At 56.0% G+C, this 69,435-nt stretch overlaps 2 protein-coding genes across 2 annotated transcripts; one reads left to right on the forward strand and one right to left on the reverse strand.

Annotated features, from left to right (window-relative positions):
* Window positions 1–718: 718 nt before the first annotated feature.
* On the reverse strand, window positions 719–24,088 carry ITGB3 (integrin subunit beta 3). The gene is made up of 15 exons (XM_027745553.2): window positions 23,833–24,088; window positions 18,267–18,352; window positions 13,922–14,114; window positions 11,260–11,512; window positions 10,661–10,823; window positions 9,451–9,612; window positions 9,212–9,307; window positions 8,926–9,015; window positions 8,434–8,568; window positions 7,819–8,248; window positions 5,125–5,347; window positions 4,058–4,158; window positions 3,830–3,949; window positions 2,718–2,884; window positions 719–1,960 (listed from the first exon to the last, which is right to left on the reverse strand). The coding sequence occupies exons 1-15, from the start codon at window positions 23,888–23,890 to the stop codon at window positions 1,892–1,894; spliced, it is 2,346 nt and encodes a 781-aa protein (XP_027601354.1). The 5' UTR covers window positions 23,891–24,088; the 3' UTR covers window positions 719–1,891.
* Window positions 24,089–27,285: 3,197 nt separating this feature from the next.
* On the forward strand, window positions 27,286–29,219 carry RPRML (reprimo like). The gene is made up of 2 exons (XM_027745992.2): window positions 27,286–27,389; window positions 27,952–29,219. The coding sequence occupies exon 2, from the start codon at window positions 28,064–28,066 to the stop codon at window positions 28,397–28,399; it is 336 nt and encodes a 111-aa protein (XP_027601793.1). The 5' UTR covers window positions 27,286–27,389; window positions 27,952–28,063; the 3' UTR covers window positions 28,400–29,219.
* The last annotated feature ends 40,216 nt before the right edge of the window (window positions 29,220–69,435 follow it).

Raw genomic sequence — 69,435 nt, forward strand, 5'->3', positions numbered from 1 at the left:
TGTGTGGGCTGGGGGCACCTGGTGGCCTGGGGTGTGTGTGGGGGTGTCAGAGAGCCAAGCAAACAGTTTTTCCAGAACTTTCTGTGGTCCCAAAATGCTGGTTTGAAGGGTGACCACAGGCTGTCCCCACAGCAGTGTGTGACATGGTGCCAGACTGGGTGCTGGGGGAACAGGCAGGGACCCTGCTCCCAGGTTTAGCCCCTTCACCCCCTCCAGGTCTCAGCCATCCCTGGGATGGTCCTGCAGTGGTCCCAGCCCAGCTGCCCTGCTCTGGGGGCTTCTCCTGCACACTGGAGGGCTCACAGGGACCAGTGGGGCAGGATGGGGGTTACTGGGGCTCACCCCACTCCCTCACAGTGAACTGAGGTGCTGCCAGTACCACAGTCTGCAGTGGGCTCTGGCCCACTGTGTGCCCCCCAGCTTGTTATCAACCCCCAGGAATACAGGAATTATGGAGCAGAAACCCCTGTGTGTGGGGGGGTAACAGCCAGTGGGAACCATCCTTCAACCCACCTCAGCTCAAACCAGCTCCCCGAGTCACACTGGGGTGCCAGAGGCTGCCCACGGGTCAGGAAGCCTGGGCACAGGCTGCTGCTGGGGACACTGACACCATGAGTAGTCTGAGGGGTTTTGTTTTAGTTATTTTTATTTTTGTGGTGCGATTTGCTGCTGCTCTGGTGCTGCCCATCCACCCCCCTCCCTGGGGCTCAGCCCCAGATCCCACCCAGCACCAAGCCCTGCCCCTGCTCCCACACTGCTGGGACAGCCAGGGGACAGGGACACAGGGCCACCAACAGCTCAGCCAACACTCTGCTGGGGCCCTCGGGGCAAACCCCACACCGGGCCCGAGGTTGGTGTTGGTTTTTGGGGCAGCTGAGGGGAATTGAGCCACTGTGCTCTGGCAGGGCAGGGACCAGGCAGCAGCACTGCTACAGCCAAACTGGGACATCTCTTCGTTTTCCCCCACGGGTGACACACAGCCCCAGGCAGCAGGACACAGCCTGAGCCCTGCCTGCTCTGCTGGAACCCTGAGCTGTGCAGAAAACCAGGCAGGGTGCAGTTACACAGCTCAGAAAACACAGAGGGGAGAGAGGTGGCCAGGCCTGAGGGATAAGGGGCATCATGAGCTCCCGAGGCTGCTGCCTGCACATCCATGTGGGCTGTAGCGTGGGGAGAGTGAGGGGGGACACGGGGAGCTCAGCACCATCCCCGGGGCTGAGCCAGGCTGTGGCTGGGACCAGCACAGCTGGTGCTACATGGAGGTGCTGGGGGTGCAAACCGAGTGCATGTGGGGGCAGTGAGGGAGGGCACAGCTTTTCACCCCCCTGGCTCACAGCAGTGCCAGAACATGGGGGTGCAAGGAGGAAAGGGGTTGCTGGGCTGCTCAGAAGCAGTGTCCTGAACCCACAAAGCAGTGATGGCTCCTGCCTGCTGGCAGCTGCCCTGTGCCCAAGGAGATGGCTCCTGTGCCCAGCGGGACTGAGTCCAGTGATCCGACAGGCAGGGCTTCACCAGCACGGGCCGTGGAGGAGAAAACAGCTCAGTGTGGTTTGAGTGGCCACTCCTGAAGTCCCCTTGGCCCGATGAGCACCAAAGAGTTCACAGACTGGCAGAGAAAGTCCCATTTCTCTGTGTCCAGTGTATGGAGGGGCCGCCGGCTCCGCGAGCGACCCGCGAGGTAAGGAGCGAGGTTTGCCTGGAGAGCACGTCCCTGCAGTCACAGAGGGGTGATGGACAACACTTGGAGGGCCTGGAGGCAGTCAAGGGGTTGTTAAATTACACACAGACACGTTCACACAGGCTCACACACACAAGGGCTTCTGTAAACTGGACTCCTTAAGGTTCCATGGATCCTTGGCTGATCCCACGGCCAGCACTGGGTGTGGCATCCTTAGTTGTTCCCCCGGTACGTGATGTTGGTGAAGGTGGATGTGGCCTCTTTATATAAAGGGTTGTGGGTCTGGAGGAAGGAGGAACAAAAAGAGAATCAACATTTCATGCTTGGCATCACCATTCATTCTACTTAACACCTAGGGACACTGAGGCACCACTTCAGCACAGAGTGGTGGATCCCTGGCATGGCTTTGGCTGTGCAGTTTAATGGCTCCCCATGGGAGAGAGCAGGGAAAAGCTGCTGTGGAGGAGAGGAAAAGCAGTAGGAGTTCAGGAGCAGAGAGACCTCCTGAAAGAGCCACTCCACCCCATCCCATCCCATCCCATCCCATCCCATCCCATCCCATCCCATCCCATCCCATCCCATCCCTCCTGTGATGGAGAGGTGGGGGACGGGCGCCAGTGCTGTCTCAGCCCCCTCCCTGGTGCTCTGGATGCCTCAGTCCTTCCAGCATCCCATGGCAGGAGGGACCTTCCACTTTGCTCATGGGATGGAAACACTGGTGTGGGCAGTGAGTAAGGGGGTCACGCTGCTGACAACTGCTTGGGATATGCTGGAGGTGGGAAAATCATCTGGGACATCTGCTGTGGCCTGTGCACAGCCCTGGGAGCACAGCAGGCTCAGGGAGGGGTGTCCAGGCTGGCAGTGTCACCCCGAGTCCTGCCTGGGGCACTGTCAGACAGGGATGGGGCAATCTGGTCCCTACGGGCCACAGACAGCAGCTGGGCTCTCCTGCTGGGAGCACTGGGATCTGGATCCCTCAGGCTGGGGGCTGTGGGATCTGGGGGCTCCTGCCCAACACCCCCGACCCGCTGGCCCTCACCGTGTCCCACTTGGCCCTGGCCTTCTCCTCCTCGAAGCGGGCGAACTCCCGGCGGTCGTGGATGGTGATGAGGAGCTTCCAGATGAGCAGGGCAGCCAGGCCGATGAGCAGGATGGCCCCTGTCACCGAGAGCAGGACCACCAGGACGTCGGGCCCCTTCGGGCAGTCTGCAGCACAGAGCAGGGCAGGGTTGGAGGGGGCTCAGCACTCCCAGGGCAACTAAAAGCAGCTCTGGGGCTGCCTGGCCGTGGGTACGTGGAGCTCCTCCGGGCCCAGGAAGGCTTCATCCTCCCCTGGCAGGGAACAGGAGCCTCCACCCTGGGCACAGGAGGCTCTGTGAAGGAGGATCCCATCCATGGGGTGCATGTGCTGAGATCTTTGAGCTCCTGTCTGTAGGGTGGGGGTCTGCACCCAAGTGTTGAGCAATCCAGATCAGAGGCACCACAGGTCCCACCCATGGTGGGGGATGGCACCTGAGCTCAAATCCTTGTGCTGGAGGAAGCTCTTCCCCAAACCACCACCCTGCTGACCCCCTGCTCTCGGCTCTGCACCAGCACCACATTGGCAAACTGGGGTGGTGAGATCCCGTGGGAGCCCCCACAGCCCCCCACAGCCCCCTGCTCCCCCCACGCCCTGCCTCTCTCCTCTCCATCCTGTGTGCAGGGCCAGGGAGGGTGGGCTGCACCCTGCCCGTGGCTGGGGCTGCCTTCATGGCCCTGCTCCCGAAGGACCTGCAGCCACACAGCCCCTGGCTCAGCTGGAAGTCAGACCTCCAGGTCAGTGAAGACCCCAGGGCTACCAATGGGAGCCCCCTCTTATCTGCCTCCTAAGAACAACATCCCTGCAGTCAGACACAGATCAGGGTGGTGGGAAGGTTGAACCCCCATCCTTGGCCTCAACTGAGGAAATGTGAGACGTGAGAGGCAGGAAATCCCGGCCCCGGTGGCACAGAGCAGGGAACAAAGCAGCCCTTTAACTCCTCTCAGCCCCTGACTGCGGTGCCCCAGGAGCCTGGCTGGGGTGGGAGGTACAAAGGGCACTCAAAATCCCCCAGTTTAGCACAGAAACCCAGCACTGCACCTTCTCCATCCCCCACCTGAGCCTGGTCTTACCAGGCTCCTCGATGACGGAGAGGATGGACTTGCCACTGGAGTCCTCGTAGTACTGGAACCTCATCACACAGTCGTTCTCGTCCTTGTAGGTGCAGTTCACGGCATCCTTGCCCCTGTCACCTGCCAGAGTGAGAGGCTCAGACCCCCCCCATGCCACGGATGTGCGCACAGAGGGAAAGCAACCCCCCGGATTTCCACATTTTAGGGCAGGTTTGGGTCTCCTCTTACTCAGTTCCTGCACCGTCTCGATCTCGTCCCGGCACATGCGGCTGCAGGTCTGCTCCTCCACCAGCCTCCCCCGCTCGAACTTCTTGCACTCCACACAGTCCCTGAGGAAGAGGAGGGAGGTGCTGTGAGCTCCTCTGTGCTCTCCTCAGAGGACCATCACACCTTTCAGTCGCTGGTTGTGGAAATCACCACAATCCCAACCTAACAGGGCTGCAGCTGGTGGGAGTTCCTGCTGCCACTGCTGCCAGCTCCCTGATGGGGTATGACCCATCCCAGCTCTCTGCCAGCTCCCTGATGGGGTATGACCCATCCCAGCTCTCTGCCAGCCCCCTGATGGGGTATGACCCATCCCAGCTCTCTGCCAGCCCCCTGATGGGGTATGACCCATCCCAGCTCTCTGCCAGCTCCCTGATGGGGTATGACCCATCCCAGCTCTCTGCCAGCCCCCTGATGGGGTATGACCCATTTCAACTCTCTGCTGGCTGCCCTATGGAATATCCCAGCTTTCTGCCAGCCCCCTGATGGGATATGACCCATCCCAGCTCTCTTCCAGCTCCCCAATGGGATACGACCCATCCCAGCTCTCTACTGGTTCCTCAATGGGATATAATAACCCACCCTAGCCCTCTGCTGGCTCCCCAGTGAGATACGACCCTTCCCAGCACTCTGCCACATTCCCAATGGGATATGACCCACCCCAGCTGTCTGCCAGCCCCCTGGTGAGACATGATCCATTCCAGCTCTCTTCCAGCTCCCCAGTGGAACATGATCCATCCAGCTCTCCTCCAGCTCCCCAGTGGGATATAACCCACCCCATCTCTCTGCCAGCCCCCTGGTGAGATATGATCCATTCCAGCTCTCCTCCAGCTCCCCACTGGGATATAACCCACCCCATCTCTCTGCCAGCCCCCTGGTGAGATATGATCCATTCCAGCTCTCTTCCAGCTCCCCAGTGGAACATGATCCATCCAGCTCTCCTCCAGCTCCCCACTGGGATATAACCCACCCCATCTCTCTGCCAGCCCCCGCCGTGGCACGAGCTGCCCCAGCCCCGTGCCCTGGCTCACTTTTTGATGGTGCAGGCGTCGGGGCAGGTGGGGCACCTCTCGCAGGTGTCCCCGTAGGAGCCGGGCTGGGTGCACTCGCAGCGGCCGCACACGCAGGAGCCGTGGCCGGAGCAGACCAGCCCGTTGCCGGACATGCACGTGTCCGTGCGCGTCGTGCAGTTGCAGTAGTCGCCCGTCCAGTCCGGGTCGCACACACAGTCCCCGCAGCTGCACTTCCCGTGGCCTGGGGACAACCCAAAGAGCATCAGGACCCTCAGTGGCAGAGCAGCCACCGGGACAATCCCATTGCACTGTGCTCGGGGTGGGACAGGCAGCAGCTCACGCCAAACCCCAACCTTTGCTGTGTCCCCAGCGCTGCTCTTATCCCACCCGAACAAGAACAGAGGTGGGCAATGAAGATGGGGAACGGCCTTGAGGGGAAGCTGCAAGAGGAGCAGCTGAGGGCACCTGGTCTGTTCAGCCTGAAGGAGACTGAGGGGAGACCTCATTGCAGTTCCAACTTCCTTGGGAGAGGAAGCGGAGAGGCAGGCACTGAGCTCTGCTCTGGGGGGACCAGGGACAGGACCCCAGGGAATGGCCTGAAGTTGTGTCAGGGGAGGTTGGATTTTAGAAAAAGGTTGTTCCCCCAGAGGGTGGTTGGGCACCAACCAGGCTCCCCAGGACCAGTGGGCACAACACCAAGGCTGACAGAGCTCAAGGAGCGTTTGGATGATCCTCTGGGGCACAGGGTGTGACTCTTGGGGATGGTCCTGTGCAGGGCTGAGAGTTGGACTGGATGATCCTTGTGGGTCTCTTCCAACTCAGCATATTCTGTGATTCTGTGATTCCAGGCTGAACTGCCCCAGCTCTGCCAGGTTGGCAGCAGCAGCTGGAGATGCTCAGTCAGATCCATCTCTGAGCGAGTCAAGCCTTGGCTGTGGCTTTGAATTTCAGATTGAGTCGGGACATCTGGTCAAACCCCCCAAATCCCACTCGTTTCCCAGCCCTGGACCAGGCAGGGGAAAGCTGACTGCTGGGAAAAGCCCGCCGAGCTCTGCACGCTCACTGAGCCTGGTTTAATCACACAGACAGACAGACAGACAGACAGACAGACGTGCTCAGATCCTGCCAGACCCCGGAGCTGTTTGGATTGTGGTTTGATTCCAGCTCAAAAACCAGACACGGTGAGCGGTGGAAACACCACGGAGCCGGCACGCGCCGACCCGTCCAAGCCCTGGGCACAGTGGGGAACGTTGGGAACGCTGCTCCCGGCAGGGGATCGGCTGGGCACCGTCCCAAAACCCTGCTCTTGGCCTGGCACTGTCCGGGAATGCTGCTCCCAGCAGGGGATCGGCCGGGCACTGTCCCTGCCACAGCCTTGGAGGCACCGGCATGAGAAATAAATGTGTAACCCCGTTAATGAGGAACCAGGGCTGAGTCACAGGAAAACGGTGCCACGCTGGGTGACAGGGCATGGAAAGAGATGGGCAGGCCGGGGAGAAGTGGCTCAATGGGACCAGGCTGATGCCAACGGGGTCAGACAGTTCAGGTTAATCAACAGCCCGCCCTGGCTGGGGGCAGCTCTTCATCATCGCCCTTCACCCATCCCGACCCGGCAGCCTTGGCAGCCCTTGTGCAAACAGGAACAGGCTCCCTGCGGGCACTGACTGCTCTGGGTGGGGAAAACCCAGCGTTTCCACCTCCATTATCAGCAGGCTGTGAAGATAAAGGATCAATCCCAGCAGCACAGAGGCCGCTTTGAGCCATGAATTTGGCCTGAGGGGCAGGTGGGGTCCCGGAAACTCAGTCTGGGGACACTGGGGAGCAGGAACCAGAGATAGTGATTATTCTGAGTTGGAAGGGACTCACGAGGATCATCGAGTCCAACTCTTACATGAATGGCCAGTGTGGGGATTGAACCCACAACCTTGGTGTTATTAACACCATGCTGTAACCAACTGAGCTCGGGGTCATCTCCCCACAAGTGTTGGTCTGGGTGGGTTGCATCAAATCTCTGCTTAATAATTATTTCCTTTTTGACAGCTTCAATGTAATTGTTTCAATAACTGCTTCAATGCAGTGCACTATCCTATCTTATACCACACTACTAGTAGTTTTAGCACTTACACTGTGTAGTAAATAATTCTGATTATGATCTTTTGCCTGATCATTTGTAATAATAATATTATTAATAATAAACAATATAATATATATAATTATATATTATATAATATATAATATATATAATATATAATTATATATATATTATATATATAATATATATGATATAATATATTTTATATATAATTATATAATATATAATATATAATATATAATATATATAATATAATACAATATATAATACATAATACATAATACATAATATATAATATATAATATATAATACATAATGTATAATATATAACACATAATAAATAATAATAATAAATTCATTTTATATAAATATTCTCATTTTGCCAGCCATTAAAACCTGGGGGACAAAAGGGGTTCAGTGACACCTCTGCAATTCCTTAAATTTAAACCGTTGCCATAATCCGAGCTAAGACCGAGTGCAGCTGGATCCAGACTCCTCTGCGAGAAGGGGTTTAGAAAGCCTCGTGACTCGACGGCGGGGCTTTTTTAACAACCTTTGTGTAACATTTACCAGACCCCGCGGCAGCGGGTCCCTCCCGGCCCGCCGGTGCCGCCACTCACCCGAGCACATCTGGCCCTTGAAGCGGACGCAGGAGAAGTCGTCGCACTCGCAGTACTTGCCGCTGACCTTGCCGAAGTCGCTGCTGTGGCACACGCACTGCCCGCAGATGCACTCCCCGCGCTGGCTGCACAGCGGCTGGCCCGGCCGGGGGCTGCAGTTGTCCTGCTGCGAGGGGTTGTACTCCTCCTCCGAGCACTCGCAGTGCGAGCCCAGGCGCCCGGCGTGGCAGCGGCACACCCCGCACTCCAAGGTGCCGTTGCCGCGGCTGCAGGACGGGCTGCGGGGCTCGGCGCGGCTCTCGCAGGAGCAGTCGCAGTCGAAGTTCACCTCCACGCTCAGGCTGTCCTTGAAGCCCACGGGTTTGATGGTGAAGGATTTGTGCCGCTCCTGGGGGCAGCCCCGCACCTTGGCCTCGATGCTGAAGCTCACCTGGAGGGCAGAGGGATGTGGCTGGGTGTCAGTGCCACCGGTGACAGGGACAATACAGGTGTTGGGGAGGTGTCACCGGGGAGGTGGTGGGACAAGCAGGCAGTGCTGGTGCAGAGCATCAGACAATCTGGCAGCATTGCTTGGTGGAGGGGGAGGAAGGCCAAACCCACGAAGAGGATCCTCACCGTGTCCCCAATCTTGAGCCCCACGCAGGACTTGAGCCCAGGGATGACCTCGTCGTTGAGGCAGGTGGCGTTGAAGGCCAGGGACAGCTCTTCGGGGAGGTCCCGCACCTCCAGCTCCACCTTGGAGCGGATTTTCTAGGCAAGGAGAGAGCAGTGATGAGGACACAGCACTGGGGAGGGCTCAGACCCAGGGAAGGTCCTCCCCAGCACCACAGGATAGGAGCCAAGTGCTCCAAGTCTCTCTCAAGGCTCGGCTACATCATTCCCTACGTCATTGCCTCGAATGCCTTTGAGGATGGAAAGGGGCAGGCAGTGAACACAGTGATCTCCCTTCCCTGCACACATGGGTGGAGACAGATGCTCACAGCTGGGCCAGGGAGGGTGCTCAGGGCTGGGGGGGCTGCCAAATCTGTGAGGGCTGTTTGCAGTGTGAAGCAGGGGCTATTTTGGGAGGCAGAGAGCTCTTGTGGGGCCAACACATCCCACACTTACCCCATAGGAGTCCACGATGAGCTGCAGGACGTTGCTGGAGTCTCTGGACAAGGTGCCCACGGTTGTGCCTGGGATCAGCTCACTGTAGTTCTGGAGAAATACCATAAAGGAGGTCTGTTTGTGATGGGTGACTGTGTCGTGGCTGGGCCAAACCCCACCCAGGCACACAGGAGCTTCCCAGGGAGCTTCGGTGGGACAGGAGACCACCAGGCCATCTCCAGCCACCCATGGCTGGCTCCTGGGGACCCTCCAGCCCCCCAGAAGGTGTCTGCACAGCAGCTGGTACCTGGTAGAGGCCAACAACTGTATCTGTCACAGCAAAGATCAAGTTGATGTTCTTCTGTGAGAGTTTCTCAGTCATCAGGCCCAGAGAGGGATAGTCCTGGGGAAGAGGAGAGGTTATCCCCTAGGGACATGTAGCTCCACCACCCAGCTCTCCAGCCCTGGCTGGACCACCTTTCCCATCCCATGGGGACCCCACAGGAGCTCTGGGCTCCACAACCCCACGCCTGGGCCGGGATTTACCAGTGTGGTGCTGGCAGAGTAGAAATTATCCTTGCCAATGTGGCACTGGGCATCGTTGGGCTGCACGATGCCGGCCAGCCGCCCATCCAGGGCGATGTGGGTCTTGGCGTCCGTGGTGAAGACGAGCAGGTGGGAAGCATCATTCCTCCAGCCAATCTTCTCCTGCGGTGAAAGGAGCTCCCAGTTACGTGCCAGCACCCTGTGCCAGCGCCCCACTGCTGCCTTTGTGCCACCCCGGGGCGTGACTTGGCCGTAAGGACCAACCGACTGCAGAAGGAATGGAGGGAATTGCTCCCCCAGGGAAGTGCTGTGGGCATGTGGGGGCTGCCAGGGGGGCAGGAGCTGCTTGTACAGGTGAAAGATGGGTTTTAATAAGGAAGATATCAAGCTATCAGAGAGTTTGCAAAGGAGGGCAACGAAGATGGGGAAGGGCCTTGATTTGAAGCCGTGTGAGGACACTGAGGGCACTTGGGGTGTTCAGCTGGAGAAGAGGAGACTGAGGGGAGACCTCACTGCAGTTCCAATTCCTGGGCAGGGGCAGAGGAGGGGCAGGGACTGAGCTCTGCTCTGGGGGGACCAGGGACAGCACCCAGGGAATGGCTGGAGTTGTGCCAGCGAGGTTTAGGTTGGATCTCAGGAAAAGGTTCTTCCCCCAGAGGGTGGTTGGCATTGCCCAGGCTCCCCAGGGCAGTGGGCACAGCCCCAAGGCTGCCAGAGCTCCAGGAGGGTTTGGACAATGCTCTGAGGGACAGGGTGGGGTTGTAGGGGAATCTGTGCAGGGCCAGGAGTTGGACTGGATGATCCTTGTGGGTCCCTCCCAAGTAGCATATTTTGTGATTCTGTGATTAATTTGCTAGTGTTAATCACGGTGTTTAATGACTGAGGTAATACAACCCCTCCAGCAAAATCAAGGTGCAGGCACAGGAGCTGTTGTCCCTTTTGGGCTGGTCACTGCAGGGCTGACATGGGATCATCATCCATTCCCAAACACCTCCTCTGCTCCTCTCTCCTGCCAGGACCACTGAAGGTCCTGCTCTTCCCTTGCCTTGACTACTGGGCTGGAGATGTGCTGGTTGAATGTTCACCCTCTCCAGAGCCGAGTGGCACAGCAGCTCAACAAGGCTCATGATCCTGTCCTGGTGGGGTTGGGCGGTCTCTGCCCAGGCTGGTGACCCTGCCCCAGCCCCAGCCAGGCCCTCTTGCCCCTCACCTCGCACACAGTGGCCTGGATGATGGCATCGAAGCCGCCCTCGGGCGCGTCGCGGTTCCGGGACACGCTTTGCTTCCGCACCTCCTCGTTGAACCGGGTCACCTCGTCCGTGAGCGACAGCACGTGCTTGTACCCGAACATGGGCAGGCAGGTCTCACCGATCCTGGGGGGGCACAACAGTCACAGGGCTCTGCCAGCTCCCATCCCTGCCCTGCAGCCATCCCGTGTCCCACGGTCCTGTCCAGGATGTGCTGGAGAGGGCACATCCAGAGGCCGGTGAAGGACCTTCTAAAAATCAACCTAGAGGTGCTGGGCTCAGGGCAGCCCCCAGCCTCAGACCTGCTGGGATTTTTAGGAGTCGTTTGCTTCGAGCCTCAGCACTTCTCATGAAAAACTGGTGTAAAATTGTTCCCTTAAGGACTTCCCGGTGACAGTGACAGTTCTAGTTCAGACCTGCTCCTCCTCCCTGTGCCAGCAGAACACACTGTGCAGCAAGGTCTGAACCCTGCTGGAATCCGCTGGGATGGATTTCCAGCCACATTCCAGTGATGTCCCATCAACTTCTGGCCCTCCCAGGACTCCCTCAGCCCGGGACTTACTCATAGCAAGGGTTCTCCACGGCTTCAGGAGGAGAGATGTACATGTAGGGGGAGATGGGCTTGTCCACGAAGGCCCCGAAGCCGATGCGGAGGTTGCTGGTGAGCTTGCGCATCTCGCTGGCCAGCTTCGTGCCCAGGTTCTGGATGTTCCTCAGGTCGTCCTTCATGGAGTTGGACAGGTCCATCAGGTAGTAGATGTCCACAGGGTAGTCTTCCACCTGACGCACTTGGACACGGAAGACCTGGGAGTCGTCTGGAATGTGACAGGGCAGCGGAGTGAGAGCTCCTCTCCTGGGAGGAGCAGGGGGGGACTCGCCACAGGATTAGGGGGAAAGTCACCCTGCAGGGTCAGCAGGAACCCAGGGGATGGTTAAAAGCTGCTGGGAGGAGAACATCACCCTTAGACAGACACAGAGGGGCAAAGCCCTTAGTCAGGTGCTTGCACAGGAGATGTTCTGTGCACCCTTGGAAGTGTCCAAGGCCAGGTTGGACGGGGCTTGGAGCAACCTGGTCCACTGGAAGGTGTCCCTGCCCGTGGCAGGGGGTGGAATGAGATGAGCTTTAAGGTCCTTTCCAACCAAAACTGTTTTAGGATTCTATGACAGATGTGTCTGCATTCCCTGGCTCCTGTTCTCCAAACCTCTCAGTACCAGGACGTGAGCAGATCCTCCTGCCCAGGGCTGACCCTCCAGCACAGCAGGTATGGCAGGGAACACAAGGGGACTGCAAGGCTGCTCTGGACTTCTCTGAGCTCCCAGGGACTCCAAGCATCTCCTGAGGCCTCCCCCACCCCTCTCCCCTTGGCTCCTCCCAGCTCCTACTGGGAAATTTTTGGTGCAACATTTTCCATTGAAACAAAACCTTCCTCAGACAGATCCTTCTGGGGAGCAGGCCAGTTTTGATGACTTTGGCACTTAAAAAAAAAAAAAAAAGCTGAAAATGCCTTGAGTTGACCTTTTCTTTTGGCCTTTTTAAGAGACAAAGGTTCTTTCTTCTGGTCCTTGAAACAGCTTCTTTGAAAGGTAAGCCAGGGCACAGCTGCAGCCTTGTCTGAACACCTCAGACACTGAGGGGAAAAAAGCTTTAATTGAGCTTAAATTGTTGCTGTTTTCACATTTCCATGTAAACCCACACGTCACCTTCTTTCAGGATGGAGAAAGTTTCAAAAACTACGAAAGCCCAAAGAGCTCCATCCCCCCTCCAGCTGTGCTGGGACCCCAAACAGAGCCAGGGGTCCCATCTTTCTGCTCAGATGGCAGCTGTTTGTTGAGCTGAAGCCATGAGCACTCTCAGCTTGTGGGACATGAGCTGTGACTTGTCCTGCTTGTATCCTTCATGATCTGGTCTTGGTTCAGGAGTCAAGGCCGATGACTCATTCCAAACCCTCTTGGTTGGGCAGAGATGGTATCAAGCTGGGTTCTCTCCCAAGAAACAGGAATTTACAGGGATTTACTCTCCTGAGCAACACACTCACCCCCCTCCTGCCAAATACCTTTAGACCTAAATAGAACAATGGCCACTGAGCAGCTCCATGTCCCCACAAAGACATTTCTGTCCTTCAGATGGGTCAGGACTCCTCCTGGCCAGGCCCAGGGATGTGCCACGTGCTATCAGCCACTGACATCCAACCCCAGGGCTTTAATGAGCACAAGGAACCAAAATTGTTCCTGTTGAGACTGGCAGAGTGACCCGTGAGGGGATGTCTGGGGCAGAGCAGGCGATGGCACCGCTCGCTCCACGTTCCCCTGTCGGGGCTGGCAGAGAACCTGCCAGCAGCCTGGCAATTAGTGACGAGGAATGTAAACAACTCTAAGGAAATATTTACTGTAGTGCCGGATGGAACAAACGTAATGCAGCCCAGAGCAAAGGTCACCAATCAAAATGTGCACAATATCACCAGTGACAGCAGGCACAGTGTCTTCAGTGCCACCAGTGAGAGTGTGTGCAGTGTCTTCTGGATTACCAATGTATGTACTGTGTTTTATAATGTATGTACTGTGTTTTATGCTTGAGACTTTTGAACCAATTGTGTTGTGGCACGACAGTGTACAAAGAGTATAAAATAAACACTTGAGAGCAATAAACAGCTTCCTGATCACCTCACACCTGGGCTACCTCTGATATCTGTGTCGCTTTGGCCGCTCCGACTTTACCAGCGACGTTCCCGAACCGGTTCTGTGAGCTCGGGCGAGCGACGCCCGTTAGCTTTGCCTCCTGCCTGGCATCCTTGAAACTCCTGGCTGCTGGCAGAGGACCAGGGCAGTTAATTGGCTCCAGCCTGCCTGGCTGAAGGGAGCCAGGCAAATTACAGGACCTCTTGGCAGCCCAGCCCTGCCAGCTGCTCGTTAGACACGAGCCGACTTCCACCCAGGAATTCCGAGCGCAGCGGCAGCGCCTCGGATCCAAACGGCTTTTTGTTGAAGGCACATCCAGTCCTGCCCCTTGGGCACATCAGGCTTGAGGCAAGAGACTGAAGGCAGCAAGCAGCTTGCAGGCTGCCCACCAGGGATGTTCTGGAGGGTTCAGTGCGGCCCCAGCCTGGCCTTGCCCCCACAAGACCCCCTTGGCCAGCGAGGCAGAGCTGTGGCTCTGTCACTGCCTGAGCCCTTTGGGTTACTCCCATTGCATCCCCGCCTTCCCACAGCGGCCTGGGGGCTCTTACCCGGCCTCAGGTTCAGCCGAATTCTCTGGGGGCTCATCTGGGTGGTGGTGGCCCCCCCTGAGCCCTTGTTGCTGAGGGGTCTGTCCTCCAGGATGGTGACACTGCTGCTGGGGGACTCGATGTGCTCCTGCCCGCAGCCGTTGTGCAGCAGGTTGGCACGGAGGTCACAGCGAGGGGACGACTGTGCCCAGACCTGGGGGAGAGGGACACGGTCAGGAACCAGCTCCCTCCACAGCTGGGAGAAGGAAAACCACCCCCCTTTTCCCTGGAGAGCTTTATCACACCTCATGGCAGACCAGGACCGGAGGGGTTTTGGGGCGCACGGTCTGTGCTCAAGGGAGGTGGCAGACAGAGGGGGATTTGGGATCAGCACGTCCTGCCAGGACCCAAAGCAGGAGCTCGGCAACCCCTGCCAAGGAGCGATGGATAACACACCCCTGCCAACCCCCTCCTGGCTCCTGGCAGCTGGAGCCTCACGTTTGGGTTCTGGCAGAGCTGAAAGGAAAGCCTGTCTCTGTGGGATGGCTGGAGGAGGGTGTGGTGGGATGTGAACAGGGGCAGGCTGGGACTTTTTAAATTACTTGTTGCTTTGGCAAAAGACAAATCACCTTTTCCCCCCGTTTTCTCCACACATGCCCTCAGGAATCCTGCCCTGAGCAAGGAACGGGCCCACTGTGGGTGAGCCCAGTGCAGGGAGCAGTGCTCAGTTCCTGCCCAGGAGTGGATCAGGCTTATCTCCAGCTCCCCAGCTTCCTGCTGGATGGAGCTGACCGGGAAAGGAGCACCAAAAAAGGAGTGAAAGAGTGAACAGGCACTGGAGTGCGGGAGAAGCCGTCAAGGGCCCATCAGGGGCAGGAAGCACAAAGTGTGGAGTCACTGCGGGCTCCAGCCCTGTCCCTCCTTTCCTAGAAAGCCCCCGGTTCCCTGCCCTTATCACCACACATTCAGAAGGGTTCACGTCCCTCCAGTTTCTCATGGAGACAAATATGGGAGGAATTTCTCTCCCCCATCACTGCCGGGATCTGCTGTGACACGTTCCCGCTCAGGCAATGTCCACCCTCCTCCCCAAAGGGATTTTCCATCTGCCTCCCACAGCCCAAGTCTTTCTACATCGGACTCCTACAGCAGAGGACCAGCACAGCCTCTCCCTGCAGCAAAGGGAAGTGGCACAAGTCCTGGTGGGGCTGGTCCAGGGATGCTGGATCCCAGTTCTGAGTCTCCCGGTGCTGGAGAGGTTCCCATCCGGGATATCGTCTGCCCTGGGTTCAGGTTGATTGAACCCAGGGATGAATTTGCAAACAAGAAGAAAAACGCAATGGTGTCAGGAGGCCCTGGCTGGCCCACGGCCCTCTGGAAGCAGGGACAGCCAAGGAATACATCAGCAGGCGTGTTCCTCCCCCGCAGCCTCCCGCTCCCGCCGGATCGCTGCTGACGGGGAGGAGGACGAGTCATCCCTCCAAATTAGCTCCCTTGCACCCATCCACCCCACAGGCTCACCCCATGGGGCTCCCTGCTGTGGGAGGAGGTGGCTGGTTCACTCCAGATCCCATCAATCATCACGTACGTTCCTGTCCCAGGAAGGGAAATTGCTGGAAAAATACGTGGGTGAAAAGCAGGCTGGGCTGGGCAGGTGGGGTTTATCCATGGCACTGGGGGATACCTGGAGATCCTGGGGAGCTCCCAGGACCTCAGAGGCCACGTGGCACCTTGTGGGATTAGCAGCACCATTCCTGCTGTGAGATTCCCACGGAGGAGCTGTTTAACCCCAGGACTGCATCCTTCCCCTTTCCGTGGAGCCCTAAATGCTGAGGTTGGCTCAGGACTCACAGGAGCCTCCCCAGCAACAAAACTACTGCAAAAGGTGAAGGAAAACATTCCTGTGCCATCCAAGGAGTATTTGGCTACGGGGTCCTGGCAGCTCCCAGTCTATTTTTGACCCCAGTCTCTGCCACCTTGCTGACTCAGCACTTTGGGCACAGCCCCAGGTGGGAACAACCTGGGGGAACCAAGGCCTGCTGGTGACAAACACACAGTGCAGGGACTTCACCCGTGATAAATCCCCCTCCTCCATCAGCACAGCTCCTTAGGGCAGAAATGTGGGGGGATGTGTTCCCACCCCTCCATCCCAGCCATCCCACAGCCCTTCCCAGAGATGCTCCCCAGCCCCACCTGCCCTCTGTCCCGCTGCAGGGAGGGAGGTTTTAACTCAGGATGGGAAACCTGGTGATTTTATCCCAATTCCTGCCTCCAGAGCCGTTAAGTGAGGGCAGGGTCAGGCAGGGCACTGCCAGAGCCAGCTCCATCCCTGCCTTCCCAGGGTGGGAGGCTGTGGAAACTCCCACATCCTCAAGGCATCTCCATTCTCAGCTCTGACACAACCACATGCAGCATCAGCTTCTCTGCAGGAGAGCTCCTGGGAGGGCTCAGAGCACAGATACCTCCCCAAATTAAGCTAAAATCTTCCAGCAGCTTCTCTGAAATCCACCCCTGGTCCAGCCTTGCCTCCACCTTTCCTCCAAGGGAACCAGAATGGGTGACATTTTGGGAGGGTGAGGTGCTGGAAGATCTGTCACAATAATCTCCAAAGGGGTTTTAGAGCCACGTGTCAGTGTTACAGCTTGGCTGGCTTTTTCCAAAAGCAAAAGCGAGGGATGAGAGCATCTATTTGTTGGGAAGAGTGGTCAAGGTTTCCAAAAAATAAATAAAACTCAACTCCCCTCTGCATCAGCGCTCAGGGGGGTCAGTGATCACAAGAAACCACAATGAAATCCTTCTCCCATCCCAGCCCAGGATGGAGCAGCAATAACTCATCACCCCAGTGAGTGGGAAAGGGCTGCAGCAGGAGCAGGAGCACAACTAAGGGCACTGTCCCTTTAAAAAAAGGGGGGGCTGTGCAGTATCAGAGACCTCCCCCACCCCAGGGAAATTAAACAAACCCGCAGCAAAAACCCTCATTTGCTAAATTAGGACAATGTGGTCCAGATGTTGGGGCAGAGTTGCTGAGCTGAGCTGCACTCCCGGCTCTCCGGGGGCCGGCTCTGGCAGTGGGACGGCTCCCTCCCTGCTGTCACGTCTGTCCACGAGCACAGCTCGCAGCAGCACTGGAAATATTTCCTTTTTTGGAAACCTTTGCTGATCTGGAGGAAAAAAAAAGCTCCATCGCAGCCCCCGCTGCAGCGTTAAGGCACCAGCCCTGCCCAGTCAGCAGCCGGGAAGGAGGGAGCCCAGCCCAGCCCAGCCCAGCCCAGCCCAGCCCAGCCCAGCCCAGCCCAGCCCAGGCAGCATTCCCCCCGGGACAGGGGACCCAGAGGGAAGCCAGGCCCTTTATCACCCGGCACATTTCAGACACTCCCCGAGGGAGATAAGAGGGGCACAAACATCTTTATTCACACCACACCCGAGGTCCAGCCCTATCTGATGGGCACAGCAAGCGCAGCCATCCCCTCCAGACACACACTGACCCCAAGGCATCGACCACACAGGCACGATCCAACAGCATTTTCCAGCTTGGATCACTTTTTCCCAGGTCTTCTCCTGGACATCACGGGTACAGCCTCAGCTGGAGGAAGCAGAAAGCAAGGAAAGCCTTGCCAGAGGGGGATCCACCCCGGGCTGGATGCCCTGAAGGTTTCATCACCTCTCCCCATCCCAGCCTCACCTCCCTTGGCTCTGCCCTGGGGCTGCTCTTCCATCCCCTTGGGAAACTCCCTCCTCTTACCTAATGGATTAACCCCCAGGGCAGCATTTTTGGAGGGGAGTGTGGCAGATCTCCCAGGCTCTCACCTACCCAAACTGAGTGATTTGAGAGCCACAGCTCAGCACTCACATCCTCCTTAGCCCAGCAACCAAAACAAGGCACCTTGTCCTCTCCTCCTCTCACTTGCAATGAAAAAAAGGCTTTTAAACCCAACCCCATAGCTTCTAATCACCATTTTCAATTCCTCCCTCCAATCCCCCTTCCCTTTCCAGCCCTTCCAGCAATTAAGCTCCTTCAGCCAGAGCTTTACAACAGGTTTTCAAGAAGCAAACCAAAAGTAAACTGAGCTTTTACATGCACGTTATTTGAAAGGCAAAGTGATTTCCCAGTGGAAGCAGCACCATTTCCCAGCCAGCTCGATGCAGCTCCCATCAGCACACGCTTAAGGGGCAGATTTTGGGAGCAGGGCAGGAGTGATGTGCAGGTCTGAGCCAGGGGATGTGTTTGGACATGGTGGGAACAGGTGGAGATGGAGCCTGGGACTAATCCCACAGCCCAAAGGCTCGTCCCTTCCTGCACAGCCCCGGTCCTGCTCTGGGATGAGCTGCAGCCCAGCTCAGCCCCCCAGCTCAGCCCCCCAGTTCTTACCTCGGCAGAGCACCAGGCACAGAGGGGGCTCACAGCCAGGCACTGCTTGCAGGAGTTCACCCCACGGGTGGTGCAGATGTTGCCCCCTGGAACAGCAAAACAGAGCAGTCACAGCCTGCAGAGCCCCAACTCACCCCTGTGCTCAGGACTCAGTGCTCAGCCACCGGCTCCCTGAGCAGCCACAGCCCCCACCAGGGCCCTGCCCTGCCCCCTTTCCCAGCCCCAAACCCTGGGTGTTGCCTCCTCGCCCCTTTCATACCCTGGCACCGGCCGGGCTTGATCCTGCCCAGGGCTGAGCACCATTCCTGCCATGCCAGCTCCTTAAAGTGTCCCCTCATCCCTGCAGCATCACCCAGGTGTTGGAGTGAAGCTCCCACTGCTGGTATTTGTGCCCCCTGCAGCCCCCTTGGAGCAGCAGGAGAGGGAAGGGGTGAATTCCCAGGGGTGCAGAGTGGTACCCACAGCCCTGCCAGGGGTCAGCTGCCTCTTCCCACTGCCCCGACCCAGGGTGGTCAGTGGGTCACTCAGGGCAGGGTGGTCAGTGCCACCTTGTGCAGACACTGAACACAGTGACTGGCCTTGGCTCGGGTTCAAATCCAGGGAAAGGAGGGGAGGGAAGGGGCAGGAGTCCAGCAATGTGCTGGGGGTGGTTTGCACCAGTGTCCCAGGCAAAGGCTGGCTCTGTCAGTGACAGTGGCCGTGGGGACTCTGGGAGACACAGGCTGGCACCAGTCCTGGAGGTCAGAGGCCAGAGAGTCTGTGTGTGGGGACTGAAGTGCCCCAAAGTGCCCACAGTGCCCGCAGGGCTCAGGGTCAGGAGGTGGCACAGCCCGGGCTGGGCGGCTCCGCGGTTCCAACCGCCGGCAGTGACAAGTGCTGGGGACACGAGTGTCACCCTCGGCTCTTCCTCCCTCCCGGCCACAAGCACCTCGGCAGTTTTAGGGCTCCCTGGGCAGAGCAAACCACAGCCATGTGCCCACTCGGCCGGGGGACACTGCAGCCCCGGGACCCGGGGGATGCTGGCAGGGCTCTCCCCTTTGTCCCGTGTCCCCGCTGACCCTGCCCAGGGCTGTCCCGGCAGCGTCTTCCACCACAGGAAACGCAACATAAAACGGAAAGAGGAAACTGTGAAACGATGTCGTCAGGTCTCCGGGCAGAACCACAAACAACGGCCCTGAGCTCCTGCCTGGGGGCACCTGGGCTGGGGTATGGGGGTGCTGTCACAGGCTGGGGTTGTCCCAAAGTCCAGCAGCTGCTTGGGGATGTGCCCCAGGACGTGTCTCATCACACCTCTGCCACCAACACCCCCAGCCTGTCCCACGCAGGGCACCGAGCTAAAGGCTGAACCCACCTGCCTGGCTCAGCACCAGCTTTGGGGTGGCACCCGTGCCCAGAGCTGTTGCTACCCGGCTCCATGTGGGGATGGGGCAGATTTTAAACTGCCCAAAGTGTGACAGGTTGGTTCCTGCACCTCAGCAATGTGCCAGCAGCAAGATCGATCCTGGGGGCAGATGGGGCAGGGAAGGGGGAAGGCAAAGGACTCTCCAACTGCAGCAGCAACACCAACACCTCCCACTTCTCACACTGGCTTCTGCCCCATCCCAGTGAATCCCTCCTGCCCCATCCCAGTGAAATCCCTCCTGTCCTATCCCAGTGAAATCCTTCCTGCCCTATCCCAGTGAAATCCCTCCTGTCCTATCCCAGTGAAATCCTTCCTGCCCTATCCCAGTGACATCCCTCCTGCCCCATCCCAGTGAATCCCTCCTGCCCCATCCCAGTGAATCCCTCCTGTCCCATCCCAGTGAAATCCCTCCTGCCCCATCCCAGTGAATCCCTCCTGTCCCATCCCAGTGAATCCCTCCTGCCCTATCCCAGTGAATCCCTCCTGCCCTATCCCAGTGAAATCCCTCCTGCCCCATCCCAGTGAAATCCCTCCTGTCCCATCCCAGTGAATCCCTCCTGTCCCATCCCAGTGAAATCCCTCCTGTCCCATCCCAGTGAAATCCCTCCTGCCCCATCCCAGTGAAATCCTTCCTGCCCCATCCCAGTGAAATCCCTCCTGTCCTATCCCAGTGAAATCCTTCCTGCCCCATCCCAGTGAATCCCTCCTGCCCCATCCCAGTGAAATCCCTCCTCCCTGCCAAGTGCCGGTGGCTGCAGCCGGGGCTCGTGCCATGGATTTGTGCCGTGCTGGGAGCCAGATCCACGCCTGGCAGCGGCTCAGCCCTCCGGGGGAGCAGGGAAGCATTTCCCGGGCAGCCCTCGGCGCTCGGGATTAAACACTCGGAGCTGCCAACGCCAGAGCCACGTGCCTGGACACGGGAACAGCTTCCAAATCTGCAGGTCCCTGGGGAGCCCTGGTGCTTTGATACCCCCACCAGGACCGTGGCCCCTCGGTCAGGGATGGGAGGGGTGCCAGGGGCCTCCCTGCCCCATGCCAGGAGTTTCCTTGCATTTCCACACTCGTGTCCCTGGTATAGGGGCTGTGTCCAGCTGCTGGCTCACGGCTGTGGTGGCTCAGCCCTGCCTGGGGCAGGGTCATAGCCCCCAGTGCCACCAGCAACACTCCTGGCCCTGGCTCCTGTTTAATGCCACTGTGGGGTTTGTCCCCTCACAGTGGGTTTTAGCTGGTTCAGTCACCTGGTTCTGCCCCAGCACCCACCCCGCTGGGGAACTGCAGAGCTGACACCCCTGGGTGCTGTGGGATGTGAGACACACTGGCCCAAATCCTGGCTCAAACAGGTTTCCCCCGTGACTTGAGCCAAGTCCCTCGGCCACTCCCTGCCTCGGTGTCCCCTGTGCAGGGTTAACTCCATCTCAGGGAGATCAGGATCCACTGAAATTCCATGTGGAGGAGATCCCAAGCTCGTGTCTGCCAGCTGAGCCCCTGGCTGCCTCCTCATGCCATGAAACCTGAGCTCAGGGCTAACAAGCCCCAGGACTGTCCCTTTGAGCTCATCTGCTGCCCACATTTTGGTACCAATCACCTCCTGCCTGTGTGCAGCCTCTGGACCCTCGTGGTTTCCTTTCTCCCCCTCCTGCCAGCACCCCACAGCCCAGGGGGCCTTGACCTGCTTGTCCCCCCTTCATGCTGGGGATGCAACCCCAGTTTTCTGGTGGATTTTGGAACAAGGGCCACGAGCCTGGGCAGAGCAGTGGTCTCATGGCTGGGCAGCTGCACACGGGGGTAGGTGGGACTGCAGCAGGGGCAGGGATGGGGCAGGGATGGGGCAGGGATGGGGCAGGGATGGGGCAGGGATGCTGCCATTCCCAAGGCTGCCCTGGGGGCTGATGTCACATTGTGCCACTGTGCCATTGCTGGTGGCTTTGCCTGGGGGGTCCCTGGAGGTCTGTACCTGCCCCCAGGTCCCCATGGTGTCCATCACTCCATGTTCTCAGGGCTGGAGGACCCTTACCCAACCTCCAGCACTTTCCACAGCCATTCCTGGCTGCCTCCCACAGGGCTGGATGGAGGAGCAGGCCATCCCTTCCCCTGGGAAGGGGCTGAAATCCACTGGGTGCCAGCTGGGATTGATTCCTCAGGGCAGTTATGGCCCTGCAAACATGAGGCTGATCCTGCTGTGATCCCCTTCAGCACGGGGAAATGTCCCTATTTTGGCATTCCCAGCACTGGTTGCAGGGCTGGGTGCAGTGTCAGGAGGGTTTTGTGGGAGCAGGGGGTTTGTGGGAGGTGGGAGCACAGATGGAGAGGAGTGGAGGATGTGGAGGATGTGGAGGGGGCTGCAGCTGGAGTCCCCTCAGGTTTTGCCCTGTGAGTGCCTGGCAGTGCCCCCCAGGCTCAGACACTGCCTGGCTGTGAGCAGGTTAACACGGTCCCAGCACAGCCTAAACTAACAAATTCTGTGGGTTTTAGTTACCTTTTTTTTTTTTTTTCATCTTTGCAGCTTATTTTTCCAGCCATAAAAACTAATAAACCCAAGTACAAAAGCTGCATTTTTTGACTATGAAAGCAGCTGTTCTCACACACTGAGCTGATCCTAAAGACTCCGGCTTTTTAAAATAACAGCAATCCTGAAATCCAGGGAAATGGGAGATAAACTGGGCAGGATGATAGGAATCACCCACCTGGGGCTGGGCCTGGGGCCCTGAGGGAGGTGAAATCATAGAATCACAGGGTGGTTTGGGTCAGAATTACCTAAAGATCATCCAGTTCCAACCCCCTGCCATGGGCAGGGACACTTTCCACTAGACCAGGTTGCTCCAAGTCCTGTCCAGCCTGGGATAGAACACTTCCAGGGAAGTGATGCACTTGGAACACCCCAGACATCCGTGGCTGAACATCACCCTGCCCTGGCTGGGGAAAATTACTCAGTCCAGTCTGCACTAGGAGTAACCTCTGAGTGCCCCAGGAGCAGCCACACGCTTTGGTTTTCCCCCCTCTGCCAATCTGAGCAAGAATGTGCTCACAGACAACCTGATAAAGACATTTTAGAAGACTTGATAAAGGTACAAACCACACCTACTTAACATCCTCTCTGTCTTTCTGCTTGACTCAACGATAAGGATCTGGCCCATTTTTGGCTGATCCCCACCCTGCCAGTCCGGGGGTGTTTCTCCTCTCTGAACCTCTCCCTTCCTGCCAGCATCTTGTTGGGGATGGGGTGCCCCAAACTCAGCTCAGCTCATCACAGGCACCAACACACAGGACCAGAGAAATCAATCCCCTGCACAGCCCCAAACTGCAGCTCTGCAAACTCAAACTCTTCCAGGGGTTATCCCGTGTCCTGTGCTGGTGACAGCTCCATCCGGCAGCAGATCGGAGCCTCAGGCTCTTCCTGGGAATTCACCAAGCTCTGGAAGTCTTTAGACAGAACAATGTTGCCCCAAACCCCCTGAGTTTGGCCTTGAAAACAATGGGACCGATTTATAAATCACCTTTTTGCAGTTGCAGGATTGACTTTGAGCCCTGGGAACACATCTGGGGTGGGGTGGGGATATAACGCTTTTCCAGGCTCCTCTGTACTTTAACATTGGGGAACTTTTCTAAAATACAAACTACATTTGTCCTGAGATCACTCGATGCCAGAAATCAGAGTTTTTAAAGAAAAGCAGCGAAATAACATGAGAAAAAAAATAACACAAGGCATAAATGCCCCCCTCCCCGTGCTCCTAAAATGCTCCGGACGCAGGAATTACCTGCCCTGTGAGATCTGCCGGTGGATTTTCTGTTTGTGAAGGTCGGAGCCCAAGCCACACTCCAGTCCTTCCATTACAAACCAGCACCCGGAGCCAAACGCAACGTAGGTAGAGGATACAAACTCGCCACACCCAGTGAAAATAACCCACCAAACCCTGTCCTGACCCTGTAACATCCTTGAGAACCCCCCGGCCCCGACCCAGCCAAAGCCCAACCGGCTCGAGCCGAGCTTTGTCTGTGGGAACGCGCCGCAGTTCAGGCTGCCAGCTCCCCCCCTCCGAGTGATCTCCCCAAGAAATCGCGGACCCCGGGAAGGCAGAGAGTCCTGGGATTTGTAGAAATAACAGGCAGCAGCTTCCCTAAGTGACCCGGCTCTGAGAAGTGACCGCGGTGCCAGAGCGAACCTACCCCAGGCTCCAGCGGCGCAGAGCGCCAGGATCCCGAGCGCCAGCCGGGCTTGTCCCATCTTCTCCTCCGAGCCCCGAGCGCGGGGGGCCGCTTGGACCAGCCCCTCTGAGAGGGCTGGGGAGCAGCTCGGGAGGGTTTTGAGCAGCCCAGGAGGTGAATCATGGGTCGGGCTGGATGACACACATGGCGAGCGGAGGAAACTGCGCCGGGCTCGTCAGCCGGGAGTCAGGAGTGCCCCCGCCCGCCCCGCCGCCGGCTCCTCATGCTGCTCTGGCTCTCCCAGCTCGCACAGGGACCTAAGAAACCCTGGCGGCGAGTCCTCGGCACTGGTGACCTGCAGCCGCGGGGCTGGTAACAGGCTCTTTCCCATAGGCTCTTCCGCCTGGCTTTAATTCCTCGCAAAATCTTAGGCGCTCCTTCCTTTCGTTAACTCTTGCGGGAAAGGCGGCTCGTTTTAAACCCCGGCTGAGCCGCCCGAGTTCAAGGATTTAAGGAGAAATAGAGCAAATACACGCTGATATGAAAGCGTGGGTTCTCAGCTCAGAGATGGGCAAATGGGAATATCCCAGCTGGGAGCTGAGGGAGACCAAAAATTGGACCCGGTGGAACCAGCAGTCTGGGTATAAACCTGGACGTGGGTTCAGCTTTGGGGCCAGATAATTTGGACCTGATTTTCTTCTTACCTGTATTGTTTTTTTCCCCTCTGTGTCCTCAGGAACGGCTCCTGTGCTAAGCAAGTACAGGGAATGGGATGTGCACAGAAATGGTGGAGCTGCCTGTGGATGCCTCCCAAAGGGGTTTTGTCAACATCTCACTGCCCTGCAACACCGAGGGCAGAGACAGGGGAGCTCCACAGACAGGCTGGGGGGTGAAAGGGAGAGAAGGGCTGTTTCCCTGGAGCCCTGGGATGCTCCCTCCCAGGGAGTGACAGGGGCTGGGGACAGTAATGAGGCAACCCTGAGTCAAAAAGATCCAACTCAGAAATACCAGGCAGTAAAAATGAGCCTATATTGGTGCCAAGAGCTGTACCCACAGCCTGGCAGTGCCAGGGGCTGCAGGGGATGTGCCCAGTGCTGTGTGAGAGCACAGCTCCAGGCCAGGAGAGATGGGGATAACAGCACCTGTCCCACATCCCACGGATCTCAAGGAGGTGGCAGTGCCTGTGAGGGTGAGATGGAGATGTGGGCTCTGCTTCAGGATCTGGAGCTTTCCTTGGCTTTGAAAGAAGATGTTTTGATGCCTCTTGGCTTCCCCAGCAGTCCCATGGGCCCTGTGGGTGCTGCTGTCCCCCCATGGTGTCTGGGCTCTGCTCACTGGGATCACTGGGATCACTGGGATCACTGGGATCACTGGGATCACTGGGATCATTGTCTGCCTGGGATCCAATTCCCTCCCCAGGGCCTGTTAATGAGGATTTGGCAAAGGGGACTAGAAGCCCGTTGACCCTCACATGATGTCAAAAAGGGCTGTACCTTGGCTGAGACATCAATACAACCCCCAGACCTGCTTTTGGGTAGCTCTAGTCTTGCCCTGCTTCAGACCCCAGAACCACCTCACACTGCAAACCCCACTAACCAGTTTTAGGGCATTCAAATTCCTTGTTTTCTGCCTGGACGTGCTGCCTACGTGGCTTTCTGCCCACATGGCTGCCTGTGCCCATGTGCTACCCTGTGTCACCCTGTGACATGTCCAAGTGCTTCATGGGAGGGACAATTAATTCATCTGAAGTGTCCAGAGAGAACTGTGGGACCCTGCTGGGCTCTGCACACCCCCAGAGCTGAGCTGCCATCCATGGCCCAGGCTCTCTTCACCAGGGACTCATCCTGCCCAGCACCCAGTTGCCCAAACTGGCACGTGCTGCTGCTCCCAAGGGTCCTGCAGCTCCCTGAGTCCTGGAACTCCCTGCCCAGCGTGGGCTGTGATACTCCCAGCATGGTGTAAAAACTCTGAAGAAGAAGGAAAAAGTAATAAAATGAAGTATTTCATCTGCCTGGACCTTCCCAGGCTGGTCATGCCTGAGGACAAGGATGGCATGAACTTATCCAGCACGTTTGGGTGGAATTTCCCACCCAGCTGCAGGAAGGTGCTGCTTGTCCTGGAAACATCACTGGCATGTGGATGTCCCATCCCTGGAAGTGCTCAAGATCACCTTGGACAGGGCTTGGAGCAACCTGGTGTAGTGGTAGGTGTCCCTGCCCGTGGCTGGGGGGTTTGGGACTAGATGAACCCAAACCATTCCAGGATTCCGTGATGTTACATCCAGGCACTGTGTAACAGGCGGTGGGACGCTCCGGATTTTGGGGTCTGTGGTGGGATAAAGGCAGGGGAGTGTTTGGGAGCCCAGGCAGCCCCATTGCCACAGGCTGTGACCCAGGAGCGTGTGTGCAGCCCAAATCCATGCTGGGGTGTGCTGGGAGAGGAGAGGCTGGAGCTGGAGCCACCAGAGGGAGCAGAAACTCCTTCAGTCTGGGAGCGAGCGGGGAGAGGAGCTCCCACCCACCCGGGCTGGGGCACTGCGGGTGCTCTGCTTTCCCGTGGGGATTTTTCCCGGCCCTCAGGTTAAACACGAGCAGCAGCTCGTTGGATCAGGGCTTTCACCTCCTCCCTGCAAGTGCTTCTTCTGCAAAGTGCCCTCCCAGCGGGAGCAGCTCAGTGAGAAAACACCAGGTGCTGAACAAGGAGGAAAATGCAACAAGTAAACCCCAAACCGAACAGTTTCGTGCCCTTAAAGTCACGGCAGAGAGCAGGGGCACAGGTCCCTGCCCAAAAGGAAGATCAGCTGGCACTGCCCCTACAAAGCTCCCCCCACCCTTGGTCAGTGCAGGCTCCTGCCTTTGGCTGCAATTCCTCCATCCTCATTTTCGGTTTGTTACGATCCCCTCGGGGGCTGGGCAGAGGAAACGAGCCAAGATGGACATGGATAAACCGGGACAAGGCGCTCAGGCTCTGGTTTGGGGGTGATCTGTGCCATCCACACACGATTCCAGGCACACACCAAAGGGCAGAGCTGGGGAGCCGGGACATGGCAGCGCCACGGGCACAGCCTGGGAGGAGCAGGGTCAGGGCTGAGCCAGGCATGGGTGGGCACCTTGACCTGGGGGGTCAGTCTGGGAGCTTGGGCAGACACAGAGAGGGGAGCGATGATGAAGCTTCCCCTGGGATTGTCCTGGTGGGGCTGAGGGGCCTGTGATGCTCCAGCCCTGGCTGCTGCTGTGGGACAGGGCAGAGATCAGGGGCAGCACTGCAGAGCTGCCCTTCAAAGGGCCAAAGGAGCAGGAGAGGGGAGAAGAGAGAGACCAGTGTGCTCCGAGGAGGAAACCCCCGGCCGGAGGAACGGGGCTGGATCAGCTCCTCCCGAGGCACAGGACAGGCATCGCCGAGCAGAGCTGGGGGTGGACCGGCTGCGTTGGGCTGCTCGGAGAACGAGTGGGTGGCACAGAGCAGCAAACAGGGATCAGCGACGGCAGCGCTGGCCGGAGGCTCACAGGAGCCTTCGGGGGAGGGGACAGGGACCGGCCGGGAGGAGCAGCGACCGTGCAGGATGCTTTTGGGAGCAGGTGGGGGGGGACTGGAGGCAGGGATGAGTTAGGTGCTGCTCCACAGGGCCTCAGGGGTCAGCCCCCACCCGGGGGTGGCACTGGGCTGGGTGTGGGCACCCGTGGCAGGGCAGAGAAGGGGTGCCCGGCGTGGGGAAGGGGTGGGCAGCAGGGTGAGCGTGGAGGGGGAGGAAGGCGGTCCTGGGGGGAGGCTGGAAGGGGGTGGAGTTGCTGTTTTTGCTTCGAACACGGTGAGGACTTCAGCGTGGAACTTGCATTTGTGGAGCTCCCAGCCGGCAGGCACCAGCTCTCCCTCCCGCGGGGGAGCCCCGGCAGCGGGTGGCACTGCTTTAGGGGGGCAGCTCGGGGCAGTGGCCGGGGCAGGGGGCATGGGGTGATCTCTGGCTCCATCCTCTCCCCCGAGCCCCCTTCGCCTCTTCTCTCTCTCTCTCTCTCCTTTTGCTGGTTTGGGAGCTCGTGCCAACGCTGTGCCAGGAGGGATCTGGGAGCCAACCATCCCTTGGCTGCATCCCTGGCTTCCCACCTGCTCCCAGCCTCGGGGAAGTTTCCCTCTCCATCCCAGGCGCTGAGAGAAGAAAGGCAGGAGGTGCCCCGGAGCCCACCAGGGGTGGGCAGGGGGACAGCCCGGCTTCCCTTCCGCCTTTCCCGAAGATTTTGGGATCGCTCGACAGACCATGAATGGATCCTTTTTCAACCAGACTCTCCTGGAGCAGGGAGCTGACCCCAACAGGACCCAGGGCTTGGGGGTGCTCATGGCCTGCTGCAACGGGACCGGCGCCGTGCTGGCCACCGACGGCGGCTCCTCGGCGCTGGCCCCCGACGAGAGGAGCCTCTTCATCACCAGGGTGGTGCAGATCGCCGTGCTCTGCGTCCTCTCCTTGACTGTCATGTTTGGCATCTTCTTTTTGGGCTGCAACTTGCTCATCAAGTCCGAGAGCATGATCAACTTCCTGGTGAAGGACCGAAGACCTTCCAAGGACGTGGGCGCTGCCATCATGGGACTTTACTGAGGCTCCCGGAGGCAAGTGAACTGTCTGGACCCCGTGCTGAGATGCACATTCCGTGTGTTTGGGGCAGCTGGGGGGAGTGGGAAGGGAGGGAGGGGTCTTTTAATTTGTCTGTGTCCATGGGGAAGCAAACCTGTGCTTCCCAGCCAACAAACTGTCGGTGTGAAGGGGGAGATGTCCCTGGAGCTGGGTGAAGCACAGTGAGTGCCCAGCATCGTGTTGCATGCAGAAATGGCTTAAGTTTTGCATGAAACTTGCAGAAACAGTGATAATGTGCAGATCTGGACTCTTTCCTGCTGTTTCCTTGGATACTGCTACCTGGGCTTGAGGGCTCAATTAAAAAAAAAAAATAAAAAAAAAAGGGAAATAACTCGTTACAAAAAGAAAACAAAAGAACAAACTAAAGGGAAAGCAAAATGCAGGGCGTAGACTTTGTCTTGGGCAGGGGCAGGGGAAGGGAAGCGCCCTGTGGGTCGTACAACCAAGTCTGCATGCTCCCAAATGTGTCAGTCCATGTGTCAGTGTTCTGGACCTTGAGCATGCACCTTCTGCTAGTTTTGTAACAGGGAAAGCATGTTCTTCCTTATTTTTCTGAGCTATCCTGTTAAATAAACTGGTACTTTCTTCTTTCACATTCTGCTGAAGGAAGAAAAGGACCCAGATAAACACCAACCCCACTCCACCCCCAAATCAAAAGCATGCTTGTTTTTGTACACACCAGCCTTTTTTTCCAAGTGCTATATTGTTACAGTCCTTGAGGTTTTTTGTAGTTCTTTTGCAAACTGGTGAACATTCGGGAAAAAACCAACCTGTTTCAAAAGAATTTTGTGGTGTCTTTATTCTTTGTGTGTGTGCAGTTCAGGAATTTCAATCCTACTTCCAGATATAACCATCTCACCTTCCGAGTGAACTGTAATCAGAGGTATTTCTTTAAAGCAGAAACCACCACCATCATTTTTCCCAGGCAAGTATCAGTTATCACCAGCAAATAAATTCATCAGGAACTACATATTCCAGGCTCATATGAAAAACCTGCAGAGTGCTGAAGCAAAGACTCATAAAGATGCTTCGAGTGCCTCTTGTGAAGCAAGATTTCAGCCTTTGAGTTAAAACCTCCAGCTCCTCTGATCCTGATGAGCTGTCAAAACTGAATTATGTGAGAGGAGGAGGACTCCTGACCTTTGTTCTGTGATGGAATTACCGCTCTGGCTGTGGGTGTGAGATGGAAATAATTTGTGTTTTGTTGCGCCAACAATATTCCTGCTGGGTCCACTTCTGTAGTGGGAAAGCAACCCTGGATGCTGGAGGAGCTGATGACCTGAGCTATTTGGATGGAAATCCAGAAGAACAGCTCTCTTCCTTTCCCAGGGGGAGGAACACGATTAGAGAATGTTTTGTAATTAATCAGTATTTGCTGAGCACCTTCTCAGGGTTCCCAGGGGAGGCAAAGCAGCATCAGGGCACTGCTGGCTCTGGTTGCTCCCACTCACCTGTTGCCTGGATGAGCTTTAAGAGCACAACAACAACGTGGAGGCAGGACCAGAATTTGGGATTGAAAGCCCTGAAATGTCCTGTTGGTGCCAGTAGAAGGGCTGAGCAGGCAGGGCTGTGATTTTACTGCGATTCTGTGATTTTTGTGGCAGTTGTGGGTCTGCAGACCTGAGCTGCCTTCTCAGCATGGAGGGTTTCCTGTCCTGCTGCCAGATGGGAGAGTGGCCTCACAGGGCAGCCTGGAAGGGGATTTTGGTCCCTGCTGCTGACAGGGGTGTTATGGCCATTGATCTCCTGGCACAGGTTGCCCAGAGAAGCTGTGGCTGCCCCTGGATCCCTGCAAGTGTCCAAGGCCAGGTTGGACGGGGCTTGGAGCAACCTGGGCTAGTGGAAGGTGTCCCTGCCCATGGCAGGGGGTGAGACTGGATGGGCTTTGAGGTCCCTTCCAACCTAAACCACTCTGTGATTCTCAGATTCTCTGATCTGCTTGCACAGGAGTGCAAATCACTCCCAGTGTGAGAGCTCAGCCTGCCCAGACCTGAGGGTGAGATGTGAGTAACCCCAAATATACCATGACCCAGCTCTGCAAACCCTTGGGCTGGACCTGTGTGTGTCACCCGAAGGTGTAAGTGCATCTCCAGGCTGCTGTGTTGCCACAGGACAGCCCAGGTTTACTCACTGAACTCCCATCCCATTCTGCTTTCAGCTGCCACCTGGTCCCTCTTGCTGGCCCTTCCACCAGCTGTGGCCCCAACACAAGGTGGAATTCAGAGGTGATGGAAGAAACCCTGCAGTGTTAGTCAGGAGAGAAAGCTCACAGGAAAAGCTGCTAATCCACAGAAAGTGCCAAAGTGCCCATAACTGTGCCCTGGGTGAAGAGCTGCTCCCACATCTCAGCCGTGCCCACCTCTGCCAGGGCCCTGCCAGCTCGTGTGTGTGTGCTGGGGGTCCTGCTCCCTGCAGTCCCACGGGGCCACCAACTTGCCAGGTGTCCTCAGAGGCCACATCCAGCAGTGGGGGGTGGGAGGTCTTCAGCCCCTTTGTGCCGTGGAGTCTTGCAGAGGTGAGGAGAAACATCACCCACGGCAAAGTCACGTCCACGTGAGGTGGAGGAGCCACGACAGGGCCCAGGCAGCAGAGCTGGGCACCTGCTGGGGCAGGAGGAGCCAAGTGGGAGAGGGAGGCCCAGCTTTACATTGGCTTGTCCATGCTCTGGTGGTGCTGTGGGTCATTCCTGGCAGAAGGGACGTGTCTGCATCACCAGGTCGTGTGGACCGAGAGAAGGGGTTGGTGGGCACCGTCCCCGTTTCCATGCCACAGCACATGTCCCCGTGGGGTCACTGGGCTTGCTGGGCTTCTGTCTTGCTTGCAGAGGGTTTAAGACACTTGCACATAAGTGCCCACCCCACTAGATTCCCAATAAAAGTCTGATTACCCCACTGAGAGGAGGAATTACTGGGGAAATGAAGGTCTCTGGAGGATTGATGCCAGCACTGAGACAGCAAGAGGAGACCAGAAGAAGACAACAGAGGGCTGGCACGGTGAGGGAACCCCTTGGGTCAGAAATGTGGGGTCTAAAGACCCTCTTGAGGTGAAATCTTGATGCTGTTTTGACTGCTCTGATTCCATCCCCACCCTGTTCTCCCGGAGCAGACGCCAGTGCAGGTCACGCCCGGTGGGAGGGAAGGTTCTGAGGGCACCACATTGTCCTCCAGATCTCAGGGGCAGAGCTGCCCTCCCAGCCCCTGAAAACCCAGCTGCCCTGCCCCAGAGGCACCAGTCCTGCAGCCAGGGGATGAGGTGGTTACTCCAGGGCTGCTGTGAGTAACCAGCCCATAATGGCTCTTTCTGCTGCCTTTCCCCACAAAGAGCTGTGGTTTGTCACCTCACACCCACTCATTTAGTGTAAGCTCACAAGTGGGTACCAGCTCTAAAGAAAATTTAAGCAGGTTGTTTTTTTTTTTGAACAAGGCAGGTGTGATGTTATTTTTATGCATTTTTTTTTTCTTTTTTAATTGTTACTTGTAGCACAGTAACTTCCAGAATGTCCCCGGGGTGCCAGGAGCTGTACAGGAATGCCTGAGGGACACTGCTGGAGTGACAGGGAGGGAAGGGACGTGCTGAGGTGGATCATCACATCACACAGAGCAAGGAGCAGCCATTGAGTGTCACCTAAAATCATCTCCTAGCAGTGGAACACCAGAAACCAGTGCAGTCCTGTGGGGCTGGTCACACTGGTCTGAGTCACTGGTCTGTCTGGTCTGCATCCCTTCTGTGAAAACATCCACGATTTTAGGCAGTATGTGGTCTTGGAGGTCTTTTCCAACCTTCATGATTCCATGATTTTGTGATCCCATGACTCTGTGGTCAGTCAAGTTGTCCTGCTGATGGGGAGCTGCTTCTTGTCCCTCCCCCAAGTGCAACCTGTCCTGGACCTTCATCCTCCTCCTCCAGGCACAGCTCCCTGGCTCTGGGCTGGGCCCCACTTGCTGGGGTTCTGTTCCAGCTGGAATGTCCTTTTTCCAGACAGGCAGCAGGGAAAGAGCAGAGCAAGGCAAGTGAGAGCATTTTCCCCCTGCTGAGCAGCCTGCAAAGAGAAATCCTCTGCCTCTGGAATCACCGAGGGTGGCACAGCTGGAGAAATAAAGAGGTGGATTGACCCACCTGAAAACCCCATCCAGTGCCCCTCAAAAAACCCCCCAAAACCCCCAAACCAAGTCCCAGATGATGCCCACCTCCTTCCCCTGCCCTGGCAGCCTGGGCAGAGGGCAAGGGAAGAGTTAAACAGCAGACAGACAGACAGATGGGGGGGGGGAAGGAGGATCCCAACCTGAGCCTGGCACCAGATGTACTGGAGCACCTGCACCAAACACACAGAGTATTTAATAATTCCTGAGAATTGCCATGGTAATGAAGCACAGAGTCAGGTTGTTATGGTAACAGCTTTTTTTTTTTTTAGGCAGGGAGGCATTACCCAGGTTGTAACCTCGATCCAGACTGAAAACATTTCTGAGAGCCCAAAAAATAGAAAAAAAAAAAAAAAAGTAAAATGCAATCAAATTAAATAAGTAGCAGTTTCCTGTTTCTCGTCTGGCAGTTCTGGGCTTGTTCTGTAGGTAGGTGGAGGGAACCAGGTTGTTCCAGACACATTGCCCTGGAAAGGCTGAGGAATAGCTGGAGTGGATCCCTGCAGGTTTAAACTGATTCTAAAGGGGGTGAGGGGCTGAACCCCCCTCCTGGGTGGGTCTGGGATGCTCTGCCACTACCTGGATTCCCTGCCAGAGCTCTGGCCTGGCTTCAGGAGTGTCCCCCGTGGGCTCAGGGGAGGGACACGTGTCTGTGCAGTGTTTGTGTGTCTGTGCAGTGTTTGTGCCATGGGCAGACCCTCAGCCCAGCCCAGCCCAGCAGGATGATCCCACTCCCAGCCTGCCCCCAGTTCCCTGCATCCCGAGGGGTGGAGGTTCCCAAAACAGGTCTCCAAGGCTAAGCAGGCATTTGGGGGCTGGCAAGGAGGTGACACACCACTTTTCCTAAATCCCCAGGACAGATCTAAGAAGCAAACCCAGGTTTCCTGGGCTCTGGCAAGGTCTCCAGGCTGCTGTGCTCCCCGAAGGGGCACCCGTGAGGCAAGATGGAAATGCTGGGTCTGCCTCCTGCCCTCTTCCCCTCCTGCCCTCCCATCCGCGGGCAAAAAGCCTCTTCCACCTCCCCTCCCAAGCCATCCCCTCCAGCAAGTGTGTGAGCTGTGTCCAGCTGGTCCTGCCGTGGAATTTGGATTCAGTGCTGGTGAAATGAGCAGCTCTGTGAGCCTGTTTGCTCTGGAGGGAGCCGAGGGAGCGCGTGGGGGGTTCACCGGGCAGGGAAATGGTTTGAAATCCGCGCTGCCATCACTCAGGAACATCACTCCAGAAATCCCACTGCCCTCCCGGGGGTCTCCTGTGTTGGCTGAGCAGATGAAGCCTCTGTAGTCCATTAGCTCTGCCAGAGAGGGACAAGTTGGTGCCATCAGAGTCAGGGACTTGAGGGGGAGCAGGGGCAGAGTCCAGTGCCAGCTTTGCCTGGCAGCCTCAGAGACTCTGCCTGCCAGTCCCCTGTTTGAAAGGGAATCCTTTCCCAGTTTCTGTGTCTTCCAGCTGCTTTGCTGCTGAGGCTGCTGGTGGCATTGTGGCCTGGAATTCCTCAGACCTGGTCCCTTGGCTGTGCCTGCCTGGAGCTGCCAGCCTGGCACTGGGTTTGCTCCCTGCTGAGATGGGCAGAGCACACCCGGTGCCCACCACGAAACTCGGGGCACAGGGAGCTCCTCACCCCCAAATAAATGTGTTTTGTCCCTCTGGCTCTTTGCCAAATCAGAGCTGTTTGGGGATTGTGTGAGCAATTAAAGCTGTCCTTGGAATAAAATGGATCTTGCAGCCCCATCCGTGTGAGGGACACGGACAACACCAGGAACGTTTCTGGGCACAGGAACTTGAGAGATGATCCTGTTCAGGTGTGAGAATGGTTCTGGTTCAGACCTGTGCCACAACCTGACCTGAACACCCCCTGAGCAGTGGCAAAATGACAGAGGTAAAAGGCCACAGAGCACTCCAGGACATTGCTCTGGGCTGTGCTGTCTGAGCAGTGAGTATCTCGTGAGATTTTGCAAGTTTAGATGCCTTTAAAGCAGTTTTTTTGGCTTCCTGAATCCAACTTGGCTTTCTCAAGTATGAATGAGAGATTGGAAACCACTGGTTTTAGTCCTGGAGAATAAATCTCCTATAAAACAATGAACACAGGGAAGCACAAAACCTCCTCAACAGCCTGATCCATGGTGTTGGATACACCTTTGGGTTCACACCACTTCTCCCTTTCAGATGACTTAGCCAAGCATTTCCCCATCAGTCTGGCCAAGTTTGTGCTCCTCTGAGTTTAGAGACAGGCATTTTCTTGGACTTGTTTGTTCCATGAGCACATGGTCATGGAAAACTGAGTTAAGAGAAGATCAGAACGTTGCCAACAATCAGTGTGGTTTGGCACATCCCTGAAAATATCACTGTCAACGTGCTGGGAAGTGGTGGAGGCACTGGCAACACTCAAAGACAAGAACATGGATCTGAAGTGACTGTCTCTGATCTGAAAAATGCTGCTCATCTCCATGTGTTTCAGGTTGTAAGTAAAACACAAGCCTGGCTCCAGAGAGGTCTTTGCAGCTCTCATCATTCCCAGCAGCTCATTAGTGGGGCTGACAGTTTCATATCATTAATTCGAGACAGGTTAATCAACAACAAAGCAAAAATGTCGTTTTAATGACAGAGATTTTGGCAGAGCAGTGAGAGGTGCTGAGAGCTGGGTGTGCATGGCACTGTTGGCTGCAGGTCACAGGTGACCTGGAGGTGGAGGTGGCAGTTCTGTCACTCTGTCAGCCCAGGGCATTCAGCTGCCACCAGTCCTGGCCGTGGCAAAGGGGTCTCTGCTGGGCTGCAGTCAGGGGGCAGGCATTAAATCAAACAAGTTTCCTCTTTTTGAGTTAATGAGGCCTGAATGTGTCTTCTCAGATGAATGGGGCCCTCCTGCCCCAGTGACAGCCTTTGAAGACACCCCAGGATTTACTCTCCTAGGAGGGAGCTGGGAGATCAGAGGACTCAGCACCACAATCCCTTCTCAGATCTGCCTTTTCCCTCCCTGTGGGCTCACTGGCTATTTATGATTTATGCCAACTGATGCCTGCCTTTAGTGAACACCACCACTTTTGGATTTTGGAGTGACTCCAGGGGGAAAGGACACGAGATCCAGCCTTCCTGTGATGCTGCAGTTCTTCTGAAAGGGTCCAACACTGCGAGGACATGAATTACCACCTCCTTCTGACTTGGGGGTGGAGATGAGCAAGGCAATAATCAAAAAAAGGCAGGAGAAATATCTACCCCGTGGCATCAGGCAGCTAGAATGGCCTTTCTGGAAAAGGTGCTGGAACTGCAAAGCCAAAGAAGTCTGGTTTTCCATGACAGAGCTGGGTTTGTCCCCTCGGGGTGTGTCGGTACCAGAGGCTGGAGCACGTGGGGGTGAGGATGGAGGCAGGTGCTTCCAGGAAAACCAGGTGTGCATGGAAGCAAGCCCAGGGCTCTGCTCCCTCTCCATGGCAGCTGCTGGATGCTGGTGCTGGAAGCTGGTGCTGGAAGCTGGTGCTGGATGCTGGCCCTCTGCCCTGGCACGGCTCGAGCTGCCCTGCACGTGGGGTTACAGCAGAGCCTTCCTGGCAGGGCTCACAAGTGGTCACATCCTACAGGATTCTGTGCTGCTGGGAGCCCTCCCCTCTTGCCTCACAGGGTCCCCACAGTTCAGGTTTAAAAGGACAAGACATCTGAAGAAGCAGTCAAAATGTAATTAGGCTCTAATTAGCCAAGTTCGTTCTCTCAGATAATTGAAAATGGGACTAATTGGCTGCAATGAATTCCCAGTGCATTCAGCCAGCTCAGTGTGTGCTCTGCCAGCTGCCACAGGACCAGCCTGGAAGCTGAGCACTGCTACCCACTGACGTGCCAGGCTCTGCAGGGCACAGCTCCTCAGCTCCACAGGGGTATTAAAGCCCCCAAACCCCCCAGGGCTGCAGAAAGGGAGGTCACTGAGCCATGGACACAGCAAAGCTCCTTGTTCCTCAGCCCACACCTCACTAACCAGGGAGCCAGAGGGCCACAAAACCTCCCAGCCCCCAGCAGGACATGCCAATGGTCCCCTGGGACAGGACATACCCTGGGCCATCTGCAGCACTGCCACAGGGTCACAGCTGCAAAAGGCAACAGGTTTCATCTCCCCTTTGCTCCAGCCATGGAAAGAACAGCAGGGTGTTTGTTCCTACCTGGGCAGCCTGTCTGAGCCCTCCCTGGCCACTGGGAATTGCCCTCTGTGCCAGAGACCAAGCCTTTGCTCCAGGGCACAGGGATGTGGAGCCTCCCAGGGGACTGGCTGGAGAACCTGTGTGCCCCTGGGCAAGGCAGCTCCTCAGCCAGAAACTGCTTCACTCTGCCCTGGCACCTCCAGGGTGGAGATGATCTGGTTTGTTCAGGTGAAAAAGGAGCTCCAGAGGCCTCAAAGTCTGGCTGTGAATGGTCAGTGCTGGATCAGCTGTGCTGGTTGTCCCCTACCCTGCCTCTGCTGCTCACTCTGCTCAGCTGGTGCGTTTCCAGCAGCTCTGGTTTGTGATCAGAGCTGCCCTGGGCTGACGGAAACCTCGAGGGGACAAGGTGGAGTTGGCAGTGACATTTCTAGATCAGCCTTGGCAATGATTTCTGGTGGAAACCCACAGATTTAGTACAGAATCACAGAATCATTCACGTTGGAAAAGAGCTCCAAGATCCTCAAGTCCAGCTGTTGACCCAGCACCACCAAACCACGTCCTCAAGTGCCACATCCACATGTTCTTTGAACACTTCCAGGGGTGGTGACTCCACCTTTGCCCTGGCCAGCCTGTGCCAGGGCCTGACAGCCCTTTCCATGAAGAAATTTTTCCAAATGTCCGGTGTAAACCTCTCCTGCCGTGACCTGAAGCCTCTGGCTGTGCTGGAGCTCCTTTTTCACCTGAACAAACCAGATCATCTCCACCCTGGAGGTGCCAGGGCAGAGTGAAGCAGTTTCTGGCTGAGGAGCTGCCTTGCCCAGGGGCACACAGGTTCTCCAGCCAGTCCCCTGGGAGGCTCCACATCCCTGTGCCCTGGAGCAAAGGCTTGGTCTCTGGCACCGAGGGCAATTCCCAGTGGCCAGGGAGGGCTCAGACAGGTTGCCCAGGTAGGAACAAACACCCTGCTGTTCTTTCCATGGCTGGAGCAAAGGGGAGATGAAACCTGTTGCCTTTTGCAGCTGTGACCCTGTGGCAGTGCTGCAGATGGCCCAGGGTATGTCCTGTCCCAGGGGACCATTGGCATGTCCTGCTGGGGGCTGGGAGGTTCTGTGGCCCTCTGGCTCCCTGGTTTGTGAGGTGTGGGCTGAGGAACAAGGAGCTTTGCTGTGTCCATGGCTCAGTGACCTCCCTTTCTGCAGCCCTGGGGAGTTTGGGGGCTTTAATACCCCTGTGGAGTTGAGGAGCTGTGCCCTGCAGAGCCTGGCACATCAGTGGGTAGCATCTGGCACAGATGGCCCAGGAGGGCTCAGAGAGGTTGCACAGGTAGGAACAAACACCCTGATGTTCTTTTCATGGCAGTGCTCGGAAGATCACGCCTAGAAAAAAAATGCTGGACTTATTCTGCAGCCTTGGCTCAAGTTTCCCTTCCCTCTCCCCCTCGGCAGCGTGTGCCAGGTGGCTGCATTTCATTGCAGAGTTTAGAAAGTGCCTGTGGAAACGAGGCATGGGGGGGATGACAAACCGTGCTCACATTTCTCTGGCTGTTCCTCATCTCGTTGTGCAGAAATGTAACAGTCCCTGGGCTGGGCAGGGGGGCACTGAGCACTCTTGCACTGTTCCTGCAGCTCGTGGCTTTTTTTTCCCCACTTCCATCTGCCTGGGCTGCATCACTGGGGGTATTTCTTTTGATCTGGGGCTAAAACAGTTCCCAGTTTTATGTGCTTCTCAGATGAATGGGAAGGAAAAAGAAGGAAGGCAGCAGCTCTGCCATGGCAGGGAGCTCTGGATGCTGCTGTTTTCGAGTCCAGACCTGACATCTGGTTTTTCCCTTGGGCTGCAAAGCAATTGCAAAGCTCTGCTCTGCACTGACCACGTTTCACTGAGGTGGAGGTGGCTCTGCCCACTCCCGTCCTCGTGGGTTTGAGGGGCTGATTTCCAAGCCCTTGGCTCCGGAGCTGAAGTCTCCAGCACTCCTGGATGAGCCACAACAAATCATTTTGGAAGCAAAAATAGTGTGGCAGCAGGAGCAGGGCAGGGATTGTCCCCCTGTGCTGGCACTGCTCAGGTCACACCTCCAGGGCTGTGTCCAGGTCTGGGAATCTCAGGACAAGAAGGACATGGAGGGGCTGGAGCGTGTCCAGGGAAGGGAACGGAGCTGGGAAGGGGCTGGAGCAGCAGGAGCAGCTGAGGGAGCTGGGGGGGCTCAGCCTGGAGAAAAGGAGGCTCAGGGGGGACCTTCTGGCTCTGCAACCCCCTGACAGGAGGGGGGAGCCGGGGGGGGGTCGGGCTCTGCTCCCAGGGAACAAGGGACAGGAGGAGAGGGAACGGCCTCCGGCTGTGCCAGGGGAGGGGCAGGTTGGACAGCAGGAGGAATTTCTTCATGAAAACGGGTTATTAAGCACTGGCAGGGGCTGCCCAGGGGGGTTTGGAGTCCCCACCCCTGGAGGTGTCCAAGGAAGGCCTGGCTGTGTCACTCAGTGCTCTGGGCTGGGGGACAAGGTGGGCAGCGGGCACAGGGTGGGCTCGATGTCCTTGGAGGTCTTTTCCAACCTCAGTGATCCCGGGATTCTGTGAAACCCAGCTCCTTCTCCTCGGCTCAGCAAAGGCCAAGAGGGAGCAATCAGTAAGAATTTCATCTGTGCAGGAATTTCCACAGGCACAGTTCCTTCAAACAGCTCCGGCCGCTCGCTGCCTGCAGGTGTCTCATTTCAGGGCTTTGGGATGACTAATAGCTCCAATCATTCCCTGCAAGGTCTCTACCAGGTTACCTTTTAACAGACAGGGGGGAACAGCACACAAAGAAGCCCAGCTGGCCCCTGGGTGCACTGGGCCAAAGGCCCTTTCAGAGCTCCCTCCTGGCGTGAGGGGGTGGTGAGATGAAGAAATCACAGAGCAGCGATGCCAAAGCTCAGCATCAGCACTGCCCTCCGTGTTGTGGTGGCAATTCCCAGCTGGGCCCTTCAGTTATGGACATTTCTGCAGTTGGGGATGGTTTAGGAGTGTGCTTTCATCTGCTAAAGCTCGTGGCAGCCGCAGCTTCGGGCATCCCCAGCTCCTTGCTGGCATCCCCACACCCTGACATCCCACACGTGGGAGCCACACCGTGACCCAGGTCAGGGAACCTGGACAAATCCCAGAGTAAACTAACACTACACATCATTTCCATGCTGGTCAGAGCATTCCCTGGTTCACCAAGCAGCCCCCAGGCACCACTGCTGGCACGAGGAGCAGGAAGCTCTGGCTGCTTGAGGAATTTGCCACATGCAGGGTTGATTTAGAGGGCTCGGGCCTCCTGTCTGCTGCAGGAGAGAGGAGGGAAAGGCTGCAACGTTGTGAAAGGCATTTCTCAAACTCCCCAAAAACCAGCTTTAGAGGAGTTCTCCCTCAGCTGGATCCTCTAAAACCCCAGGGCCATCCCCGTGCCCAGCTCGCTTTGCCCCACCCTCGGTCCGTGGAGCTGATGACCAAGGCAGGTTTGCAGGAGCCTTTGCTCCTGGTGAATCCCATCCCAGGGATATTTCAGGGCCGTTTCCCTGCTTTTCTGGGCTCCTTTCAAACTCTCATCTTGTCTCTCACCCCGTTTCTCACACCTCTCCTCCCAGTGGGGGGGATCTGCAAACAAATTCCACATCCTGGAGCAGAAGAACCCTCTGTGGTCCCTTCCAGCCCTCCCCAGGCTGTGATTCTGTGACTCTGGGACTGGGATTTTGTGATTCTGGCCTCCTTTCTTCAAGCCACCGCAGTCCTTGTGCAGAAGCCCCTTGAATTCTGGTGACTTCTCCCTTGCTTTTCCTTTCTGGGTGTGATGAGGCATTTTTTTTGGGAAGCACGGGTAGCATGGCACGAGTCTGCCACCTGCCAGAGCCAAAAATGCCTTGCCCAAAGCACCTCCCATGGGACCTGTTGTCCCTTAGTGCCAAGTCTTCAGTGTAGCTCAGCTCACTACATTGGATCAGGGAATTCCCAGCCCTGCTTTGAGTTTGGATGACAATGCAGAGATGGTGGGAGGACGTGGCATTGGTTTCCTGCTGATGGGTAATTTTGGAGCTTGGGAAATAAACAGAAAGAGAAAAAAACCATTAAATTCTCTTGGCTTGCTTTGCCTTAGTCCAGCTGCCTCGTGGCATTGCCATTTCTCAGGCTTTCTCTCCCTTCTCTTAGTCCATTTATTGCAATGTGACAAGAAAACAACTTTTTATTACAAAATCAGCCCTTGTCACTTTGTCTATGTCAAAATGCTCTTCTGGCCTCTTCCCCCTATTTATTTTCCCATTTTCCTTCAAATTTGCTGCCTTTGCTCCTGGGGCAATCTCCCTGTGAATCCAGACAACTGCAAGGAAATGATCCCACTTAAAAATATCCCAGGGAAACTAATTCTAAGCCATTCTTGTCATAAGTTGCTTTGAGTGGGTCTCCTGCAAGTTATTCCAAGCTCGATGTAAAAGAATTACCTGTCTTGTTCCCCGGGGAATAATTTCAGCTGGGTAATGAATTGCCTGAGAAATGACTGTGGAAGGGCCCCAACAGAGCAGCCTCCAGTTCTGAGCTATTAATGCTCCTCCTGAAATGTGTCACAACTCTGCCAGCCCTCGCTGGGGCTGCTCTGGGGACGCTGCCTCGTGACTGGGAGAAGGAGCAGGAGGTGGGGGAAGTTGTGCCCGGAGCAGGGCTGTAGGAAAAAACATCTCCTGATGGCCAGAGAGCTCTGGTGTGTTCTCACAGGGAGCCCACTGTGCTGTGCTGGGGAGGGGAGAGTGGCCCCCAGCAGCTCAGGGCTGCTCTGAGGGGGCACAGCCCCTGCTCAGCCTCTGCAGGCCCTGCATGGCCATGCCCAACCAGCTGAAATGCCAGCTTCACCCCCCTGGAATGATCCCTCTGTGCTGGGCACTGGGGAGGCAACTCAAATCCTGGGGTCACCTTTGTGCCTCTCACCACAAGAAGGATGTTGAGGGGCTGGAGCGTGTCCAGGGAAGGGGCTGGAGCAGCAGGAGCAGCTGAGGGAGCTGGGGGTGCTCAGCCTGGAGAAAAGGAGGCTCAGGAGGGACTTTCTCACTCTACAACTCCCTGACAGGAGGGGGGAGCCAGGGGGGGTTCGGGCTCTGCTCCCAGAGAACAAGGGACAGGAGGAGAGGGAACGGCCTCCAGCTGTGCCAGGGGAGGTTGAAATTGGATATTGAGGAAAATGTCTTCATCCAAAGGTTTGTCAAGCCCTGGTACAGGCTGGCCAGGGCAGTGGTGGAATCACTGTCCCTGAAGGGTTCAGAAAATGTGTAGATGTGGCCCTTGGGGCCATGGTTCATGGTGGATCTGGCAGTGCTGGGTTACTGGGGGCACTCACTGGTCCTAGAGGGCTTCTCCAGCCTCTGTGATTCCATGATCCCATGATTCCCCATCCAACACCAGTGCAGGCACCACCGGAGAAGGGGGTCCCCTCCTCCTGTGCCCATCAGGGAGGCAGATCAGGGAGCTGATCTGGCTGAATTTTGGGGTGGTTTTGCCCTCAGCTCTCTGGATCAGCTCCCTGCCCTGACTCACAGCGAGGATCCAGTGCCAGTGCCACCACAGGGGAGACAAGTCCTCCCTGGGGTCCTCCACCTGGCAGTGCTTTCCCCACAGCCTCCAGATTGTGTCTGAACCTTCAGACAAACCCAGTCTGCCCTGTGAGGGTTGGTGAGGCAGAGGAGGAGCCCAGGGATGCTGCCCGTGGAGCAGCAAAGGTGCCGGTGGGCACTGCTGCTCGGGATGCCCGGGGTGCTCGGGGTGTCCGGGGAGCTGTGCCCTGTCCCAGTGATGAAACCAGTGGGTCCCAACACTGAAAAGCACCTTGGGATCTGCCAGCTCCTGCTGGATGCCGGGGAACCAAAATAACTGCCTGTTTTTCCGAGGCAGAGCCGAGCTGGGCTGTGTTTGGGAAGGCGCCTGCGACGCGGTGACAGATGGCCAAGAAAGCAAAGGCTGTTTTTTATGTCACCTCCATGTTTCCTCCTCTGCTGTCTCCTGCACTGGGGGCGGTGTGGGGAGATGGGATGTGCTGCCAGCACACGCTGGCACCGGAGCTGAGGAGACGGCAGAAGGTGGAGCAAGGGGCCGGGCACCTCACACACCTCCCGCCCCCGGCTTTCTGCTGCTCTGTGACCTTCCCCAAAGCCTTCTCCTCCTGCAGGAATTCGGGCCAGAGCTGGGGCTGGGGAGTGGGCTGGTGCTTCAGTGAAGTGTTTGCTCTTGCAGAGCTGCCTGGTTGTGAGCCCTGTTCAGACCCTCCTGCACTGGCTGCTGGCCCAGGCTCTTTTCTTTTGCCCTGAAGAGCCAGATAAGACAGGAAAACTTGGCCAGAGGCTTCTCCTGCCAGCTGGGGTCCAGTCCTGCTCAATGCCTGCTGAATATAGGGGACCCTGGGCAAGCCAGAGCTCTGATAAATAGCCAGTTTGTGGAACAAGGCCAGGTTGGACAGGGCCTGGAGCAACCTGGTCAAGTGGAAGGTGTCCCTGCCCATGGCAGGGGGTGGGACTGGATGATCTTTAAGGTTCTTTCCAACCCAAACCATCCCACGATTCTCTGAAACTCCTCGATGTGCTGCTGCCTCTCCTCTGTCTTTGCTCAGTATTTTTAGGCAAGAGACTTCTTGCCTCCCCTGCTGGGGGCACAAACATCATGGCAGAGGTGGGGAGGGCTGAGAGATGGAGCCCTGGATCCCTGACATCCAGAGGGAATTCAGGGGGGAGAGCAGCACCCTGACCAAGAGGAGTGGAGCACACAAGCTGGTGAGTGTAAAGTGCTGTCCCTGGGGTTGTACCCTGGGGGGAGCAGGAATGGCCCCTCAGGGACATGGGCACCAACCCCACCAGCCAGGTGGCTGCTGCCCCACATCCTGGGCTCTGTTCCCATGGCAGGAGGAGCCCCTGGGCTCGGCTGGCAGGATCCAGCTCCTTTCTCAGCCTGCCTGGTGTGGAAGGAATGACTGACATGGCTGTTGGCACAGCCTCTATCTGCCTCCTGTTCTGCCGTGTTGCACTTGGCAATTCTCCCCCTTTTCCCTCTGTTTTTCCACCAGGAGATCTCACACTCCTCTGCCTTGGCAGTGGGGAGACAGACAAGAAGGGCTGGACAGACACACAGATGGCACAGCTCAGCAATGACTCCCCTTGTCTCTCCCTGCCTGTGATGGAGGAAGAGTCTCCCCCAGTTCAAGAATCCCCGAGTTCAGATCCCTGAATTCAAGGACCCCTGAGTTCAGATCCCTGAGTTCCAGGATCCCTGAATTCAGATCCCTCAATTCAAGCACCTGGAATGAGCAGTGGGGATCACTGGTGTTTGAAGCAGCCAGACCCACTTTTCCAAAGATAAGGGAAGCTGAATTCCAAGAGGCTGGTGAAAAATCAGTGGCACACCAGGTGAGAGCCATGAACTGGGTTTCCATGGTGAGCTGGGAGCCCTCGTGGGCCTGGGGAGCCCCAAAGGGCTCTGCCCAGCAGCTTCCAGCTTGGTGGCCCTGGGGACCAGGAGACCTCAAGTGAAGGATGAGCAGCTGGCTGGGACTCTGCTTTGGGCTGGGGCTGGGCTGGCCTTCCTTCTTGCTGCCACCTCGAAGCCCTGGGAGGGGTAACTCAAGCCCCATCTGGAGATGGTTCAGGAGGATAAAGCAAAAGAGACAGTGGTGGGCAGACAGGAAGGTGACCCAGGGCAGACGTAATGACAGGAGAATTGTGCAGAGAAGCAGCACAAGGAGCTGCTCTGCACCCACACACCCGGCCCAGCCTGGAGCAGGAGCATTGAAATGGAAATCACTTTGCTATTTCCAGTGCCAACATCCTTCCTGCCCCCCCAGGAGCCAGGCTGGGACCCTCCCTGCCCGCCTTGGGTGGCTCTGGAGGGAGCAGAGGGCTGTTGGCACTCTGTGCCTGTGTGAGAGGGGACAGGGGTGCTGGGAGGCTTTGGGGAGCAGCTCCTTCAGCCTCTCTGGCCAGCACAGCCCTGTAACAGTGAGGAGGAGCACTGTGCTCATGGTTTAACATGATGATTAAAACCTCTGCCCTCTCCATCTCCCTGTGTCACTCCACAACCATCCAGGGGCTCAGGAACAAGGCAAGGTGGGACACACACACAGGGGCTGGGCACTGCCACGGTTTCCTCCACGTGGCAGAAGAAGAGTCCAGGAGGTATTTGAGAGCTCCCTAGAAGACCCTGGTCATTATTCTGCAGCATTTCTCTGCTGTGCAGGGAGACACATGTGTGGGAGTGCATAAAAGCACTGCCAGCCCACGGCCAGGCTTCATTTACCCACAAAAGGAACTCGTTCTGTGCTGCACCCGCCTGGCCCCGGGGGATGAGTCAGTGTGGGGAGAGCCAGGCACCAGTTCCTGGGACCAGCATCCTGCAGGTGCCAGGGAGCAGGAGCTGAGGCTGAGCTGTGCCTGGAACCAGCCTCCCTCTGAGCCCTGGCTGTGGGGATCAGCCTCTGGACCTTTCCAGAATTCCTTCCTGTTTGTGCCACGACAAGGAAACAAAAAGCCAGGACCTTTGGTGGCAGCAACACAACCTGCCCTTCCCATGGCACAGGGGGCTGCCTGTATTTCCCTGCAAACAGCTCCTGAGGAGCTGGACTTGTCCCAGAGGTCTGGAAAGCTGTGCTTGGGATGAGGATGCTGTGAACCAGCCACCACCTGCCAGCAGCTCCATTCAGGCAGCACTCCTGGCAACAGCACACCAGGAAGGGCAGAAGGTGCTCCCAGTGTATTTTCCACAGGGAAATAAGAGCATATGATGGATATTGGTCTGTGCACAGAAGATCTGAGGCTATCACAGGTTGTGACAGGCACAGGTAGCCATTGTGCTGTGCTGGAATCCTCCTGGGTTACTGGGGGCACTCACTGGTCCTAGAGGGTTTCTCCAACCTCTGTGATTCCATGATCCCATGATTCCCCATCCCACACCAGTGCAGGCACCACCAGAGAAGGGGGTCCCCTCCTCCTGTGCCCATCAGGGAGGCAGATCAGGGAGCTGATCTGGCTGTATTTTGGGGTGGTTTTGCCCTCAGCTCTCTGGATCAGCTCCCTGCCCTGACTCACAGCGAGGATCCAGTGCCAGTGCCACCACAGGGGAGACAAGTCCTCCCTGGGGTCCTCCACCTGGCAGTGCCTTCCCCACAGCCTCCAGATTGTGTCTGAACCTTCAGACAAACCAAGTCTGAAGAAGCCTCTGTGCATCCCAGTTGTAAACCCTGTCTCAGATTCCTGCTGCCTTCTCCTTCCTGGAGTGTGGATTTGGACCCCACTGGCTTTGTTTGCTGAGGAATGTTCTGGCTCCAGCCTTTCTCTCCCGTGGCAGTGCAAGGAGGGACAGGGAACTGATGTGGTGTCTGTGTTGCAGCTTCCAACAGAATTACGAGGAATCAAAGATCAGAAGTGTGGGACAGGGATGGACTAACCCAGAAACCTCCAGCCTGGGGGAGAGTTCAGTGACAGGGGAGAAGTGGCTGAGGTTTGTAAGATCTTCAGGCAGTGACCTGGGACAAAACACCCCTCGTTCTTCACCCTTTAAGAACCAGAAACGTGGAACTGAAAGGAGATGAGAAACCAGCAGGTGCCACGGGGCCACACGTCAGTGCTTTCACACACTGCAGGATCCACGTCTGGCTGTGCAGCCAAAGCCACCCCAGGCTCGATGTGGGGTGAGGGCACTCCCTGAGATCTCCTCACCAGCACTGCCAGGCTGTGAAACAACCCCCACCCTGCTGCTGCTGCTGGAGGAACAGGGACAAGCAGAGCCAGACTGTCCATCTGTGCCCTGTTACTCACAATTTTCCAAAAGCTGCACTGCTGGGGCAGTTGGAAGCCCCACACCCTCCACTCAGACCCAGTGTGCCCATTCTCACCCCTGAGTGCTGCCCAGCCCCGTGGTGAGGAAGAAAAGGCAAATTCCACCCCTGTGTGCCCAGCTTGGCTGAGGCAGGGCAGGCTCTGGGGGATTTCAGGACAAGATTTCCATGAATAGCTCCCCTCGTCTGCCAAACCCAAATTTAAAATTTGCTGCCAACAGTCTCAAGCCCTCCCCCCCTTTTCTCCTTCCTCCATCTCTTCTGTTTTTTTGGACAATTTTCTGCATTCAAATGAGTGACAATATCAGATTGTGCATTAAACACTGGCCCACACAGGCTGGGAAACAAAGAGCACGAAGGAACACTGAGATTCCAGCTGTTGCTCCTTGATACACCTTTGGGCAGGTCAGGTTTTTAAGGATTTCCTCAGAACAATTCTCTCAGATCTTCTAAGGAGTCTGTAATGTGATGTTTTGTGAGGGAGCACTGTCAGAGAATCCCACTGTCACAGAATGGTTTGGGTTGGAAGGGATCTTAAAGATCATCCAATCCCACCCCCTGCCATGGGCAGGGACACCTTCCACCAGCCCAGGTTGCTCCAACCTGGCCTTGGACACTTCCAGGGATCCAGGGGCAGCCACAGCTTCTCTGGGCAACCTGTGCCAGGGCCTCCCCACCCTCCCAGGGAAGGATTTCTTCCCAATATCCCACCTAACCCTGCCCTCTGGCAGTGGGAAACTGTTCCCCTTGTCCTGTCCCTCCATCCCTTGTCCAAATCCCTCTCCAGCTCTCCTGGAGCCCCTGTTGGTACTGGAAGGGGCTCCAAGGTCTCCTCAGAGCAGCTGAATGACCCCAACTCTTTCAGCCTGCAAGCTGTGAGCCCCAGACCCAGAGAAATCCCAGAGGTCCCAGTGTTGATGCCCTCTGTGTGCAGGGAAGCAGCTGGTTATGGGCTGGAAAAAGCTAAGGAGTGAGCCCCCCAGCTCTGCAGGATGCTGTAGGATTCCTGCAGTGGGCTCACCAATTTTTTCACCAGCTTTAGAAGGTTCCCACCCTACTTTCCAGGCTAAAAGGTTCTTGTTTTCTGTACCCCCACCTGGCACTGCCTTAGGTGTGCTGGGTTGCCCAGGCAGAAAATTCCCTGCAAAAAAAAAAAAATGCTCTGGTGTTTTACCTGACAGATCTTCCTGTTGCCTGGAAATCTGCAGGAGTCCTGGGGGCAGTGACACAGACTTGTATTTTTTTCTGCAAGGAAGGTGTTCTACAGCCTTGGGAAAGAGGAAGGAATGGCTCAATGGGTGGCTTCCAGTGAGGAATTAGTTTTCCACTGAGGAATTAGCGTGGGCTCTCCTCCAGCAGCCACCACCATCTGCTCACAGAGCCAACAGTTCCCCCTTTCCTCGTGGAAGCAGTGACAGAGCAGAGTGTGAAGCTTCCCAGCAGCTGGTTTTGCTGGAGCTCAGACAAGCCCTGGTCTCCCTGGGGCTCTGGGAGTGGGGCTGTGCGTGGCTGGGGGTCTGCAGAGCACGGGACTTGATGGGAAGGGAGAGGGAACCCGCGACAAGGGACCGGCCCCGGCCCCCGTGAGCATCACCCACCCCCCAAACCCCGGCAGAGGGGAGGGCCAACCCATCTCCATGGCATTCATCTCCCTCCAACAGACCTCCAGCTGGTCTATTCTGGGAAAGTCTGCCTGGGATTCATCCCCCCGAGGCGTCACACTTCACAGCTCCCTTCCCACGCACGGCACTTCGCTCCCTCGCTGGGAATAAACACCTCTTCCCTGCCCACCTCCCCACGGCCAGGGTGGCACCTGCCTCCCCCCCTGCGCCCCAGGGAGGTGTGGCAGGTCTAATCCTTACCCTGGGAGCTGTGTCCTGCTTCCCACCAAGGGCAGGAGGAAGGGATAGGGATAAAAGCCACGCCAGAGTCTTCCCTCCTTGGCTTCTGTTTCCAGCCAAGCAGGTTCAGTGCTCGGGGATCTGATCCCAGGCAGGTCCCAGAACACCTCCCAGAATCACTCTGGTGTTAAGCCAGAGACAAATGCCAGCTTTGAGGTCAACAGGAGGTTTGTGGCTCCCTGGAGAAGAGTGCCAAACACCCCTGGTTGGTGCCAAGAGGATGGTACCAGCCCCTCTCCAGCGGTGCCCAGTGACAGGACAGGGACCAGTGTCCATAAACTAAAACACAACAAGTTCCACCTCAACAGGAGGAAGAACTTCTTTCCATGGAGCACTGGAACAGCTGCCCAGGGAGGTCATGGAGTCTTCCCCTCTGCAGACATTCCAAATCCCCCTGGATATGTTCCTGTGTCACCTGCTCCAGGTGACCCTGCCTGGGCAGGGGGTTGGACTGGGGGGTTCTGTGACTGGTGATTCCCTGACTAATGGTTCTGGGATCCTGTGATGTGGGTTTTGCCCCAGTGGATGTGGATTTTGACTCAGTTGATGTGGGTTTTGCCCCAGCTGATGTGAATTTTGTCCCAGTCCTTCCTACAGCAGAAACAGGTGATTTTTGTGAGAGCTGCCTGTCGGCTCCATCCCAGCCCAGGGCTGAGAGACTCAGTGAAGCACCACCCTCCTGAGGCACCTCAGAGGCCACCACAGCCAGAAACTAAAGGCAGGCTCAGAATGTCACCTGCTTTTGGACCTCAGGGCTCAGAAACAGAGGAACTGCACTGATCCTGAACACGGAACATCATCTGACCCTGGAAGGACACCTGAGCAAGCAAAGAGTTTGTGACAGTGGTGCAGCTGTGAAACATGCAGGACAAGCTTTTCAGGAAGGAGATCAAGGGCTGTTCCTGTGGGGACTGATGGGACGTGAAAATCCAAGGAAAAGCAAAGAGAGACTTGGTCACTTGGGGAATGCACCAGCAAGCCCTGACACAGGAGGTGACAGACTGGCAGGGATGAGAGGACACAGCCTGAAGCTGCACCAGGGGAGGGTCAGGTTGGACATCAGGAGGAATTTCTTCACTGAAAGGGTGATTAAACATTGGCAGGGGCTGCCCAGGGATGTTTGGAGTCCCCATCCCTGGAGGTGTCCAAGGAAGGACTGGCTGTGGCACTCAGTGCTCTGGGGGGGGGGACAAGGTGAGGGTGGATCACTGGTTGGACTCAGTGATCTCAGAGGTCTTTTCCAACCTCAGTGATCCTGGGATTCTGTGATATCACCACCACTAGAACCATTAGATGGTGAGTCTGAATATTTCTCTCCCATTCCAATCTCCAACAGGGACAGTGGGCAACACACAGAAGCTCCAACAAGCCCCATGTTCCAGCCTCACAAATGGATTCATCCAACACTCTGCCTCCTCCCAGGGCTTCAGGAATGAAAAATGCAGAGATAACTAAATTCACCATTTCACCCACTTGCAGTGATCAGCTCCCTGTCAGGCTGGCACAGGGCAGGCAGTGGCTCAGATCTCCATCAATCTGCTGGTTTTATGTCATTTAAGCCCTGAAATGTTAACCCTCTCTTTCCTGAGCTGTCTTCAGCAGCCCCAGGCTGACACCTGAGTAACCAAGAAGAACCCTGTCCTCCTCTTTCCCCTCAGCTTTGGCTCCTTAGGACACTCTGCCACCGTTGCATTTAAAAAAGAGCCCCAAGAAACAACGACCATATTCTGGTAGATGGTCTGGCCCAGAGTTTTTGGCAGGTGCTCCTCGAAGCAGCCATAATCACTCATTTAAATCTCATTTCTTTTTATTTTAGAAAGCTTCCTAACACCACAAAAAGATTTCTTTCCTGCATCTCACTGGAATTGTGTGCACGTTGCCATGGCAACCATGCCAGAGATTTTTGTGGTCCAGGACCCATTTTATTGGTTATTAAATATCTGTGCAATAAATATATATATATATATATATATATAGCTTTGTTCTCCCATCTGTCTGTTCCATCTGCTTGTTTCCAAGTGAAATACAACCAAAGCCACAGCTTTGTCCCCTTCCTCATGGGGCTGGCTGAAGGAAAAAGGGATGGATCATGGATCAGGGAGGTCATGCAAGGAGTGAAGGGGAGGAAGAGGAACAGGAGACACTGGTGTGGACACAAACCTGAGCATCACACACACGGAAAAGCCTGGAGGTGATGACAACACCTTCTTGCAGTGCAAGTCCCTGCCCATTCCCAGTGATCTCCCGGCTGGGAAGGGGGAAGGGAAGCTCCAGAGGACTCTGGCCAACACAAACCTCCTCTGCTGCTGCTGGTGGGGCTGCAGTGGCCCAGCTGCAGCTCCACCCCTGCCCCGGGGTCCCTGGGGGGGCAAACCAAGGGTCGTGTCACTGGTCAGCAACAGGAAACTCATCCCAGCTCAGCTGCATCCACTGAGAGCCCTCCCCACCTTCCCAGAAGAGAGGGATCACCTCATGCCAGCACACACTGTCCCCTGGAGTGGAAAACCAGCAGCAAGGAGACCTCTGTGCCCAAGTGACCGTGTTGCTCCCTCTGTGCCCAAGTGACCGTGCTCCTCCTGCTGACAGCTCTGTGCCATCCCCCCGTGGAGGCACTAATTCCTCCTGGCACTGTTTGCCTCGCCTGCCCACCCCCACAGCCCTGCTGTGTTCCCAGCCTCCCAGCTCCCTGGCATTATTTAAGCTGTCAGTTGGTAATTATAGTGCTGCCTTGCAGCTTGATGCTTCCCTGGGGGGCCCTGGCTAAAATCGGTTCCCAATGGAATATTTTGGGAGCCTCCACTAGAGCTGAGCCTCCCTCAGCCAGGGTGAGACATTCCTGGCTGCCCTGACTGCTCTCAGGAGGCTGGAGCTGCTGTGAGACCCAAACCTGCCCTTCTCACCCTACAGAGCCAACATTCCCGCACTCCAGGTGGGAGCCACGGCCTTCTGGAGGGTATAAATATCAGGATATATTGCTTTTAATGTTATAAAACCATTAGAGAGTGTCCAAAGGAGGGCTATGAAGATGGGGAAGGGTCTGGAGGGGCCATGTGAGGAGAAGCTGAGGTCACTTGGTTTGTTCAGCTGGAGAAGAGGAGGCTGAGGGGAGATTTATTGGGGGCTGCAGCTCCTCCCAAGGGGCAGCTCCAGCTCTGGGTGAGCAGGGACAGGACCAGGGAAGGGCTGGAGCTGTGCCAGGGCAGGCTCAGGTTGGATCTCAGGGAAAGGTTCTTCCCCCAGAGGGTGGTTGGCACTGCCCAGGCTCCCCAGGGCAGTGGGCACAGCCCCAAGGCTGCCAGAGCTCCAGGAGGGTTTGGACAATGCTCTGAGGGCCAGGGTGGGATTGTTGGGGTGTCTGTGCAGGGCCAGGGGTTGGACTGGATGGTCCTTGGGGGTCCCTTCCAGCTCAGGATATTCCATAAATCACACAGGATGCCCACCAGGCCTGGGGCACCCCAGGACCCCTCCCAGTGAGGAATTTGTTCCCACACAGTTGCCAAGGGAGAGGAAGCACCTGAGAAATGGGTGTGAGGCTGTAACATCATCGTCCAGCCAAGCTGCCCCTTGGCCTCGTGTGATCATGGAAACATCTGCTTCAAATGCAGGAACAAGGGCAGTGATCAAACCATCAACCTGCTCAGGGCAAGAGCCTGGGGAAAAAAAGGGTGAGAGTAGACTGTTGTGTGGGAAAAGGCTTGAGGATTTTGATCCTGTGGTTCTTGACAGAAGAACCTCCGTTTCCCTCGACTGTGTTAAGGGAGATGTTGCTTTGTGGGGATTTTTTTTCCAGGAGAATCAGATGTGATGGCTCAGACGTGCCAGAGGAAACTCAAAGGCTGGTGCAGAAAGCACCTGCTGCTGTTGTGGTCACCTGGGCCAGCTGAACACACCCAAACACAGCCCAGGGAGCACGGGCAGCAGGGTCCAGCTGTGCCTCTGCCACTCTCAGCTGGCTGGAAGTGTTTTCTCAACACCTACAGAGCACTCACTGTCAGACAGTTCACAGCATGCTTGGCAGGATGGAACTCATCCTAAAAACAACAAAAAAAGCAGAAAAGAGGCAATAAATGAAAAAGAAGAAAAGCAGGAAGGTGAGGATGGTGTTGCACCGATCCAGAACTGGAGTTGAGAACAACCTTTGCACCAGGAGGTTGTTCAGCTCCTCAGTGCTCTGCCAAATTTGCATGAACAACCCTCAGAATTACAATTTCATCTCGAATTGGTGTTATTTTAATTGTGACTGCTTTTCCTGCTCTGCACCAACGGGGGGGAATCACAAAAGCACAGCAGGAGGGCTGGGGGTGACTTTGGCCTTTCCTTCCTCCATCCCCCTCAGGTGTCCCCCCAGGCCCCCTCCCTGACCCCCCAAAGCTCTGTGTGATGCAAAAGAAGCCCTGCAGTGCCCAAATAATCACAGGCCCCAGTGACAGCCCTGAAGGGACTGTGCAGAGGAGCCCAGGCCAGCAGAGCTCCAGCAAAGCTCAGAACGTGATGCCAACCCCAGACCCGCTGTGGCACTTGGTGGTGGGGCTGGCAACTTGAGCTCCAGGTGGTTTCACTTTAAAATCAGCTGCTCTGACAAACCACTGAGGTTCTCAGAGAGCTTAAACCCTCAGAAAAACCCCCTTTAGGTAACAACAGCTGAACCCCCTCAGAGAAACCTGTTCAGGTGAGACCCACCCTCAGCTGAGCCCAATAACTCAGTTCTCATCCCTCCATAGTTTAATCTCCAGCCTAAAGCCCTGGAGAACCTGGTCTAGTGGAAGGTGTCCCTGCCCATGCCAGGGGGTTGGAACTGGATGACCTCTAAGGCCCCTTCCAATGCAAACCTTTAATTTACATCCCATAAATTTATATCCTATAAATCATGCCGATGTCCTCACTTGCCTTTCAGCGTGTGTGGGCTCAGACACCATCTCAGGGACTGGTAACCCCCTGCCTCCTTGGGCTTCTCTCACCTGACCTGAACACACTCGACCCCTCAGTTCTGTAGAGGGAATTGTTCAGGCCTCTCTAATTTAGGGACCTCTCTAATTTGTCATCTTTTAAGGCACAATGCTCAAAGAAAAGGACAGTCTCCGTCCAGCTGAGAACTCCTCAGCAGCATGTGAAGCACACTAATTATCTCCTGCATCTTGCATATGATGGCAAGTGCTGTATGTTTGGAGGAGGATGAACAGACCAAGTGGTGAGTGGTCTTTCTGGGCTTGAAAGAAAAGATATGCAAAATTACCCAGGAACACTTTTAATTAATTGCTGCCTGCTGACAGCAGCTGGCAAGACAGCCCTTTGCCCATCAGCATTCAGACAATTAGCTCTGCCCTCCACTCGAGATGGTGGAGCAGCTCTGTATTTATTCATGTTTTGGGGAAGATCAAAGTGAATTGCTTCTGTGATTTATTGTCTGCAGAGAAAAAGATCTCTACATCTCACGTCTTCAAAGAGAGCTGTCTCCAGCTCAGGGATCAAAGCACTGCCAGGGAGACAATCTCCCCTGGGGAGGGTCATGACTGAGCTCCCCTCTTCCTCGGTACCTTTTGGCAGGAGCTGGCACAGGGAGCCTGTTCTTGGAGTTGCAGAGTGGTTTGGGTTGGGGGGGACCTTAAACCATCCAGTGCCACCCCCTGCCATGGGCAGGGACAACTTCCACCAGCCCAGGTTGCTCCAAGCCCTGTCCAACCTGGCCTTGGACACTTTCAGGGATCCAGGGGCAGCCACAGCTCCTCTGGGCAACCTGTGCCAGGGCCTGACCACTCTCACAGGGAGGAATTTCTTCCTCATATCTCATATCTTTTCTTGTTGTCACCAAGGACCTTCAGCCCACACCCAGCTTGCTCACGGCAGCAGGTGCTGCCACAGTGGTTTTGGTTTTTCCTTGGCAGTTCCTTTTTTTTCCCTGGAAGTCTCAGCTGGTTTGGGGTCAGGCAGGGGTCGGACAGGGGTCCTCAGCTGCAGCACAGGGGACTGTGAGGGAACTAAGAGAGCACAGGCTGCCAAAAACAGATGTGAGAGCAGTGTCCTGTGCCAGCACTGCCCCTGCAGCTGTTCATAACATCCCAGACTGGGCTGGGTTGGACCTTTAAAGGTCATCCCACCCAACCTCCCTGCCATGAACAGGGACATCTTCAACCAGACCAGGGTTCCCAGAGCCTCATCCAACCTGGCCTTGGATGTTTCAAGGGGTGGGACATCCACAGCTTCCCTGCCACCTTTGGGGTTCATCTCCACGACAACAGCCCCCAAAGCACCTCCCTGGGGGTCCCACATCCTCCCTCTGACCCTGAACTGATCCCTCTGCATCTCCCTGTGGGCACTGGGGGAGCTGCAGTGCCCTGGGCACCCCAAACCTCCTGGTCTGGGGTGGAGCACGCTGTGGGAGGCACAGGGATGTGCCCTTTCCAGGCTCCCTGGGCAGCTGGGAAGTCCATCTGGCACCAAACAAGCACTAAAACCAACTCATTTTCCCCCAGTTCCCTGCCTGTGGGCTGTTTGCTGTGCAGTGGATGGTTGGGATCCATGATAACTCCCAGAGAATTAACACAAAGCTGTCACCAAGGCACTTTGCCATCAGATCAGGCAGTTTTAAAACTGGAAAGAAACAATTCCAGACACTCAAACCTCAAAGCAGGTCTTGCTTAAGGTTGAGGTTACACAAGCAGGCACCAAACTGCACATTGTAAACTGAGCTTGCAGTCACCTTGAGACAGGGGTTGGATTATAAATGGTCACAAACACCAGCAGTTGTGGGATTTACTCATAATTTTTTGGTTTTTTGTTTGTTTGTTTGTTTTTTTTCATGAAAAAGCTCCAATTGTGTGTCAAGTTGTCAGTGATCAGAGCTGGTTTAGAAGTGGTTTAATTCAGCAATCCCAGAATCCACAGGTTGGAGGTGTAGTTGTCCTGGAGGCTCCAGGTTTCAGAGCAGCAGCAAAGCCTGGGGGAGAGGTGGAGAGAAAATGAGCTCTGAAGAGGCAAAACTCCTGATTAGCAGTGGAAATTCTTCCTCCTGCTTCCACACCCACTGCATCCATCCTGGATCAGGAAGGAGGATGGACCCTGGAGCACAGGGAACCTCCCAGCCCCACGGAACAGCCCCCCACTGCGGGGGCTTGGAGGGGCTCCCTGGAGGTGTTGGGAGGAAGACAGGTGGAGTGCAACCCACTGGAGAGAAAAATGGTCTCAGGGAGCTTCCTTGGAGGAGTCTGGGGCTGCTCAATGGGATCTCAGGTCCCTTAAGTCATTAAAAGACTCCAGGAGTTACCTGGGAGGAGCCTCAGGTGGATTCCAGAGAAGAGTGTTTCCTCCAAAAGAGGTAAAACATCTCAGGGAGCTTCCTTGGAGCAGTCTGAGGTTCTGACTGAGGTTGTCAGGTCTTTAGGGAGTAAAAACAATCTGGGAGATGCCTGGGAGGAGATGCAAGGCCTTGGGAAGAGAAAACTCAGAGGCTGTTCTCTGAGCTGGTGATGCACAGCAAGCAGGGGGCTGTTCTGCAGCCCTGGGAGGAGCAGGGGCCCAGGACCAGCATGTCTGGATGGAGTTCACCCGTTCAGAAGTGTTGGTGTCCCTTGCCCTGCCTGTGCCAGGCTCAGCACAGCTCAGCTGATCCATGCCAGGAGTGCTGCTGTGTGGATGTGGGTGGGAAGGGGCTGGGAACAGCCACCCCAGCACTGCCACCTCCTCCATCCCAGCACTGCCACCTCCTCTGTCCCAGTACTGCCACCTCCTCTGTGCCAGCACTGCCACCTCCTCCAGCCCAGCACTGCCACCTCCTCTGTGCCAGCACTGCCACCTCCTCTGTCCCAGCACTGCCACCTCCTCTGTGCCAGCACTGCCACCTCCTCTGTCCCTCATGCTGTGGATCACACGGGTCTGGCCACAGCCACCCCTCCCAGGATGGCAAAATTTGGGGTTGTTTGCAGCAGTGAGAAGCCCTCAGCTGTCCCCAGGACTTTCCCTGGCCTGGTTTGGTGACAAACTGAGCACCCTGGGCTAGTGGAAGGTGTCCCTGCCCATGGCAGGGGGTTGGAACTGGATGGTCTTTCAGGTCCCAAACCATCCTGTGCTCTGCTCTTGGGGGTCAGGAGCACTGGGGGTGCCTCTGGAGCCCGAGGGAGATGCAGGGATGGAGTGTGTGCCACCCTTGGGAACATCTGTCCATCTGCACTGATACCACAGTGCTGAAGGCAGTGACACAACTGTGGCACTACCCAGATCTTCCTTGGGCTCGTTGTACCTCTGTGCCATCCCCAGCTCACCCCACGTGCCCTCCCTGCAGCCCCTCTGCTCCCTCAGACCCCCAGCCAGGGGGGCTCTGCTGCAGGAGGAGGGTTCCAGCAATCCCTGGGAGCCAGCAGAAGGGAGAGGTTGCCATGGATACCGAATGTAAGGGAGGGTCTGATCCTGCTCTGCTCCTCCTGCCCTCCCTTGGCCCATCGGGTGGGATCTGTGGAGGCCCCAGTTCACAGCAGGGAGATAAAGGCAACTGAAAACTGGAAATTAAAATCTGTTCTGAATGTGGTTTGGGTTCCTGATTTTCTCACCCAGCTCCCATTTCACTGGGATGAGTCTGGATTCAAACAAGGGGGCAAAACTGGGATGGCTTGAGTGCAGAGCCCTCAGCCTTTCCAGCCAGGGATTCCCAAAGGCACAAAGCCAGCACGTGTTTTGGGCTACCCAGTTGTTAAAGGTGGAAAGGAAGATGAGGGAAGAGGGACCTGCAAGGAAAGGTGTTTGGCAGCCCGGGGAGAAGATCTCAATCCTGAATTTACCAGGGACAATAAACCTGGGCATCAGCTTCACTCAGCACTTTCCCCCAGGCTGTGCAGGGCTGACTCTGGGACCTCCAGAACTTTTACAGATCTCACCATGTTTTCATTTCCAGAGGAAAACCTCTCCCCAGATACAAAGCTGAGAGGTCTGATGGTTTCATGCTGAAATGTTTTGTGTTTCCCATTTAAGATGAGTGTTTCTGTTCATCCAAGGCTTTTTTGGCTCATTTCTTTTTCATTCCGGCCCATCAAATTTTCCCATTGCCTTCTCCCCCTAGAGTTCATCCCAGTGTTCTAGCTGGATTTTAGGCATGAAATAAATTCTGGACCAAAATATTTTTTTTTAAATGCCATTTTACCGTGGGGGGCCTTGGAAAGATGAAACTTTGGTTCCCAAATTACTTCTGGAAAGGTTCTATTACACGCACCCACATGCACAGAATTGCCCTGATTTAACAGAAGGCCTTTTGGGATCCAGCAGGACTGAAATCTAACATGAATTAGAATATTTTCAAGATGACTGCTTGCAAACATAAGCATCAATTAGTTCTCTCAGTCTGGTTAAGCAGCAGTGTGGGCAGATGATTACAAATAGCTGTGTTGCTGCCACTTGCTGCCTGATCACCCCACACCAAAAATCCCTTGGGTTTTCCCAAGGATCTTGATCTTTCCCTTAGATCCCAGTCCAGGGAAGCACCTAAACACATCCCAACACAAACATCCCCACATGCTGAAGAGAAGTCTGTTAAGTGGGTGCTTAAGAGACTTTTGAATTAAACCCAACTGGAAAAGGCCTTTTTTTATCCTGTTGGTGAGAAACAGCAGCCCCAGGAGGGCAGGGGGGTGTGAAACTCTGACCTGGGGTAGGGGAGGACCAGGAACTCACCACACATAATGAACTGAGCAGGGTTTAACCACCTCCAGGCCAGAATCTGTGGGGGTGGCTGGGGGTTATTAGGGTTATCTGTTATTAGGTGGCTGGGGGGGAAATTTGGGGGTTAGTGTTGTTTCATACCATGCTGGACACCACCTGCCCATCTCCAGGCTACCAGCCCTGCTCTGCCCAAACCCCTTCCAAGGCCCAGTTCTGTGAACCCTCCTGGAGAAGACTAGGTATGGGGAATGTCCCTGCCAGGCTCTGCTCAGCCCTGGATTTTGCAGGGGTGAACCAGCCTGTCTTGAGAGCCCCCCATCCTTCCCCCAGCACAGCCCACCCAGCTGGGGACAGGGAGAGCCACCCCCAGCCCCTGGCACAGCCCTGCTGATGGCACTGCTCTCAGGATTAGTCAGAGGGAATCTGTTCCCTCCAAGCTGGGCTGTGGAGCTGCTGCTGCCTCCTCCTGCCAGGTTGTGCCAGCCCAGCAGCCTCACTACCCTCTGCCAGGTCTCTGGCACAGGGGGGGCATCAGCTTCACCCCATTGCCTTGGCTGTGGTTTGCAGGGTCATTGCAAAGGGGGTTTTATAGAATCACTGAATATCCTGAGCTGGAAGGGACCCCCAAGGATCATCCATCCAACCCCTGGCCCTGCACAGACACCCCAACAATCCCACCCTGTCCCTCAGAGCGTTGTCCAAACCCTCCTGGAGCTCTGGCAGCCTTGGGGCCATGCCCACTGCCCTGGGGAGCCTGGGCAGTGCCCAACCAGCCTCTGGATTTCCAGCCCCCTTTAGGATTTTGCAGAGGGGAGAAGCTGAGGGTGACTGAGGGGGTTGAGCACGTGTGGACCCCGGAGCAGAGAGGGAGCCCCAGTGCCCCTCTGTCCCCACACTCCACCCCTGTGGCTCAGGAAATGACCCACAATCTTCCCCAAGGGACTTTCCCTCCAACCTGGCAGAGAAACATTGAGGTGATGGGCCCAGAACTGACTCACTCAACTGCTCCCACCATCTCCCTCCCTCCAGGTCTGCACTCTCCCTGCTTCTCCCTTCCTAGCAGCCAGAACTCCCATCACTGGCTCTTCCCCCACCTTCAGCCTGCTGATGCCAAAGATGTGGGTCATTCCCTGCTGCAGCCCTACAGAAAAGCCCCACAAGCTGGAGAAAAGCCCTGAGGAGCAGGGGAACCATGGAGCTTTATTGGGAACCACGGAGCTTTTTTGGGAACCACTGGCCCTCCTGTCAGCTCCTGCCTGAGGCTCCCAGCCCCTGCTCTCACACATCTCCTACACCTGCTCCCTGCTCCACTCCATGGAATCATTGAAGTTGGAAAAGCCCTCTGAGATCATCAAATCCAACCCTGAACCCAGCAGTGACAGGTCCACCCCTAACCCATGGCCCTCAGCACCACATCTACGTGTTTTTGGAACAGTTCCAGGGCTGGTCATTCCACCACTTGCCTGTGGGCAGCCTGTGCCCCTGCCTGACCACCCTCTCAGTGAAGGAAGGGTGTGCAAGCACTGGAACACTTGGCTTTTCTCCCTCTTCTCCCCTCCCAGGTGTTTCCCAGGATGCTGTGGATGAATCCCACTATTTCTTCCTTCGTTGGGCCTCAGCAAACAGCTGCCAACCCGGATTTCCTGGGAACTTTCTTGGGGCAGCTTTGTGCCCCTGAAACTACTGAACACGAGCCTGGGGAGCTGGCCCAGTGCCCTGCTCCGAGTTTGCCTCTTCTGCACCAAAAAGCAGAACAAGCCCTTCCTCCTCTTGCGTTTTGGATCCAGAACTTAATTCCCGCTGGCAAGAACCTGTTCCCGGTGGAAGTGGCAGCCTCCCGCACGGCACTGCTGCCCTCTCCTGGGCTCTCCAGCAGCCGCCGGGCTCAGAAAACTTCCAGCTGCAGATGCCAACCTCTGCTTGGAGGCCAGGAAGGTGGGAATCCTTCCCGAAGTCCCCACGTGGCTCTGAAAACCAAGAGACTTCAGGGCGCACTTTCTCCTGCCCTGTCCCGTATCACCTTGATCCCGGGAGATGCTCTGGCTTCCCAGGGGCTGCTTTTCCTGAGAGGGATAAAAAGTGGTATAGGAAGGAAATCAAGTCACTCCTTAGTGCAAGACTGACTGGGAATGTTGCCTGTGTGGTGGGTTCCCCCCTGTAGCCCCCAAATCCTGCCGGGTCTGGAGCAGCCAGTGCTGCAGAGGTCAGTCAGAAGCCAATCCCTGGCAGCAAAAGAAGTGGTTGTGGCCAGAGCCATTTGGGAAGAAGAACTCAGAGGGAAGAAGGGTCTCCCTTTTCCTCATTTCTGGGTGTTTCAGCCACTGTGAGGTGCTTGGGGACACAACAAAACGGGCAGAGGTGGCTGGAGGGACGCTGGGTCTCAGGAGATCCCCGTCTTCATGTGCCCCTCACCTGCTCCACAAACCTGCTGCTTTTTTGGGGGGGCTGTTTCCTCTCCTACCCCTCTCTTCCCTCACAGGAGCAGAACCAGGGGCCCCCCTGCCCTGTCCTGCCCTGGCAGCAGGTGGGATCAGCCTCCTCCATCCCACAAGGTTTTTGGCAGGGAGCACAGGCTGAGCACGGCCTCGGCCACAGAAAGAGAGACAAAATGTGGGGACACATTGGAGGAATTCCAGGGCAGTGCAAAGAACAGGCCTGGAGCCCTGGGGAGAGGAGGGTTGGGAAGCCACTGGGACAGGCTGGGAACCTGGGTGGCACATGGATGGACCCAGCCCCACCTGGGACCATCCTACGGGAGGACTTGAGGTTGTCGAGGTGCTTAGAGGAAAGAAAATGCCAGGAGCTGTTGGAATAAGAGGCAGGAGGTGAGGCTGTGGTGAGCAGGGCTGGTGGAGAGCACAGAGTCAGAGTAGGACACCTCTGCTCATGTTGGTGTGACTGGGAAGCCACATCCTCTGCCCAGGTCATTGGCAGAGTGGGCAGAGAGGGGAGGGTGCTCTCAGCAGCACCTGGACACGGGCTGGATGTGGAGAGCTCCTCCCCCAGGAAAGAGGGGCTGTGGGTCAGGGAGATGCAGCAGGAGAGCTCTGCAGGTCTCAGCCCTTGGTGTCCCCGGCTGGAGCTGCCTGGCAGGTCCCCAGGCAGGGGCAGTGGCTCTCCCAGGGGCACAGCAGAGGGGCAGCGCTCAGGCTCAGCTCAGAGGGTCCTCACCTCACTCCAGCTCCTCTCCAAGGCTCCCATCACCCTCCAAGGAGTCAGAGCAGGACACATCCTGGGTCCCCCCGAGGTCTGGGAGCACGTGGAGCATCCTGCCCCTCTGCACAGCGTGGAGCATCCTGTCCCCATGGCAACGAGGAATCTGCTGCTTCTCCCTGTCACCTCAGGGATGCCACCAGGCTGGGCAGCCTCGTGGCCCTGCCCACCTTGGTCACACCCACCAGGTCTGGGCTTTGAAGGAAACGTGGCCCTGGGAGGGATCTGGGAAGAGGGAATACAGCTGGGGATGTCCGGGTAGGAGAGGTGTGGTGGGAGGGATGATCAGAGGGCTGGAAAAGGGTGTGAGTGCTATTCAAGGATTTTTGATGGCAATCCCAGCAGACCAAGAGACAGGGAAAACCCAGAAAACCTGGATTGAAGGGGAATTTGCCTCTCAACTCCAGAGGGAAACTCCAGGGTCTCCATCTGGGGAGGGTGCCTTGAACTCACTGTGGGGCATCTGTGAAAAATTAAGAAATGATGGAGAAAACAGGGAATTACACTCACCAAAATCTCAGAGGGAGAAATGACAGAAGCTTCTGAGCAAAGAGCAAGATGTGGCCACAGAGCAGGGAGGACTTTCTGCCAGCTTGGGTTTATCCTGAGAGCACAGCCCCAGCTTCCAGCAGGAAGTTTGGATTCCAGCCTCGGATACTTCAGGCAATCACTTGGGTCAGATCAGAATCTCTTTTAAAAAGGGTGTGTTTCCTTAATGTTCCTTTTTGTCCTGGAATTGGGGTTCGAGTTCCTACGATTGTCCATTGAGAACTGAAAGAGAGCAGTTAAAATACACAGGGACAGCCAGAAACCTGGGAAGGGTAAAGCTAAAAAACTCCTTCTCACTTGTACCGGGGGGTAACAGAAACCTGGGAAGGGTAAAGCTAAAAAACTCCTTCTCACTTGTACTGGGGGGTAACAGAAACCTGGGAAGGGTAAAGCTATAAAAACTCCTTCTCACTCGTAGCAGAGTTTCTGGAGGAGGAGTGTGGGGGGAGGGAGAAGTGCTGTCAGGGTAAATGTGTTCAGATAGTCCTGCTGGCTTGTTAAAAAAAAAATGTGTGCGTGAGAAAACAGCACAAGGGAGAGGAAAGAAAAGCAGAGAAATCTGAAGACACCCACCACTTCATTTGAGATACAACAGAAATGTGGTGCACACAACAACTCAGAGACAGCAGGACACACCAACAATTATTCCTGGGGAAAATCGTGCCAAGCTAAGGCAGCTCTTCCCCCCTTTCTCCCTCCCTCCTGCTCTCTCTCCTCCCAGAATGAGGAAATAATGAGAAAATCCATGAAAAGCCTTACACTTCCCAGCCCTGGGGCCGGGAGGGGTGGGGACCAGAGAGCAGGGCAGCCTGACCCCTCATCCTGGCAGGAGCCAAAGGAAAGGGCAGGGCTGAGGAAGTGTCTCCCGAGGCTCTTTATTTTCCAGGCTGTGCCTGTGGAGAAAACTCGGCCCTGGCGAAAAATGGGATGAACGAATCCCTCGTGTCTCTTTAAAAAGCCAAAAAAAAAAAAAATGATAATATAAAATCCCACTGCACCCCAGCTCTCAAGTGTTTTTCTGACAGTTTTAGCACAAATAAAGCAAGTCTGGTCTGCAATGGCTTGGGGTAACACCAGGCAGCAGGAGGGGGAAGGTTTCCTTGCAGTTTGGGGTACAGGGATGTGCATCCCTGGTGCAGGCTGAGCCGTGGGGATCCCCCTGATCACTTCTTCTTCCTGAACATTCAGGAACTTGATGGTATCTTTGAGATCTCCACTCCATCAGACTGGAGTGAAACTCGTGTCCAAAAGCTATCCTGAAGAAGGCAGCCAGCCAGCCCAGGCTCTGAATGACTCCACAGAGCTCATTTCCTGAGGGAACCAGGCTAAAAATATATATATGATCTGAGGCAGGTGCAAGATTTCTGAAATTCCCTGGCTTTGCATTCATTTGAACTCCTCAGCTCATTAAGGGATTTGTTTGTGAGTCCTCAGCAGATGAGTTCAGCAGTCACTGAACACGTGCTGTGCTGGCAGGAGGAGGGATCCCCTTCCCACACAGCCAAGAGTTTGGATCCCTGCTGGAAATGCAGAATTCCAGCCCACGTAGGAAGCTGAGCTTGGGCCATCCCACAGTAAAATGGCAAGAATACAGATTCACTTCCTTAGCACCTTTTAATGTTTGTTATTCCTGTGCTTCCCTTGGAGAGACACAACCACTGCCTCAGGAAGTACATGGAAAGATCATCCCTGTGTTGCTCTGACTGGGCATTAACCCCCCTGTAATGTGAGGTGCCCCCACGTGCAAACTCCATTTACAAGTAAGAATTGATCCAGGAGCAGTTTGTGCATCCCTACACAGCTGGAAAGGAGGGATCTGGGCTTGGGAGGGTGTTTTGCATCGAGGAGGTTTCATTTTCCTTTGGCTTTTAGGAACTGCAGCAGTGCCCAGGGATGGGGGAGCATCTTGTGCTGTACAAACACAGAGCTGCTCCCTGCCCCTGGCACTGCCCCCCTGTGTCCTGCTGGCACATCTCACAGGGTCTCAGTCTCACACTGGTCCCCTAAAATTTTCTGGGGGTACCTGGACTGCCAGGAATTAATTTAAACCTGGCTCAGCTAATGTACATCCAAGCCCAGGTTCCCAAGGAGACAGAGGTGCCCACTTCTGATGTCTGGTGAAGATTCAAGCTGTCAAACAAAACAGTCCCCAGGTTCAGCTTGGAGTGAGGAGGTGCCCCAGTCCCTTGGGAGGTCCCAGGGGCACCCAGGGGACCACTGCAGGAGCACCAAGGGAATGGGTGCTTTATGGGCCTGGCCGGCTCCCAGCTGAGAGATCCTGACCCTTGTGCCCCTTCCTGCAGCCCGTGAGGGCCCAGGGAAGCCAGAGCTGGATCTCCTGACAACGTGATGCCTCCTGAAGAGATCCTTTGTGCTCTCACTGTCCCAGAGCAGCTCCCAGTCTGGATCCCAGAGGTGGCACCAGAGCTGCTTGGTTTCAGAGCAGGACTGATGATGTGGTGACTCCATCCTGCCCTGGAGAGAAAGCCAAAGGAAAATGAAACTTCCCTGATGCAAAACACCCCCCCAAGCCCAGATCCCTCCTTTCCAGCTGTGTAGGGATGCACAAACTGCTCCTGGATCAGTTCTTACTTGTAAATGGAGTTTGCACGTGGGGGCACCTCACATTACAGGGGGGTTAATTCCCAGTCAGAGCAAGACAGGGATGATCTTCCCATGTACTTCCTGAGGCAGTGGTTGTGTCTCTCCAAGGGAAGCACAGGAATAACAAACAAACTCTCTGATCAAGGCAGCAACTCTGGTTGTTGCAGGTGAGCAGCAAGTTGTGTTCCCAGTGCAGGCTCAGGTTTACCTCCCTGTGAAACCCCCGTCCCTCGGGAATTTACACTTCAGATCCCAGCAGGAGCCAGCTGAACATGGCTCATTAGGAAGGAATTATGCTCTGATCTCTCTTCTGGTGACAAATGATGGTGGTGGTGATAAATGTTCGACAGGGGCACAAAAGCACCGAGGCTGGCATTTATCCCTTGGCTTGTTTTACCCTGGGAAGGGGCAAGGGCTGTTAATAAAGGCCCCTGATAACACCCAGGATTAACCCTGGTGATGCCAGACTGTTTCCTGAGACCTGCAGAAGGGTTTTGATGTCTGGTGAAGAGTTCCCATGGGCTGATTCATGTTCGTGAGCAACACGGAGGGGCAGCACGAAGGGAGGGACAGAAATAGGGGGAGCTGAAAGAAGAGTGTGACAGAGCAGCCTGAGGGGTGGAGGGCAGCACAGCTCCCCTGTGGTTTGGATATTATAATACCTGGGAGATGGTCTGAGCGGTCTGGGGGAGCAGATGGTCGAGGGGGGCTCAGCCCGAAGGCGCCTGGAAAGGCTGAGCGTCCTCTGATGGGCAGGATGGTGATGATGCCCCCGTGGCAGGTGACACGGGGACAAGAAGGAGGGAGGGAAGAGCGGTGGCCGCTGCCAGAGGGAGGTGAAATAGCGGTGGCAGGACAGCAGAGGGTAGCAAAAGCCTGGATTCCTCTGCCGGGCTCGGCTGGGTGCAGATGCGGAGCGCACATCTGGGCAGGTTTTGTTTGAAAATAAAAGAGGGAGCGAGGCGTTTTGATGAGATAGGGATGTTCTCGCCACAAAGGCTTGCTCTGAAAGAACGTTTCCTTTAGAAATTTCCTGCCGAGATATCCCCGGTGACCCCGGCGCTGCCAGGGGGAAGGAGAGGCAGAACGGGAGGCTTTGATTAGAATCAGAGGAGAAGCTTTCGACCGAATGAAAAGGAACTTCTCTCCGCGCGGGGATTTCATTGCCCGGGAACGGCAGCGACGCTGCATCTTGGCTGCTGTTTGGGCAGCTGCTTCTCGACTTTTTAAGGTCTGAGCTTCACCCAGCTCTGCTGTGCCTGTGGGTTGTGAGGATGGAGATGCCCATTCCCATTCCTGGGCAGCCCCCAAAGGTCACACTGCTCTCACTGGTTCAGAGGGAAAACAAGTTTCCTTACAGACAAAGCCAGGTACAGAACCAAAACTCCAGCAGTACTTTGCACTCGTGCTGGGGGACCTGAAGCCTTAATCCTTCTTAGAATCTTCCCATTGCAAACCAGCCCAGCTGGTCCTGCTGGTGCTTCACCCCCAGCACACCCCCAGCAGGTTTTCTGCTGCCCTTTGCCTGCTGCAGGTTCCCCATTTAACGCAGGGGACTGGGCAGAGGGTGATTCTGAATGCTCTGAGTGTCTCTGGCAGCCCAGGGCTGATCACTGGGCTGCCTCCCTCCTTCCCTGTGGATTCAGACTCTCCATGTCAGGCTCAGTGCTTTCCTTTGCCCTTCAAGCAGCTGGGACATGGCCCCAGCTGCTGGCTCGTGTCACCACATCAAATAGGATCATTCATCTTCATGAGGGAGCTGGCTGTGTGTGCCAGGCCGTTCCCAGGCTCTGGCTGGGCAGGGATTGTGATTTTTAGATGGTGGAAAAGGGCACAGAGCCCTGGGGGGGGGGGGAACAGCTGCAGCAGCTGGTCCTGGGGGGTGTCCCAGAGCAGAGCTAAGGCTGCTCCCTGCTCTTCACAGGACAGCTTTTAATCCTCACTGAGTTATTTTAGGAAGCCTGTGGATGTCTCTGCCGAGTGAGGGAGCAAGGCTTTCTCATTAAGTTTGATAAAATCACTTTTCAGGCTCGTGTCATCTGCCAAAGAGGCTCTTGCAGAGACACAAGAGCAGAATCTTCTGTGTTCATGGGTGGCACTTGAAGAGATTCCCCACGGCTCAGTGCTGGGATGAGTCTTTAGCACAGCAAATGAGTTACAGATGGGAGAGGAGCACTTGGGAGGAAGCCTCTTCCACGCTGCTCCCCTCACTACAAGGCTCCACTTAAATTCATGGGGTCTGGTGTGTCAGGCACACGGAGCAGGAGGGAGGTCCCAAATCAGAGAGCAACTTGGACATGCATTTGGGGCTTTAGAGGGTCCATATTCCCCATTTAGGCTCGAGATTTACCATCCTGCCCTCCCTGCACAGGAACCCACGAGCCAAACACGACCCCCTGGCCTTGGGATATGGGAAAGTGTCATCTTGAAACATCACTTGATGCAGGAAAACAACTGTGCAGGCGATTTTCAGAGCTGGTTTATCCATTTGCTGATTTACACACCCCATTTTACACCCCAACAGCACCAAGTAGGAGCACTTAGAGGGAGACAGTGATAGGGCTGGGACCAGGTACTCAGGAATATTTTCTCTGCAGTTTTTGCTCTGAATTCAATCTAATATTGCAGAGCTTTCAGTTCTGTTTTAAAGACAGATACATCTCTTTTTCCCCTTGAACAAAGGAAGAGATTTTCCCCTTGGTTTTGTATTTCTGAGTCATTCCACACTGTAGCAAATCACTGGCAAAGCTGCAGTTATGGCTAAATGGTCACTTTAAATTTAAGTCTCCTTTCCAGCAGCTTTATACCTTTTTTAAAGCAAACAATTGCTCTTCTGGGATGAAAATTTCTCCTCATTTGGTCTCACTCTGATGTCAAAATATTCTGGAACAGGGGAAGAAAAATGGCCCTGAATGCCTGACATAGCTGATAACACCTTTTCCTTTGCAGCTGCTTTCCCCAGTGCTGGTGGCTGAAGAAGACACAGCTCCTCTAATTTCAGTTGTAATTAGGGGTAATTTAGCCTCCCTCTGAAAGCCAGAGCAAACAGAACCACAGTGGCTGGCAAGCAGAGTGGGATGGTGGGGCAGGGCTGGGAAGGGTGATTTTCCATCTCTGCTGGGCTTGACACGACCTGGATGGTTCCAAGCAAAGTCACTTTGCTGTCTCTCAGTCCCTCCCTCCACAGGGGTGAGGGTCCTGTGTTCTGCCAAAGCCAAGCACCAAATCCTGGCCTTGGGGCCAGTCCAAGGTGCAGCAACCCCCAGGGAGGGGGGAGAGGAAGACTTTGGCCCCAGCAGCCCAGAGAGGGGCAGGGGTCAGTGGTGCCACCAGTTCTCAGACCTTCCCCTGCCCAAAGGAGGGACGGGAAGATGGGGAAGGGTCTGGAGGGGCCACAGGAGGAGCAGCTGAGGGCACTTGGTGTGTTCAGCTGGAGAGGAGCAGACTGAGGTCAGACCTCACCAGGGACTGCAGCTCCTCCTGAGGGGCAGCTCCAGCTCTGGGTGAGCAGGGACAGGACCAGGGAAGGGCTGGAGCTGTGCCAGGGCAGGCTCAGGATGGATCTCAGGGAAAGGTTCTTCCCCCAGAGGGTGGTTGGCACTGCCCAGGCTCCCCAGGGCAGTGGGCACGGCCCCAAGGCTGCCAGAGCTCCAGGAGGGTTTGGACAACGCTCTGAGGGACAGGGTGGGATTGTTGGGGTGTCTGTGCAGGGCCAGGGGCTGGACTGGATGATCCTTGTGGGTCCCTCCCAGCTCAGGATATTCTATAAGTCTGTGACCTTCCCACATTACACCTCCCAGGCAGCCCCCAAACCTCTGGCTCCAGGCACAGCAGGAGGGGATGGAGCCATCCCAGCTGCAGGAGAACACCTGGAAGGTGCAGAGAACGTGGTGCAGCCCAGGGACAGCGAGTTGGAGGAGTCCCAGCAGAGTGGCAGCAGTTTTATAGCACAGAGAGGACCAACAGCCTGTGCTTTCCCCAGCAGGGAGCTGCAGGTGGATCTGGGAGCAGTGGGAGGGCTCTGCCCAGCTCAGCAGAGTTGCAGTGAAGCTTCTTTCCTTCTGTTGCTTTTTTTGGGAGGGAAGTTGGCAGCCCAGCAAAGGGCACCTTCTCCTCCTCTGCTCCTTGCTGGCCCAGCAGTCAGGACCTGAGGCTCTCATTTCCCTGCCTTTGGATGGTGAGGCTTTTCCTCTGCAAAGACTTTTCACACCTGGCAGTGCCCAGCCCGTGCCAGCCTCCCTGCTGCCCACCCCAGAACTGCTGTTTCAGTCCTTGAGCTGTTCAGGGAAAGCTTTGGAATTCATTTTCTGGCTCCTGACGGGCACCTCGCTGGGCAGGCAGGTGACAGTGGCACTCTGGACCTTGGGGCCCTTCCTCCATGCTCTGCTGTGAGGTTTGGAGCCGGGTGAGCTCACAGCAGGTTCCAGGTGTGTCGCTTCCCTGGCAGCTTCTCTGGGGCAAAGGTTTGCTCAGGATTCTTTTCCAACTCCAAAGCTGTTCAACCCCCAGAGCTGCTCCTCCATGTTACACCTTACAAGGGGCTGTTGGTGCTTTTAGTTACCCCTGTGCTGAGCACAGAGCAGGCAATGTCAGCTTGTCCCCAGAGCATTGCCTGGACCCCTCACTGCCAGGAGCGCTCCTGGATTCCATCAGACCACGGAAAAAAGGGATGAGCCCAGCACTGCTCCAGTTAATGAGTCTCTGGAGGTCTGCAGGGATCAGTTTGGGCCCCTGCAGCCCCCAGCCAAGCCCCTGGGGCTCCCTGGAGGGCAGTAGGTCCCTTTACAGGTCACTGCAGGGTGACCTCTCCCAGCTCCTGCCTGGTTTCAGTGTGTCCCCTTCCAGCCATTCCACGTCTTGCCACAGCTTTGCTCTGCTGGATAAAAAAAAGGCTTTTCAGAATCTGGTATTTTCCCCTTTGAAGATGCTCATTTGCTGTGTGCAAGTCACCTCTTTGTCTTCTGTGACAACTAAATTGTCTGAACCACAACGCCTGGAACCAAAGCACTTCTGCTCC

The sequence above is a fragment of the Pipra filicauda genome, unplaced genomic scaffold, assembly GCF_003945595.2.
Source record: "Pipra filicauda isolate LSUMZ 115617 unplaced genomic scaffold, ASM394559v2 scaffold193_size2426894_pilon, whole genome shotgun sequence".
Taxonomy (NCBI): domain Eukaryota; kingdom Metazoa; phylum Chordata; class Aves; order Passeriformes; family Pipridae; genus Pipra; species Pipra filicauda.

Coding starts and splice junctions, on each gene's coding strand:
- RPRML (XM_027745992.2), top strand. CDS start 28,064: ATGAATGGATCCTTTTTCAACCAGACTCTCCTGGAGCAGGGAGCTGAC.
- ITGB3 (XM_027745553.2), bottom strand. CDS start 23,890: ATGGGACAAGCCCGGCTGGCGCTCGGGATCCTGGCGCTCTGCGCCGCT. Junction 10,824..11,259: donor GTGGAGAACCCTTGCTATGA/GTAAGTCCCGGG, acceptor GTGCCCCCCCAG/GATCGGTGAGACCTGCCTGC. Junction 1,961..2,717: donor CCAGGGCCAAGTGGGACACG/GTGAGGGCCAGC, acceptor TCCTTCCTCCAG/ACCCACAACCCTTTATATAA.